Source organism: Dama dama, chromosome 9 (genome assembly GCF_033118175.1).
Source record: "Dama dama isolate Ldn47 chromosome 9, ASM3311817v1, whole genome shotgun sequence".
NCBI lineage: Eukaryota > Metazoa > Chordata > Mammalia > Artiodactyla > Cervidae > Dama > Dama dama.
In genome coordinates, this window is record NC_083689.1 from 104,866,880 (window position 1) to 104,938,968 (window position 72,089).

A 72,089-nucleotide genomic window follows, 5' to 3' on the forward strand; every position below is an offset into this window, starting at 1 on the left:
GGAAGGACTGATTGCTGAAGCTTCAATACTTTAGCCACTTGATGCAAAGAGCTGATTCATTGGAGAAGACCCTGTTCCTGGGAAAGTTTGAAGGCAGGAGGAGAAGGGGATGACAGAGGATGAGATGGCTGGATGGCATCATCGACTCCATGTGCATGAGTTTGAAGCAAACTTCAGGAAACAGTGAAGGACTGGGAACCCTGGCATGCTGCAGTTTGTGGGGTCACAAAGAGTTGGACACCACTGAGTGACTGAACAACAACACAACATCCAAAGGACCCGCAGTAAATGTTGAATAGACCTAGTTCTCAACTGCACACCCATTGCATGAAGCTGTCGGAGGCCAGCCAGCAGTTATAAGTGAGTCCCCAGTAACTATTTTGTGTGGACGTGGGTACATATGAAAGGGGTAGAACTGAGCTGGGAAGCATGTGCCTTCTGCCATTTTCTGTAGTCATAGGAGTTGGAGCAAGTGACTCTTAATGTGGCTTCTAATGCCTCACGGCTTTTAAAGGAGAGTGATTAGGAGGGTCTCAAATAGTGCCTGGGCCTTTCCAGGTATCTCAGTAGTAAAGAGCCTGTCTGCCAATGCAGGAGCCACAGGGAATGCGGGTTCCATTCCTGGATCAGGGAAGATCTCCTGGAGGATGAAATGGAAATTCACAACAGTATTCTTGCTGGAATAATCTCATGGGCAGAGAAGCCTGGTGGGCTACAGTCCATGGGGTTGAAAAGAGTTTGAAACAACTGTGCATCAGAGCACACTCACACAATATCCAATGATCTTAAAGACTTTTTCAAGCTCTTCATCACTTCTGTATCTTTTTTGGAGAAATATCTGTCCAAGTCCTTTATACATTTTTAAATAGAAGTGTCTTTTTTTTTTTTTTTTTGACAAATTGTAAGAGTTCTTTGGGCTTCCCTTGTGGCTCAGCTGGTTAAGAATCTGCTGCAATGCAGGACACCTGAGTTCGATCCCTGTGGTTGAGAAGATCCCATGGAGAAGGGAAAGGCTACCCATTACAGTATTCTGGCCTAGATAATTCTATGGACTGTATAGTCCATGGGGTAGCAAAGAGTCTGACATGACTGAGCGACTTTTACTTTCTCTACCACTTTCAAGAGTCATTTATATCAGTTCAGTTCAGTCGCTCAGTCGTGTCTGACTCTTTGCAACCCCATGAATTGCAGCACGACAGGCCTCCCTGTCCATCACCAACTCCCAGGGACCACCCAAACCTATGTCCATTGAGTCAGTGTTGCCATCCAACCATCTCATCCTCTGATGTCCCCTTCTCCTCCCATCTTCAATCTTTCCCATCATCAGGGTCTTTCCTAATGAGTTAGCTCTTTGCATCAGGTGGCCAAAATATTGGAGTTTCAGCTTCAGCATCAGTCCTTCCAATGAACACCCAGGACTGATCTCCTTTAGGATGGATTGGTTGGATCTCCTTGCGGTCCAAGGGACTCTCAAGAGTCTTCTCCAACACCATAGTTCAAAAGCATCAATTCTTCGGTGCTCAGCCTTCTTTATAGTCCAACTCTCACTTTCATACATGACCACTGGAAAAACCATAGCTTTGACTAGACGGACCTTTGTTGACAAAATAATGTCTCTGTTTTCAATATGTTGTCTAGGTTGGTCATAACTTTCCTTCCAAGGAGTAAGCGTCTTTTAATTTCATGACTGCGATCACCATTTGCAGTGATTCTGGAGCCCAGAAAAATAAAGTCAGCCACTGTTTCCACTGTTTCCCCATCTATTTGTCATGAAGTGATGGGGCCGGATGCCATGATCTTAGTTTTCTGAATGTTGAGCTTTAAGCAACTTATTCACTCTCCTTGTGCATCACTGACTCGATGGGCATGAGTTTGAGTAAACTCCGGGAGTTTGTGATGGACAGGGAGGCCTGGCGTACTGCGATTCATGGGGTCACAAAGAGTCAGACACGACTGAGCAACTGAACTGAACTGAACTGTTCACTTTCATCAACAGGCTCTTTAGTTCTTCTTCACCTTTTGCCATGAGGGTGGTGTCATCTGCATATCTGAGGTTATTGGTATTTCTCCTGGCAATCTTGATTCCAGCTTGTGCTTCCTCCAGCCCAGCTTCTCTCATGATGTACTCTGCATATAAGTTAAATAAGCAGGGTGATAATATACAGCCTTGACGTATTCCTTTTCCTATTTGGAACCAGTCTGTTGTTCCATGTCCAGTTCTAACTGTTGCTTCCTGACCTTCATACAGGTTTCTCATGAGGCAGGTCAGGTGGTGTGTGGTATTCCCATCTCTTTCAGAATTTTCCACAGTTTATTGTGATTCACACAGACAAAGGCTTTGGCATAGTCAATAAAGCAGAAATAGATATTTTTTCTGAAACTCTCTTGCTTTCTCGATGACCCATTGGATGCTGGCAATTTGGTCCCTGGTTCCTCTGCCTTTTCTAAAACCAGGTTGAACATGTGGAAGTTCATGGTTCATGTATTGCTGAAGCCAGGCTTGGAGAATTTTGAGTGTTACTTTACTATCGTGTGAGCTGAGTGCAATTGTGCGGTAGTTTGTGCATTCTTTGGTATTGCCTTTCTTTGGAATTGGAATGAAAACTGGCCTTTTCCTGTCCTGTGGCCACTGCTGAGTGTTCAAAATTTGCTGGCATATTTAGTGCAGCACTTTCACAGCATCAAGTTTCAGAATTTGAAATAGCTCAACTGAGTTCCATCACCTCCACTAGCTTTGTTCAGAGTGATGCTTCCTAAGGCCCATTTGACCTCACATTTCCGGATGTCTGGCTCTAGGTGAGTGATCACACCATTGTGATTATATGGGTCATGAAGATTTTTTTTGTACAGTTCTGCGTATTCTTGCCACCTCTTCTTAATATCTTCCACTTCTGTTAGGTCCCTACCATATATATCCTGTATTGAACCCATCTTTGCATGAAATGTTTGCTTGGTTTATCTAATTTTCTTGAAGCAAACTCTAGCCTTTCCCATTCTATTATTTTCCTTTATTTCTTTGCATTGATTGCTCAGAAAGGCTTTCTTATCTCTCCTTGCTATTCTTTGGAACTCTGCATTCAAATGAGTATATCTTTCCTTTTCTCCTCTGCTTTTCCCTTCCCTTCTTTTCACAGCTATTTGTAAGTCCTCTTCAGACAGCCATTTTGCTTTTTTGCATTTCTTTTTCTTGGGGATTATCTTGATTCCTCTCTCCTGTACAATGTCACAAACCTCTGTCCACAGTTCATCAGGTGCTCTGTCGATCAAATTTAGTCCCTTAAATCTATTTCTCACTTCCACTGTATAAGGTATTTGTTTTAGGTGATACATGAATGGTCTACTGGCTTTCTTCACTTTCTTCAATTTCAGTCTGAATTTGGCAACAATGAGTTCATGATCTGAGCCACAGTCAGCTCCCAGTCTTGTTTTTGCTGACTCTATAGAGCTTCTCCATTTTTGGCCGTAAAGGATATAATTAATCTGATTTTGGTGTTGACCATCTGGTGATGTCCATGTGTAGAGTCTTCTCTTTGTTGTTGAAAGAGGGTGTTTGCTATGACCAGTGCATTCTCTTGGCAAAACTCTATTAGCCTTTGCCCTGCTTCATTCTGTACTCCAAGGCCAAATTTGCCTGTTACTCCAGGTGTTTCTTGACTTCCTACCTTTGCATTCCAGTCCCCTATAATGAAAAGGACATCTTTTTTGGATGTTAGTTCTAGAAGTCTTGTAGGTCTTCATAGAACTGTTCAGCTTCTTCAGCATTACTGTTTGGGGCATAGGCTTGGATTACTGTGACATTGAATGGTTTGCCTTGGAAACGAACAGAGATCATTCTGTCGTTTTTGAGATTGCATCCAAGTACTGCATTTCATACTCTCTTGTTGACCATGATGGCTACTCCATTTCTTCTAAGGGATTCCCTCCCACAGTAATAGATATAATGGTCATCTGGGTTAAATTCACCCATTTCAGTCCATCTTAGTTCACTGATTCCTAGAATGTCGACATTCACTCTTGTCATCTCCTGTTTGATCACTTCCAATTTGCCTTGATTCATGGACCTAACGTTCCAGCTTCCTATGCAATATTGCTCTTTACAGCATCGAACTTTGCTTCTATCACCAGTCCCATCCACAACTGGGTGTTGTTTTTGCTTTGGCTCCATCCCTTCATTCTTTCTGGAGTTATTTCTCCTCTGATTTCCGGGAGCATATTGGGCACCTACCGATGTGGGGAGTTCCTGTCTCAGTATCCTATCATTTTGCCTTTTCATACTGTTCATGGGGTTCTCAAGGCAAGAATACTGAAGTGGTTTGCCATTCCCTTCTCCAGTGGACCACATTCTGTCAGACCTGTCCACCATGACCCGTCCGTCTTGGGTGGCCCCATACGGCATGGCTTAGTTTCACTGAGTTAGACACGACTGTGGTCCTGTGATCAGATTGGCTAGTTGTCTGTGATTGTGGTTTCCGTCTGTCTGCCCTCTGATGCCCTCTCTCAGTGCCTACCATCTTACTTGCGTTTCTCTTACCTTGGACCTGGGGTGTCTCTTCACGGCTGCTCCAGCAAACCACAGCCACTGCTCCTTACCTTGGACGTGGTATTTATGTAATCCGGATATGAAACTTAATCAGATGCACAATTTGAAAATAGTTTTTTCTGGTTCTGTCAGTTATTTTTTGCTTTCTTCATAATGTCCTTTGATGTACAAAAATTTTAGTTTTGATGAGGTCCAATCTATCTTTTCTTTAGTTCTTTGTGGTTTTGGAGTCAAATTTAAAAATTCATTGCTAGATTCTCACTGATAAATTCATCCTTCAAAAAAAAAATATTCCTTGTTTCTTCTAAGTTTGTTATAATCTTAACTTATATTTGTTGTGATATATTTTGAGGTTTTCTTGTTGTTGTTGTTGTTGTTGTTTTGAGTGGAGTGAGATTAAGGTCCATATTTTTTTCCTTTTCAATTGATTATCCACTTATTCCAGCACCACTGGCAATGTGCTCTGGTACTCTTGCCTGGGAAATCCCATGGACACAGAAGCCTGGTGGACTACAGTCTGTGGGGTCACAAAGAGTTGGACACAACTCACTGATTAAACAGCAAGGAAGTATTCTTCAGGATGATATTATAAATGAAATTTTTAATCTTTCTTTCCTTTTCAGCTTGTCATTGACAGTGTAGAGGCAACTTTGCTGAATTTGATTATTAGTTCTAGTAGTTGGGTATATGTCAGGGTGTGTGTTGGTAGATGTAAGGGGAAGGGTTCTATAAGTTTTTCTATATGTAGAATTTTGTCATCTTGAGAATAAAAATGGCTTTATTTTTCTCTTTCAACAGTGGATCTCCTTTCTCTTAGTTGACTATTTGCTCTTGTTAAAACTTCCAGTACAATGTGTAATAGGTGAAAATGGCCATCCTTTTCTTGTCCCTAATATTAGGGGGAAGAGTTCAGCCTTTCCAAATGTGATGTCACTTATGTGTTTTGGTAAATGCTCTTTATCATGTTAAAGATAAACTATTCTCAGTTTGTTTAGTGTTTTTTTTTTTTTTTAATGAAGGAGTGCTGAATTTTGAAAAATTATTTTTATTCATTTGTTGAGATGATCATGCAATCCCCCCCCCCTTATCTATTAATGTGATGTGTTAAATTGACTGAATTTCTTATGTTCAGTGGGCTTTGTGAGCCTTTGGTAAATCATAATTGTTTAGGATGTATCATTGTTTTAATATACTGTTGAATTTTATTTTTAATTATTTTCTTGAAGACGTGTACTTACATTAATAAGAAGTATGATTGCAGTTTTATTACTTTGTGTATCAGAATAATTCTAGCCTCATAGAATGTGTTAGGAACGTTTCCTCTTCTATTTCTTGGAAAGAGTTTGAGCAGGATTGGGGTTAATTCTTACTTATAGTTCCTTATTCAATGGGCAGTGAATTCCACTCATTGGAGCCTCTTGGTCTTGGACTTTCCTTTTTAGATTTTTAATGACCTAATCTCTTTACTTAATACAGGTGTGCTAAGATTTTTTTTTTTTTTTTGAGTCCAATTTGGTAATTTGCATGTTTCTAAGCACTTTTATTACCATCTAGATGCTCTATTTTTATAAAAAAGTCTGCAGGGTCATAGTAATGTTTCTGCATTCATTTCTGTTTTCAGTTTTTTAATATATTCTCTGTTTTTTTCCAGTTTTACTAGTAGCTTATCAATTTTATTTAAAAATCATTTGGTTTAATTTTTTATTTTTGTTTCTTTTTATATTTTTCCTTTGGTTTACCCTGATTTTTATTATCTCCTTCCTTCAACTTGCTTTGGGTTTACTTTGCTATTATTTTTCTAGCTCCTTAAGATAAAAAAAATTAGCTTACTGATTTAGAATGTTTATTTCATAATGTAGGCATTTATAGTTATACTTTTCTCTCTGAATGCTGTTTTTGTTGCATCCCATAAATTTTGTTGTATTGTGATTTTATTTCAATGCATATAAAAATATTTTCTAACTTTTCCAGTGATTTCTTCTTTGACCCATTGTTTTTAAAATGATGTTTCTTAATTATCCCATATTTCCCACTTTTCCTTCTGCTATTAATTTCTACTTTCATTCCATTGTGGTCATAAAACATACTTTGTATGATTTCAATCTTTTAAAATATACTGAGAATTGTTTTATTGTCTAACATATGGTCTAGCCTGTAAAATGTTACATGTGCACTAGAGATGAAGATGTATTTTTCAATTGCTATGTGAATATTCTGTGCGTCTATTATGTATAGTTGGTTTATAGTTTTGATCAAGCCCCCAATTTCCTTTTGATGTTCTGTGTAAATGTTCTATTCATTATCGAAAGTGTGATATTGAAATCTACAACTGTTTTGTTGAATGGTCTATTTCTCTCTTCAATTCCGCCACTGATTGCTTCAGTGTCCGTAATAAGGTTTTATTGGAATGCAGCCATACTCATTTACCATACTGTCTGTGGCTGCCTTTGTACTGCAACAACTGACTTGAGAAATTGAGACAGGGATTGTATGAGCCTCAAAGTTTAAAATAGTCCCTATCTGGTTCTTTACTGAACAATTTTACTGAAAGATAATGGCAGAACGCCTAGAAAGACAAGATCAACAAAGGATTTTCCATACAATTTCTCCTTTTGACTAATATATTTTGAGTTGATCATGAAAAAGTCCAGATATTTAACATAAGAAAGTGGTATCTATGTTTAGGGGAGATCATTTCAAATGAAAGAATGTAAAGTCATGTTTCCTGGTCATACTATCAATGATAAAATTATGGTGGAAAAAAAAAAAAAAGAAAGAAAAGAACTATTAGGAATGAGTAGAATTGATCCCATGACTGCATAAATGACTTAAAATGGAAATTTGAGTTTGTGAGTAATTTATGTCAACCAATTAAATGGTTTTAAAAATTTCTAAAAGATATCATTTTTAAATCCAAAAACTCTTTCATGACAATGTGCATTAATACACTAAAACCAAAAGAGAACTTCTTTAAAAGATAAAGGCTATTTTCTATAATGTATCCAAGGATCATATTAATAGTAAAACACATAGCATTCCTTTAAAAAAGTTAACAAAATATGCATTTACATTCGTTGGCATTGTATTCAGTATGTGTAAGAATTATGGCTAGTAAAATAAAGCAGGATAAATAAAAGATATTTAAGGCTAAAATAAAAGAAAGAAATTTTCATTTTCCAGTCATCAAATAACTAAATAAACAAACAAAAAAGAATTTGATTCCTCCACAGAATTCAATAGTATTACATATAATAGAACCATAAAGCAGTAAACATTCATTATAAAACATCATATAAACTAGCAATATAAATTAAGATACCTATGCATATGTATGCATATATGTACAATATTTATTAAGAAAAAGCTTTGACAAAATTCAAAATTCAACACCCAGAAAATGGGTAGAGAAGGAACCTACCTCAATATAGGGCTTCCCTCATAGCTCAGTCAGTAAAGAATCTGCCTGAAATGCAGGAGACCTGGGTTCTATTTCTGGGTTGGGAAGATCCCCTGAAGGAGGAAATGACAACCCATTCCAGTATTCTTGCCAGGAGAATTCCATGGACAGAGGAGCCTAGCAGGCCACATCCATGGGGTTGCAAGAGTCAGACACAACTAAGTGATGATGACAATGACCTTAACGTACCATATATGACAAACCCACAGTAAACATTATTCTTAATGGTGAAAAATGGAAAGCATTTCCTCTAAGATCAGGAATAAGACAAGGGTGTCCACTCTCACCACTATTATTCAATGCAGTTTTTTTTTTTAAGTCCTAGCCATGGCAATCATAGAAGAAAAAGAATTATAAGGAATTTAGATTGAAAAAGAAGAAGTGAAGCTCACTGTTTGTAGATGACATGATACTATACATGTCCGACTCTGCAACCCTATGGACTGTAACCTGCCAGGTTTCTCTGTCCATGGGATTCTCCAGGCAAGGATACTGGAGTGGGTTGCCATTTCCTATTCCAGTGGATCTTCCCAACCCAGGGATCAAACCCACATTTCTTATGTCTCCTGCTGTGGCAGGAGGGTTCTTCACCACTAGCGTCACCTGAGAAGCCCCAATACTACAGATAGAAAGCCCTAAAGGTGCCACCAGCAAATTACTTGAGTTAATCAGTGAATATAGTAAAGTCACAAGATACAAAATTAATACAAAGAAATCCCTTGCATTCCTATACACTAATAATAAAAATTCAGAAAGAAAAATGGATGAAACAATCCCATTCACCACTGCAACAAAAATAAAATGCCTAGGAATAAACCCTCCCTCAATGTGGGAAAATTCTTTAAATGGACAAGAATCTCATGCCTAGGCTTGCTGTTTTTTACTTATGTTCACTCAGAGAATAGGAGCACACAGTATTTGACATTATTTTAAAATCAAATGCGAATGCTGGACATTTCCATTACAAACAATCACTACAAGGATGAACTAAAATATGTAAATTTTAAATGGAATAAAGCAAATTTGTAATAACTGAATAAAGTTATTTTTGCAATAAAATTTAAGAAGAAAATTATTAATGATTTGAGCTATGGAAAAAATGAGGTTTTTTTGAATTATAGAATAATCTTATCTAATTGTTTGGATATGATGATTTTGTTATAGAATAATCTTATCTGTTTGGATATGATGATCTTGTCTTTAATTATACTTCTTATCTGTGTCTATTAAAAAAACAAAAACATAATCCTCCAAACCATCATTTTGTGACTTCTTTAACATATACTTTTAAATCAGAAATTTTCCTCTGTAATATATAAGTCAACCCTTTTCTTTAGTTTTATCTACTCCCATTTCAGTTTCTAGATATGATAATTATTTGAAATGAAATAAAAGAAATAATATTTTTCCCTATAAGAATCTACTCAGGATAATGATAATTCTAAACCCCAGCGATATCTTTATTTAAAAGAAGAGATTTATAAGTTTAATTTTCAACAGACTAAAATGTTATAATTCAACATGAAAATATTGCTTAGCTAATTGATTATACTACATAATCATAGTACTTGGAAATTGTCCTACATATAGTCAAATCAAAAAATTTTGTATTTTATTTAACCATTTCAATATTTGAATAATATCTACTAACTAATTTAATAGCAACATTCATGTTTCACATGCTGCTTCCCATCCCTGAGAAACAAAGTATTTATGCGCTTTTTATTTAGCATGTTAGCAGTGTAAGCATGCATGGTATAACATTCTCAACTTTCCCATGAAAATAACCATAAAAGATTTTTTTTTCTTTTAAATAAAATGCCATCACCTTCCTTCCAAAGGAAAAGCATCTGGGAATTATAGCCCGTGATTGGAGACTTCTCAGAATTCCACCATTATGTCTGAAACCCTTTCAAAGCATTCTCTCATGTTCTTCCTCCTCTAAAGCAAAATTGAACCATCTCAGAGGAAGGGACATTTTCTATCATATTCACAGTCAGTATTTAGATACAAGATCTAAGATCTTAAAGGTTGTCTCCCATCTTTGAGAGCTGCAGTCTTATGTGAAAAGCCTCTCTCCTACCCCTCTCCCCTGCCCACTAACCAGTTCCCTGCCCACTCCACCCATCCGGAGGGCACACCTCTAGGGGTCATCTGCAACAATGAGGATGCAGGGAGATATGGGGAAGTCCTTTTATACTGACACCTCATGCTGGGTAGAGTGATGATCCTTCCGACACTGTTGTTTAGAAAGAACTTCAAACTCCATCAGATTCTCTAGGGAACTATGCATATATTTTTAATTGACTGAAAGATTCTTTAAATTCCATGGTGCTTTACAATTTTCAAAGGTTTCACACACATGATTTCATATAATCCATAACAGTCCTTTCTTTTTTTTAAATCTCCTATTCCTGTATGGTACCTTCCCACTTCCCTCTCCCACTGATTGGATATTGAATATTTAGCAACTGTATGTACAAGCCTAGCTTTAGAAGGAGTATGTGAGTAATCACATTTTACGCTGGTGGTGAACAGAACTGAAAAAGTGACAATAGAATATTTAGATGAAAACTCACTCCCACCCTTATCTGATCCCTACTGCTCACCCTAGACTAGAGACTGTATCAGAAATTGAAAAATTGATCCTCAAATTCATACAGAACCAAAGGGGCCTGGATAGCCAACTGATATTGAAAAAATGAAAAAAAAAATACTGGATGATTCTCACATCCAATATTAAATCTTACTATTAAGCTGCAGTAATCAAAATAATGTGATACTAGTATAAGATACACATATGGATCAATAGAGTAGAATTTAGAGTCCATTAAAAAACCTAAACATATATGATCAATCAATTTAAGCCTCATTAACTTTCACAAGTGACAAAATATTCTTCTTTTAAACTATTTGCAAATGCAAATATCATTCTTAGCCTACAGGTGGTTAAAAAGACAAACAAAAACAATGGGCAAACTGTAGTTCGCCCATTTGAGAAGGTAGTCTTTTTCTTTCAAATTCACTTCATTCTCTGATTTGATAAGCTTAAAAAAATATTCAGATGATTTTCTCTAGTTCACATAGTTGATTCATCCTAGTTATGATGAAAACTATGTCCATAAATTTCTACTCTTCCTGCAAATTACTTATTAATTTGAACAGTGTTTCCTTTGTGTTTTGGTAACCACCGGATTAGTTCACCACCTCTCTCTCTCAATGCTCCATTTTATAATCCTACAGATTTTATATTCTTTTATTTATTTAGTGTTCCAGAGAATAGGAATTCCAGAATTCCTTATATCATTGCTTGCAGCAATGTAAGGAGATTAAGAAGATAGGAGTTATAAAAATGATATGTTCATATTATCTTTCCACTAATAACTTTGTAAAAAAAAGATTTTATTACCAATGGATTCCTTTATAGTAAACAATTAAAGAAAAGAGAAAGCCATCCAGGACTGAGACAACTAAAATTATTTTAGTTTTCATCATATATATACCACCTGCACCTAGATATGATGCAAAGTATCAAAATGTTTCTTGTCATGACTACTTTGGTGATGAGATTGTTTTTACAATTACAGATCCCAAATTCCAGAATAGATGAGAAGAGATGTATTAATGAGAGGATAATTTACTATTGCCTTTTAAAGAAACTTATTTATTATTTTGGGCTTCCCTGATGGCTTAGTTGTTAAAGAATCCACCTGCACATAGGTAATAGATACATGGGGATGGGGGGATTACACTAATCTCGCTATTATATGTTTGTGTGTATGTTTGAAATTTTTCGTAATAAAAGTTAAAAAAAAAAAAAAAAAGGAATCCACCTGTAGTGCAGGAGACCCGGTTTCAATCCTTGAATCAGGAAGATCCCCTGGAGGAGGAAATGGCAACCCACGCCAGTGTTCTTGTCTGGGAAAACCCACGGACAGAGGAGCCTGGCGGTCTCAAGAGCTGGGCACGACTCAGTGACTAAACGACAAAATTAATGAATTTAAGTGTGAATGAGGAAAAAAATGCCTGAAGAGTACCCAGCTGTCTCTGCTCTGGCAGAAAGAGAATTAAAGCCTATTAAGGGAAAATATAAAGTATGATTGGGTTTGACTAGTTTAACATTTGTTTGTTCAAGAATAAAAAAGGGTTTTCTACAAAGTAGTCACTCAGCAAAACATCAAAGCATAGTAAGAGGCCACCGTAACTAATGCTATCCTGGTGCCTGGGAGAGGAATCTCTGTATTACAGCGAGGTAAACAGTCTCATAGCCGCACACATCGCTTTTCTGCTGCTGCTTGTCTTTTGGTTTTTTTTCTTACCAGAGACATTCTTTGCAGAAAAAGAGTGGTCATAAACGTACTGATCAACTAAACACATTTATTTTCTCATTTTAGCAGAAACTTCACAGTACTCACAGAGGGACTATTTTTATGATAGCTGTGTTATTCTTTTAATGAATAAATTGTGAAGTTATCAAAGAAAGTCATACATTATAACAGTAAAACAAAATATTTGAATTTTAAGCACTATTATGACCAATGCTCTCTATTTAAGAATAGGACATTCACATATTAACATCACTGTAAAACATGATTAATTATAGTGTTGCATATTCAGTTGCTGAAGTCTTGTCAGACTCTTTGAGATCCCATGGACTGTAGCCCACCATTCTCCTCTGTCTCTGGGCTTATCCAGGCAAGAATATTGAAGTGGGTTTCCTGTTTCCTTCTCTAGGGGATCTTCCCAACTCAAGGATTGAACCCAGATCTCCTGCATTGCAGGCAGATTCTTTACCACTGGCCATATGGGAAGCCCTGATTAATTATACAATTGTGGTTAAATCACTGATAGGGCAAACCACATATACCTGACCATCTTTAGAAAAACACTTGATTATATGTGCACCAAAGAGTCACAGAGTGAATAAAATGTTCTCCAGTGATTAGAGTACTGAAATTGTCTTTCGTACTTGAGTAGGAGACAGTGGCCATGCAGGAAAATAACTGAGAGGTGGACAGAGTCTCCAAATACCTCTGATGTTTGACTCAATGTTGCTTATTACTAATTATAAAATAACTTTTATAATAAGTATAACTTCAAAACCATAAATAACATTTATAGCTGAAGAATGACCAGAATGAGTATACATATCTAACCAGCTACTTATCTAGTGAATTGCATTTGATTCCATGCTATTTTTGAATTTTACTTTTATGAAATTTTGTAGGTAAAGCATTTCACATGAAGGTTGGTAAAAAAAAAAATGCTATAAAACTCACAGTAGAAAATGAATGCAAATTAGGCCTATCTAAAAATAATGGAGAATTTTACTACTTTATTAATTTTAAGCATCACAGTAGTAATCAAATGCAAATTCTAAAATTAAAAAAGCTTCATGTGAATGTATGGCTAAAAACCACTACAATATTGTAAAGTAATTAGCCTCCAACTAGTAAAAATGAAAAATTTAAAAAAAAGCTATTGTCAATTTGAGATACCTATACATGTATTAAGAAAATAAATATATGTGCTCTTGTTTTGAGAGAGTGACAAAGAGGAAACACAAGTGTACAAACAATTTGGGCAATCTGTATACTGATGTGGTTTACCTGAAGAGTAGAGAAGAATAGAGAATGATCAGGAAAAGAACAAGACTTATGAAACATGTAAATCAGATGTGTCATCATTTCTTGAAACAGGATATAACACTATAGAACTGAGCGAGGTAAGAATATAATTTTTTTAAACCACCCAATTGAACATGATTGAACATGAAGGAAGAAATACACAAGTCAATAAAACAAACAACAGCATACATTTTTTAAATATGTCATCAGTTAGAGACCAAGGATGTACTGTCTTTAAGAAATAATGAAGAAAATGTATCAATAAAATAGATGAATAGTGATAGGAAGCATAACAAGTTGGAGAGAAAACACATAAAGAAGACTGTCTTTCCTGTAAAGAGGAGATAAATTATTAAAATTCCAGGTTACTATTGATATAAGTTAGTGAAACATGTTTTTCTTAAAAAGAAAAAAAAAAGCATTATGAAGAGACTAGTTTATTAAAAGAGAAAGCACAATGTTAAATCAACAGTAGAGAATGTATAATCAATTGAGAATTGGTCCAGAAAGCCAATATAGGATAGACAAAAGATGAAACTAACATAGCAATTTCTGAATTTTGCTCAGTAATGAAAGAGAGTCATTGATTACTAAGAAAATAGATGAGTACTGAGATGAAACTAAAAAGTGAAGTGAAAGTGAAGTCGTTCAGTTGTGTCCAACTCTTTGCAACCCCATAGACTATAGCCTACAGGCTGCTCTGTCCATGGGATTTTCCAGGCAAGAGTACCAGAGTGGGTTGCCATTTCCTCCTCCAGGGGATCTTCCCAACCCAGGAATTGAACACAGGTCTCCTGCATTGCAGGCAGATGCTTTACCCTCTGAGCCACCAAGGAAACTAAAAAGTGAAAGACAATTGGGAAGAATGTAGAAAATCAAAATTCTCTTCCCTTATTTGTCTATAAAGCTGAGAGCATCCTGGCAGATCTGGGAGGGTAGGAAAATTACTGCCTTGATCATTTTAATTATCCTGTTTCATATGTAAGTTGGGGAGATTGCTCAAAGAAAAAATGTAGGGGGTAGTTCCTCAGTTTTCCTAGGAGGCCATCCAAAAGAACTGACAAATCAGTCCCAAGTATAGGACTCAAGTGCCAGTGTTTGAACATGTGTTAGTAATGGCATCTTAATTCCCACCTCGGCTCACTCTTGTGTAGTGATCCCAGAATAATAGTTTTCTGCTTAGATTCTTATTTATTGCAATTACTCTATGTCATATTAACTAAAGATGCTATTCTGTCAAATCTCTGAAAAATAGATGTGGGTGCATGCTAAATCGCTTCAGTCACATCTGACTCTTTGCAGACACTATGGATTGCAGCCCGCCAGGCTCAGCTGTCCATAGCATTCTCCAGGTAAGAATACTGGAGTGGGTGGCCATGCCCTCCTTCAGGGAATCTTCCAGATCCAAGGATTGAATCCACCTCTCTTATGTCTCCTGCAATAGCAGGTGAGTTACTTACCACTAGTGCAACCTGGGAAGCCATAAAAATAGACACACTCACCATTTTAAGAGCTATCCAATTAAGGAAAATGTGATAATCAATGAAAAAAGTACAATGGCAGGTTGATATAGGGGAGTGCTGGAGATCTAGGTGACAGGATTTGATTTTCCATTTTCCTTTCTTCCAGTTCTTCCAAAATAGGAGGAAAAAAAGAGAGAGGAAAAGAGAAGAAAAACAGAGTACCTGCATTATCCCATTTATCCACGTAACATCTTAATTAGATGAATGCCATGATGTGTATTTTATGCACACAGAAACTGGGACTAATAGAAACTAAAGGAACTTAGCCAGTGTTTACTAGTAAATAACAGGATGGGGGTGAAACCCAGGATATTCTGCTAGTACTTGATTTGATTAGGATATTATTAAACCCAGAGAGAAAAAGACCAAAGACTAATGATTAACAGCAATGACTTTGAAGCCATATTGCATGGCTGTAACCCTGAGCAGTGACAGCTTCAGTTTGTTCAGTCTCTCAGTCATGCCCCACTCTGGGCAGCACCAAGGCCTGAAGCATGCCAGGCCTCTCTGCCCATCACCAGATCCCAGAGCTTGCTCAAACTCATGCCCATAGAGTTGGTGATGCCATCCAACCATCTCATCCTCTGTCATCCCCTTCTCCTCCCGCCTTCAATCTTTCCCAGCATCAAGGTCTTTGCAAATGAGTCAGTTCTTCATATCAGGTGGCCAAAGTATTGAAGTTTCAGCTTCAGCATCAGTCCTTACAATGAATATCCATTCCTCTAGGATGGACTGGTAGGATCTCCTTGCAGTCCAAGCGACTCTCAAGAGTCTTCTCCAATACCACAGTTTAAAAGCATTAATTCTTCGGTACTCAGCTTTCTTTATAGTCCAACTCTCTCACAAGCTTACATGACTCTTGGAAAAACCATAGCTTTGACTAGACAGAACTTGTTGACAAAGTAATATCTCTGCTGTTTAATGTTCTGTCTAGGTTGATCATAACTTTTCTTCCAAGGAGCAAGCATCTTTTAATTTCATGGCTGCAGTCACCATCTGCAGTGATTTTGGAGCCCCCCAAAATAAAGCCTGTCACTGTTTCCACTGATTCCCCATCTATTTGCCATGAAGTGATTGGACCAGATGCCATGATCTTTGTTTTTGAATGTTGAGTTTCAAGTCAACATTTTCATTCTCCTCTTTCATTTTAATCTGGAGGCTCTTCAATTCCTCTTCACTTTCTGCCATAAAACTGGTGTCATCTGAATATCTAAGGTTATTGATATTTTTCCCAGCAATCTGGATTCCAGCTTTTGCTTCATCTAATCTGACATTTTGCCTGATGAACTCTGCATATGTTAAATAAACAGGGTGATAATATACAGCCTTGATGTATTCCTTTCCCAATTTGGAACCAGCCGATTGTTCCATGTCTGGTTCCAGCTGTTGCTTCTTGACCTGCATACAGGTTTCTCAAAAGGCAGGTAAGGTGGTCTGTCTGGTATTCCCACCTCTTTCAGAATATTCCACAGGTCATTGTGATCCACACAGTCAAAGGCTTTGACATAGTCATTAAAGCAGAAGTAGATGTTTTCCTGGAACTCTCTTGCTTTTTCTATGATCCAACAGATATTGACAATTTAATCTCTGGTTCCTCTGCCTACCAGCTTAAATTATACATAATGGCTCATCTCTGGGAATACTGCCTTCCAGGCAATGTGTATTAAACTAAAATATGTTTGTTTAGATAAATCATCTTTGCTTTTGATGGTGACTACAGTCATTAAATTAAAAGATGCTTGCTCCTTGGAAGAAAAGTTATGACCAACCTAGAGAGCATATTAAAAAGCAGAGACATTACTTTGCCAACAAAGGTTCATCTAGTCAAAGCTATGGTTTTTCCAGTGATCATGTACGGATGTCAGAGTTGGATGATAAAGAAAGCTGTGCACTGAAGAACTGATACTCTTGAACTGTGGTGTTGGAGAAGACTCTTGAGAGTCCCTTGTACTGCAAGGAGATCCAACCAGTCCATCCTAAAGGAAATCAGTCCTGGGTATTCATTGGAAGGACTGATGCTGAAGCTGAAACTCCAGTATTTTGACCACCTGATACAAAGAACTGACTCACTGGAAAAGACCCTGATGCTGGGAAAGATTGAAGGCAGGAGGAGAAAGGGATGACAGAGGATGAGATAGTTGGATGGCATCACCGACTCAATGGACATGAGTTTGACTAAACTCCAGGAGTTGGTAATGGACAGGGAAGCCTGGCATGCTGCAGTCCATGGGGTCACAAAGAGTCAGACACGACTGAGCGACAGAACTTAATCCTGATCAGCCACTTCCAACTGTATAATGGCAAATTTATCAATCTTTGTTGGCATCTTATTTTTTCATCTTTAAAATGGGCCCCATAACTGAGAAATTCTTAATGAGATTTTTTTAGGATTACGTGAGTTATTATTTATTAAAAAACTAAGAAGAATGCCAAGCACACAAGTTCTGTATTTGTTAGGTAATTTTTTATTCTTTTACCTGGGAAGGCATATTTGCATATGCTGAAAAATAACACAGAAAATGTTGTTCTAAACACTTCACTGTGCTGCACTATATGCAATAAATCCTCTGATTTTTTTTTCTTTTTTTGACCAGCTGCCTTATGATGTCAAATGCAAATACATGAGGTCTTTTTAAATTTGACACAAGAGTTTTAGCAGCAGTTTAAAGCAGGATGATTTTCTGAAACCTTAGAAAATGTAAATAAATAATAGTAAAACAATAAAAATTTTATTAGCAACATTGCTTATCCTCTTTTGGCTATTCCTGTAGTTGGAACTTTATGCATGGAAAGTAAAACACAATAATGACAAAAGGGATATTCCTTGTCCAGGTGTCTATGATGTTGAAACACCCTCTGTGAGTGCTAAGAGAAATTTGTGAATCATGTTTAAGTTTCAAATAGTGTCACATTCATCAGATGTCTTGATGTACCTTCCACTTCCTTATTTCTCAGAGACTTTATCTTTTGGGATTACTCTACAATTCTATTTTCTCCTTTATATAGAAGAGCATGCCATATAATATTACGATCATTGGTATAGAGTCAAACTATATAAATAATATTGTCAAGCTGCATTCCTAATTTTAATAGTGATCCCCCAAATGACAAAGAAATCTCATGTTTCTGAAACTAGGTAATCTCTAGTGGTCTGCTAGTTATATTTCATTAACATCCTCCATCCACGATCTTTCAAACACCTTTTAGAAAAAAAAGAAGAAAAAGATGAGTGACTTCAGGGAAGGTTTCACCATGATCATTATTTAACATATGATAGCTGTCATCAAGGCCCATGTCTATTTCAGAGGAGTGGATACTTTACAATATTGAGTCTGCAAAACATCCTAGTTCATTAGTTCTGGCCAAGAGAAGGACTTGGTTCATTAGTCAGAGGAATTAACTCATCCATCATATACAGTAACATAAAAACTGGACCTCTAAAGCCTTTCTTTCTTTTATAAATGATTATTTCTCCCTCTAATGTTCTCTATCCTATATTGATAAGCAATTACTTTTTACACTATCTTGCTGTTGATTCATGAGAAGCTTTTTTCTTGTTATAACAAAATTGACTTTTAAAAAAGAAATGACTTTTATGGAAATATGAAAACCAGTGCCTTGATGAATATGTTACATATAGTTTTACTTTACTTTTTCATTATATACCAATACCTAGCATTGAAACTTCAACCAACTTTCTAACAGGACAGATATTATTCCATGTAAATGTTATCTTCTTTATCTTCACTTTATTCAGCTATAAAATGTGATATGTGTGCTAAGTTGCTTCGGTCGTGTCTGACTCTTTGTGACCCTATGGACCATAGCCCCAGGCTCCTTTGTCCGTGGGATTTTCCAAGCAAGAATACTGGAGTGGGTTGCCATGCCCTCCTCCAGGGAATCTTTCTCACCCAGGATCGAATCTGTGTCTCATGTCTTCTGCATTGGCAAGCAGGTTCTTTACCAATAGTGTCATTTGGGAAGCCCTAAAAGTTGATGCAAAATTGTTTATATTTCACAATTGTGAAAATATGCATATAAAAGTCACAGCATAATGTCTGTATAGAGTAAATGTTTAAAACATTACATGTTGAATAAACATAGCAAATAATTATAATTTCGTACTTAAAAATTATGCCAGTATATATATAGTGTAGAAAAATTAATACAGAAAACTGTGGTAAAGGATATACACCTATGATTCTTTAGAGATAAACACAATTAACATTTTTTATGTTTCTGTCTTGGATTTATTTTATGGGCAGATATGTTTGTGCCTAGCTATGTATACTTATGCTGACATAAATATGTGTCTGTCTGTACATGTACAGCTAAAATTAGATTAAGATCATAAAGTATTAACAAAAAATACAAGTTAAAAACATATTTGATCAAACTGATTGAAATTTTCAATCAGTTCAGTTCAGTCGCTCAGTCGTGTCCAACTCTTTGTGACCCCATGGACTGCAGCACCCCAGGCCTCCCTGTCCATCACCAACTCCTGGAGTTTACTCAAACTCGTGTCCATCGAGTCAGTGATGCCATCCAACCATCTCATCCTCTGTTGTCTGCTTCTCCTCCTGCCCTCAATCTTTCCCAGCATCAGGGTCTTTTCCAGTGAGTCAGTTCTTTGCATCAGGTGGCCAAAGTATTGAAGTTTCGTCTTAAGCATCAGTCCTTCCAATGAGTATTCAGAACTGATTTTTTTTAGGATGGACTGGTTGGATCTCCTTGCAGTCCAAGGGACTCCCAAGAGTCTTCTCCAACACCACAGTTCAAAAGCATCAAATCTTCAGCGCTCAGCTTTCTTTATGGTTCAACTCTCACATCCATACATGACCACTGGAAAAACCATAGCTTTGACTAGATGGACCTTTGTTGGCAAAGTGATGCCCCTGCTTTGTAATATGCTACCTTGTTTGGTCAAAACTTTTCTTCCAAGGAGTAAGCATCTTTTAATTTCATGGTTGCAGTCACCATCTGCAGTGATTTTGGAGACCACCCCCCCACCCACGCAAAAAAAAAAATAAAGCCTCTCACTGTTTCCCAATCTATTTGCCATGAAGTGATGGGACCAGATGCCATGATCTTAGTTTTCTGAATGTTGAGTTTTAAGCCAACTTTTTCACTCTCCTCTTCACTTTCATCAAGAGGCTCTTTAGTTCCTCTTCACTTTCTGCCGTAAGGGTGGTGTCATCTGCATAGCTGAGGTTATTGATATTTCTCCCAGCAATCTTGATTCCAGCTTGTGCTTCTTCCAGCCCAGCATTTCTCATGATGTACTCTGCATATAAGTTAAATAAGCAGGGTGACAATATACACCCTTGACGTACTCTTTTCCCGATTTGGAACCAGTCTGTTGTTCCATGTCCAGTTCTAACTGTTGCTTCCTGACCTGCATACAGGTTTCTCAAGAGGCAGGTCAGGTGGTGTGGCATGCCCATCTCTTTCAGAATTCCACAGTTCATTGTGATTAACACAGTAAAAGGTTTTGGCATAGTCAATAAAGCAGAAGTAGATGTTTTTCTGGAACTCTCTTGCCTTTTTCAATGATCCAATAGATGTTGGCAATTTGGTCTCTGGTTCCTCTACCGTTTCTAAAAGCAGCTTGAACATCTGGAAGTTCACAGTTCACGTACTGTTGAAGCCTAGCTTGGAGAATTTGAGCGTTACTTTACTACTGTGTGAGATGAGTGCAATTGTGTGGTAGTGAAATTTTACCTTGCATTTAAAATTTACCTTATACTTAAATATTTTGAAAAATGTAATTTAGAAGTCTGAATAGTATTCCCATGATAAGGACATACGAAAATCTATTAATTCAATGTCCTTTTACTACTCATATATTGTATTTCAATTATTAAATATTACAAATATCTATGTATTGGAATTATTCATAAACAAGTTCCTTGTAGTATACCTTTCATTCATTTTTTTTTAAGTATGTGGATACTAGAAGTTTTTTAAATTAATTTTTCTTGAGCAGGGGTTAAACACTGTTAATAGTAGATTTTTGTGGGTGAAAATGAACTTTGAGAGATCATTTATTTTTAAATTATAATTGTACAGTTAAGTGATCACCATATATCTAAGAGGCTTGCTCATTTACACTGGTAGAAAGTGCATGAGTCACATATAGGTCTATTCTGCTGACTCCCAGGACATTACCTGATCTTCCCTCTGAATAATATCCTCCAAGAATAATCCAAGGCTATTTAAGTAAATCCATATGGTCCTTCTATTTTCCTGATTTTGACCATAGATTATATCATCTTTTTTTAACTTTTAGTTCAGGTCGATATGCATATTTTTGCTTCTGCAGGCACATGTAATATCGCTATTTCCTATTTCAGATGGGATTGCCTTAGTGGTCTACTTTCCAATCCCCTCAGAGGATTTCATTCCAGGAGACCTAATTTCTGGCTATGGGCATTTCCTCCCACTAGACAGGTGTCATCACCTAGTGGCTGTCCAATTATCACTACTGACTATGCCAGGGGAAACAGACTAATGTTCCACTGATTGTATCATCTCAGAGCTACTTTACCTTTCTAATGAGCTCCAGGATAATACTCACATCTGATTTATTTCTGCCCCAGCATTAGCAGTGGGGCTTAAACACAGGAACAAAGCAACAGATATTTGTTAAAAGAAATGCAATTAATATTTTGAGGAGGATTTTGTTTATTACCATATTCAAAGTCAAATTAAAACCCAAATGAAATGTTTTCAGTTTATAACTAATTTTCTAGATAAGAATAAAATGAATAAGCTGACAATGGAATTAAAAATGAAAATATTTGTGATTTAATTCACTTAATTTATTTATTCAACTCTCTATTTATAAAATATCCTTCCACATGTGCAGAAAACCAAAAGTTAGATAAGGGTATGTATATTGTTCATGCACTCGAAGACAGACTTTGATTTTAATGTTTAATAAGATGACATATTTGATGATTCAAGGTTGGTCAAAAAGAAGATGACTCAAACAAATATTGGGCCAACTTTCTAAAAAGTATATTTATTAATTAATATAAATATTGGTATTGGTAATTTAGCATATCACATCCTCAGTTCTTTCTTTCTTTTTCCCCTCACATTCCTACCTTCTCCTTGACATTGCCTCCTCTCTAACTTTTGATGTAAAGGAATCATTTTCATGTCAATTTTAATAATTTCACTGAGGGAATCAATAAAATAAAATTTGAATAGACTTCTCAATTTAATCTTTTCTGTGAAATAGTATTTTTATATTCAACTGCAGTCAATATAGCTGTTCCTTTTCTTTTTCCTTTTGGATTATTAAATCATTTGTTTTCTGGACTGAAATTTTAGAGGTCATAGGAGTAAAGATATATTATAAAACTATGAATAAGCTCAGAGGAGACAACAGTCATAACATCCCTTAATACATCACAAAAGAGTGGAATGTATTCGGCTATAGTTACTGGACAGAGTTAAATAAATTTTATATTAAGTGAATTTATTTTTCAGTTATTTAGTTAGGCTTTTTAAAATAGAATAACTTTCTTTCTTTCCACTTTTATTTTTCTTAGACTCTAAATATATCCAGAATTTAAAAGATAGAAGATATTATTTATCTCATATTTAAAGATAACAAAATTTACTCTGAGTTGAAAAAAATAAATATGTTTTATTCATTTAGTGTGGGCAAAAATGACAGGTGCATTTATGGAAAGATGATAGAAATATCAGACATATTTATAAAACTGATACAGGAAATATAATCATTAAGGCTTAAAATAAACTGTGCTAATCCAAAATGGGCTTTATCTTAAAGTATTACAATTTTCCTCTTGAGATTGATTGAAGGTCATCTAAGGAAATTTAATTTCCTTGAGAATTTAAAATTCTGGATGTGGTATTTGTTAAGAAGATCAGAGTGTCTAGAGTTTTCTCTCTATCAGATCAAGAGTACATTACTGATACTCTCTGTTTGAGGAGAGCATACCTTCCTGGATTTTTATTGTTTTCAAGGCTATATTGTTGATTCTGTTGTCATAAAGTACTCTGACACATGGGCAATGCAATCCATAAATTAATAAATAATAATCCTTGGCTAACCACAGGCACTGGAGTTTCTCTGCAGCACTTGTTTCCTACTGTACATTTTCTGTACCCTCCTTTCATTACTTCAGATGCCGTTTTAATTAAGCGGCAAATACTAAGAGGCAGGTGATTTTCCAGGGTGATGGTAAGGCCCTCTACCTATCAGCATTTTATTCCAGAATTTCAAAGTGATACCAAGTGAACTTGTATAGTAAGAAACAGAGAACTGATGCGATTACCAAGAAGCAGATGCTGACTGCTCTCAGCACTGCGGCTGTGACAGTAATAAGACAGACTAAATGTATTCCCTTTCAGAACCGTAACTTGATGCACAAACTTTTGTATCATATTCCATAAACAAAATAAGAAGATACCAGGCTCATGTTTAAGTATAAAATGTTACTATCAATCCGTTGGTTGCATTATTAATGAAACGGTTGTGCTAAACTTCTTCTACAATAGGCAGAATGTAATAAGTTCTCATGTATATGCACTTAATTAATGGTGGCAAAGATATACTGAAAATTACTGGGCGTATTTCCAATCAAAATAAATCCCAAATAAAACACTCAATATGTTGTTTAAAAATAAATGTAAAAATTAAGTGAAGTGAAGTTGCTCAGTCATGTCCGACTCTTTGTGACCCCATGAACTGTAGCCTACCAGGCTCCTCCGCCCATGGAGTTTTCCAGGCACGAATACTGGAGTGGGTTGCCAATTCTTTCTCCAGGAGATCTTCCCGACCCTGGGATCAAACCCGGGTCTCCTGCATTGTAGGCAGACGCTTTACCGTCTGAGCCACCGGGGAAGTCAATGTAAAAATTAATCCCATTTAAAAAATGAAAATAAATAAAATATTTAGTAATAAACTTAACTACGGAGGTAAAAATTCTATACTCTGAAAGCTACAAGACATTAATGAGAAAAATCAAAGAAGACACAAATAAATGAAAAAGTAGCCTGTGTTTACGGATTTCAAGAATATTAGTTAAAATGTCGACTACCAGAAGCTATCTATAGATTCAGTGCCATGTTATCAATTTCCAAATGACATGTTTTAAAATAGAAAAATATTCCAAAAATTTATATGAAACCGCAAAGGATCCTGAATAGGCAAAGAAACTCTGAGAAAGAAGAACGAAGCAGGGGCCATCAACCGTTGTGATTTCAAGCTATACATACTCATCAAAATAGTATGACACTGGCATAAAAATAGAGGAACAGGCCAATGTAACAGAATCAAGAGCCCAGAAATAATCCCAAGTATATATGGTTAACTGACATTTGACAAGAGAGCCAAGAACACTCAGCGAACAAAAGGGAGTCTCTTTCATAAATAGCGGTGGTTTAGTCACTAAATTGTGATCAACTCTACTGATCCCATGGACTAGCCTGCCAAACTCCTCTGTCCGTGGGATTCTCAAGGCAAGAATACTGGAGTGTTTTGCCACTTGCTTGGTGATGGGATAGTCACAAGTGAAGGAATGAACATGGACCCGTATCTTATACCACTCACAGAAATCAACACAAAATGGATTAAAAACATAAATGTAGAATGTGGAATCAAGAAATTTCTAGAAGGAAATATAGCAATAAATCTTCTTGACATGAGTTTTGGTAATGGTTTTTTCTTTTTTTGTTTTTGGATATGACACCTAAAGCATCAGCAATAAAATGAACACAGACAAGTGGGACTACCTCAAGTGAAAAAGCTTCTGCACGAAAAAGAAAACATTAACAAAGTGCAAAGGAAACCTACAAATGGGAAAGATTATTTACAAACCGTGTGTCTCCAACTCAACTGCAAAACAAGGACAAAAGTGAAAATGGAACTAAACATTGGATAGATGCAGTGAATAGAGGACAAATGGCCAAGAGGCACTAATGATCAGGGAAATGCAAATAAAAACCACAAGAGGTATATCACCTCATTCCTGTCATAGCAGCCATCGTCCAAAACACCAGAAACGACAAATCCCAGGATGGATGTGGAGAGACAGAAACCCTGTGCGTTGTTGGTGGGATTACCATCTGGTACAATCTGGCTATACAATCCCAGTATAAAATGGGAAAAACAATAGAATGGGGAAGACTGGAGATCTCTTCAAGAAAATTAGAGATACCAAGGAAATATTTCATGAAAAGATGGGCTCAATAAAGGACAGAAATGGCATGGACCAAACAGAAAAAGAAGAGGAGGCAGCAAGAATACACAGAAATCTATACAGAAAAGATCTTAATGACCCAGATAGCCACGATGGTGTGATCACTCACCTAGAGCCAGACATCCTGGAATGTGAAGTCCAGTGGGCCTCAGGAAGAAAGTGTCACTATGAACAAAGCTAGCGGAGGTGATGGAATTCCAGTTGAGCTATTTCAAATCTTAAAAGATGAGGCTGTGAAAGGGCTGCACTCAATATGCCAGCAAATTTGGAAAACTCAGCAGTGGCCACAGGACTGGAAAAAGTCAGTTTTCATTCCAATCCCAAAGAAAGGCAATGTAAAAGAATGCTCAAACTGCCACACAATTGCACTCATCTCACAAGCAAGCAAAGGAATGCTCAAAATTCTACAAGCCAGGCTTCAGCAATACATGAACCGAGAGCTTCCAGATGTTCAAGCTGGTTTTAGAAAAGGCAGAGGAACCAGAGATCAAATTGTCAGCATCTGTTGGATCATAGAAAAAAACAAGAGAATTCCAGAAAAATGTCTAATTCTGCTTCATTGACTACTCTAAAGCCTTTGACTGTATGGATCACAACAAACTGGAAAATTCTTAAAGAGATGGAAATACACAACTTTACCTGCCTCCTGAGAAACCTGTATGCAGGTCAAGAAGAAAATGGATTTTAGCTGGATATTTTGGTAATCAATTCATAATGTATAAAAATAAAATCATTATGCTGTATTCTTAAAATTATACAGTGATGTATGCCAATTATTTCTCAATAAAACTGAAAAAATACTATAGATTTTCGCTGAGGTGAGTTATAACATTTGAGAGTTTGAGCCTCATTAAAAAAGAGGTTATATTTTTAAATGACATAAAGAGATGATTAAAAACTCCACACATATTACGGAAAAACTTGAAGTGGAAGGATAGAAGGAATTTTTATCACCTTTATTACCACCTAAAATTTTACCGATTTTACCAATTTTAAGTGGTAATAAAAGCCTAATTGCAGGGAAAAAAAAGTAAAAATCCAATATTTCTGTCTTTCAGTTAGGCCAATAATACATGCTTTGTAAGAGATGTGATTAATCTGTTCAAAATCAAATGTCAATCATAACACAAGAAAATCTCCTACATGAGAATGGTAAATGTAAAAGTAGCTGGTATTTCCTTAAAGTAAGTGATGATATGAAGACTAAATCTTTTTCAAGTAGGACTTATCTTCAAAATTTAGGTAAAAATTAACTAGAGGAGTTACCTTACTGAACCAAAGGAGTGGCTTACCATTTACTGAAAAAAAAAGTCTCCATAATCGTTTTATGTCTAAGGAATGACAGTTAATACAGAATTGCTCAAATTAAATGATAATTATTTCTGATCATTTTCCCACCTGCTTGGAGAATAGATCACCCCTCAGATCATTACTAAATTGTATTATTCTTTAATTTTAATATGATTCTTGTTACAACTAAAAATCTGAAGCATTGTAGCTATATAATATTTATTTTGTGATGATAAATATTTTATAGAAATTGTGCCTTATTGATGGAATTAAAGGAAATTATAAAAATGATAGACTATTGTTTTCAATATTCTACTATTGTAAATCTGCAACAAATAGTATTTAATGTTACTTTGTAAGCTGGTAAATACACAGGGACAATAAATTCCCCAAAGTGAGATTGTTCTATCAAGTGGGTAAACAAATGTCTTTTTAATATTTTTATATATTTTTTATAAAACTCGCTGCATAGGCATTATAGCATTTCATACTCACTCCCAAAATTAGTGAAAAAGACTATAGCTCCACAATCTTGCCATCAAGTATGTCATCAAAGTTGGTATTTCTTTCGATCTGTTAGATGAAAATGACATCTCAATAGAGTTTAATTTGCACTTCTCTGATTATCAGTCAACGTAAGCATATTTTATGTGTTTAGAACCATTTATCTATGTTTGTGTAATGCCCATGTATGCCCTTTCCTCCTTTTTTTAATGAATTTTGAGTTTTTGTTATTCATTTCTTTTTTTTTTTCATATATTTTTATTAGTTGGAAGCTAATTACTTTACAATATTGTAGTGGGTTTTGTCATACATTGACATGAATCAGCCATGGAGTTACACGTATTCCCCATCCCGATCCCCCCTCCCACCTCCCTCCCCACCCGATCCCTCTGGGTCTTCCCAGTGCACCAGGCCTGAGCACTTGTCTCATACATCCAACCTGGGCTGGTGATCTGTTTCACCATAGATAATATACATGTTTCGATGCTGTTCTCTCTAAACATCCCACCCTCACCTTCTCCCACAGAGTCCAAAAGTCTGTTCTGTATTTCTGTGTCTCTTTTTCTGTTTTGCATATAGGGTTATCGTTGCCATCTTTCTAGATTCCATATATATGTGTTAGTATGCTGTAATGTTCTTTATCTTTCTGGCTTACTTCACTCTGTATAATGGGCTCCAGTTTCATCCATCTCATTAGGACTGATTCAAATGAATTCTTTTTAACGGCTGAGTAATATTCCATGGTGTATATGTACCACAGCTTCCTTATCCATTCGTCTGCTGATGGACATCTAGGTTGCTTCCATGTCCTGGCTATTATAAACAGTGCTGCGATGAACATTGGGGTGCACGTGTCTCTTTCAGATCTGGTTTCCTCAGTGTGTATGCCCAGCAGTGGGATTGCTGGGTCATACGGCAGTTCTATTTCCAGTTTTTTAAGGAATCTCCACACTGTTCTCCATAGCGGCTGTACTAGTTTGCATTCCCACCAACAGTGTAAGAGGGTTCCCTTTTCTCCACACCCTCTCCAGCATTTATTGCTTGTAGACTTTTGGATAGCAGCCATCCTGACTGGCGTGTAATGGTACCTCATTGTGGTCTTGACTTGCATCTCTCTGACAATGAGTGATGCCGAGCATCTTTTCATGTGTTTGTTAGCCATCTGTATGTCTTCCTTGGAGAAATGTGGAGTTTTGTTTATATTAAGGAATGAGCCCTTTTGTCTGTGATGAACTGCCAATGCTTTTTACCAATATATCATTAAACTTTTCATTTGTTTATAGTATTTTGCTTTCTAGATTTTTAATATAGTAAATTTTATCATTCTTTAACTTTTGACTTCCAGCTTTTGTGTTGTGTTTTAAAATGCTTATAGTGTTCCAAATTTCTGGTTCTTTTCTCTCCCCATACATCCCCACATTTGCTTCTGGTACTTTTTATTATTTCATATTTTTAATTTAAGTTTTAATCCACTTGGAATTTATCCTGATGTACAATTTGGTGAAGTAGGAAACAAAATTTATCTTTTCCATATGACTAACCAGATGTCTAAATATCATTTATTCAAAAAGTCTAATTTTATGCTGTAGAGTTGAGACAGACCTTTACTGCATTCTAAAACAGTATGTATAATTGGGTCTGTTTCTTGATTTTCTATTCTGTTCCATTTTTTCCCTCTGTTCATGTGCCAAATTCAAATTTCAATTATTGAAGATTTATAACATGTTTAGGAAAAGCTATTTTACTCTCTTTACTTATTTTTTTCAAAGCCTTTCTGAATTTTCTTATTTTGTAATTTATATACTAGGAACTGTCTGCTTCAAAAAAATAAAACGGTTTTTATTTCATTTTAGTAACTGACTTCACATATTGTTGTGGTTAAGAGCAAAAACTATAGATTAAATCCCATTTCAATCTCATCACTTATACTGTCCAGCAAGTTATTTAACTTCTCTGAGCCTCAGTGTCCATAGCTACAAACAGTGATGGCAAGAATACTATCTATCTTTTGGAATTATTTGGAGGATTACACAAATTAATATATATTAAGATCATAGAATTACACCTAAAACATTAAAAGAGTACATAAATTTAGTTATTATAGGTATTGTTATTAATTGCATTAATATTAAAATTATGAGTTAATATTGGTAAACACACACACATACATACACACTCGGATTTGTAATTTATCTGCTTTTTTTTTTCCTTAAGCAGCTTTACTGTACCCAGAACTTGGTATCTCTGTGCTCTGCTTTTTATAGCGTTCAAATATAATAATATACCTAAGATAAGCAGAAATCTGATCACTGGCCCCATGTTTTAGAAAACAAGTCAAACTTTAATTTCTGAAGAAGATGCTCTGAAAAGATTTTTTTGAAGTTTCCCTTGTTGGATCATGCAATGGTAGAGGTCTTGGTTACCAAGTCTTGTATGAATTGTCATTGTTTTTTACCCAACCTCTTCAAGAGGTCAAAGGTAAAACTACTCTAGTGCAATTAGTGCAGGCAAAACCCAGTTGCCTTGTTTTAGAGTCACAAATATGTTTCTATTCAACAACACCTAAAACGATGTGATGCCATCTCTGCCAGGCTCGTGACTGCAGACAGAGTGGACCTGTGCAATTCCACATAAACATTCCAGAGATCTCTTCTCCATTTGGCTGAGAGGGCCTCCACGGACCACACTCTGAGACCCAGGTGACTGGCATATCTCATCTACAATGAGACGCATGTGTCTTTGAGGTCTCCACTGTCCAACATATGATGAAGATCCAAGCTTCCACTAGTTGCTCAGACATACAGCCTCTTTATCTTTCCTGAGATGTTAGATTTTGCTTAAGTGAGATCTTCACCTCTTTAGAGTGCCAAACTAAGTGTCTGATGGATACAAGTAACTAAAACAGCTGCTAGGCTATAGCCCAGCATGCCATAAATGTACCAGTTGCCAGTTTGAAAATGCTGCTTCACTGGCATTTAATGCTTAAGGGTACATCTCCAGTTAGAAACAAAGAGCGCAATCATAAAAGTTTGTCTCCTAAGTACAAACTGCTTCCAAACGTTTACAGCACAAAGGGCAAAATCATGTATTGTTCACTCCAAAAGAGTCTATAATTCGCACTTCTAGATAGATTCCTTTTATAATACAGTTTGGATTTCAATTTATCTCTCAAATCTTCAGTAAAGTCTACCCCTATAAAGTATGAAAGAAGGGACAGAATGTAGCCTACCTACTGGCTGGCTTATTAGAAACAAGAGGAAACAGACAAAAGCTACTCTGACAGACCCACTGCTTCCCCTCAAAATTTAACAATTAAATATGCCACTCTAGATGTCTTGTACTATAAATTTCTGGATTTTTATTGATTTCGAAGCTACCCTAATTTCATAAAAAAATATTTTTATATATTCTCTGGAAAAGTTTTTGGAAGAATCTAGTTTGTCCTTTTGTTGAATGGCTGTCATTGTAAAATGACTTGCATTTAGTAATTTTGTACATTTATATAAAATGCGTAAGTGTTTCTGTCATTTAGGCACAGTGTTCTTTTTGTTAATGTATTCATATTCTCTTGCTTCAGTGACTCTTTTTCTCTTAATGTGTTATTTACTAAGAAAGAAGCTAAAACCTCCTATGATTATGATTTGCTGGATTTTTATTATAAATATATTCTTGATTTATGTATTTTGACATTATGCAATTTTATAACTTTATATGTGAGTGTTTTGCATTTTCTTTTAAGCATGTGTCATTATATTGTAACTATCTTTAATTGTTGTTGTTGTTCAGTCGCCCAGTCATGTCCAACTCTGTGACCTCATGGACTGCAACATGCCAGGCCTCCCTCTCCCTCACCATCTCCTCAAGTCTGCCCAAGTTCATGTCCATTGCATCGGTGATGCCATCCAACCATCTCATCCTCTGATGCCCTCTTCTCCTTCTGCCCTCAATCTTATCCAGCATCAGGGTCTTTTCCAATGAGTAGGCTGTTTGCATCAGATGACCAAAATATGGGAGCGCTAGCATCAGCCGTTCCGGTGAATATTCAGGGCTGATCTCCCTTAAGATTGACTGGCTTGATCTCCTTGCAGTCCAAGGGACTTCCAGGAGTCTTCTCCAGCACCACAGTTCAAAGGCATCAATTCTTTGGTGTTCTTCCTTCTTTATGGTCCAGCTCTCACAACTGTAGGTGACCACTGGGAACACCATAGCCTTGACTATTTGGACCTTTGTTGGCAGGGTAATGTTTCCGCTTTTCAACACACTATATCTAAGTTTGTCATTGCTTTCCTGCCAAGAAGCAGTCATCTTCTAATTCGATTGCTGTAGTCACTGTCTACAGTGATTTTGGAGCCCTAGAAGAGGAAATCCGTCACTGTTTCCACCTTCCCCCCGCCCCTTCTATTTGCCATGCAGTAATGAGGCCAGATAACATGATCTTAGTTTTTTTTTGTTTTGTTTTGTTTTTTCATATTCAGTTTTAAGCCAGCTCCCTCACTCTCTTCCTTCACCCTCAACCAGAAGCTCTTCAGCTCCTCTTCACTTTCTGCCATTAGAATGTTATTATCCATGTGTCTGCGGGTGTTGATGTTTCTCCCACCTAGCTTGATTCCAGCTTGCAAGTCATCCAGCCCAGCATTTCTCATGATGTGCTCACCACATAGGTTAAACAGGGAGACAGCCAACAGTCCTGTTGAACTCCTTTCTCAATCTTGAACCAATCAGTTGTTCCATACCGGGTTCTAACTGTTGCTTCTAGACCCGCATACAGGTTTCTCAGGACAAGTAAGATGGTCTGGTATTCCCCTCTTTTTCAGAATTTCCAAGTTTGTTATGGTCCAGACAGTCAAAAGCTTTAGCGTAGTTGATGAAACAGAGGTAGATGTTTTTTCTGGAATCCCCTTGCTTCCTCTATGTTCCAGCAACTGCTGACAATTTGATCTTTATCTCTAGGAAATTATCTTTGTTTTAGTATCTATCTTGCTATAAATTGTAATGCATCTCCAACTTTCATTTTGATAGTATTACCAATTATCTCTCTTTCTTTCCCTTTAATAACAAAGTTTCAGTGTTCTTAGATGTTAAATGTGTCTCTTGCAAATAACAAAGGACTATATTTTTAAAACCCAATTTCAAGAGTTTTAAAAATCTTGTCTCATTTTAAACTTTCTACTGTATTTTGGATTGACTTTTTCTTCCCCTTTTTTTTTCCATTTATTTTTATTAGTTGGAGGCTAATTACTCTACAATATTGTAGTGGGTTTTGTCATACATTGACATGAATCAGCCATGGATTTACACGTATTCCCCATCCCAATCCCCCCTCCCACCTCCCTCTCCACCCGATTCCTCTGGGTCTTCCCAGCACACCAGGCCTGAGCACTTGTCTCATGCATCCAGCCTAGGCTGGTGATCTGTTTCACCATAGATAAGAAAGCTGTGGTACATATACACCATGGAATATTACTCAGCCATTAAAAAGAATTCATTTGAATCAGTTCTAATGAGATGGATAAAACTGGAGCCCATTATACAGAGTGAAGTAAGCCAGAAAGATAAAGACCAATACAGTACACTAACACATATATATGGAATTTAGAAAGATGGTAATGATAACCCTATATGGATTGACTTTTTTATCTCATACTTTTCTACGAGTTTGCATGTGATATATTCTACTTCTTTTCTTATCGTGAGTACTTTAAATGTTAGCATTTATATTTATACTAATCAATCCAAAATAAATCAATACTTGCTCTGAATTAGTGAATCTTGGCGGGGGCGGGGGGGAAGCTGATTAGAGATTTGATACAGAAAAGGTAAAATATAATCCTACTTTATTTTTTTATAATATCAGAAAGTAAGAAAACACTTCAGTTCAGTTCAGTTCAGTTGCTCAGTCATGTCAGACTCTTGGCAACGCCATGAACTACAGCACGCCAGGCCTCCCTGTCCATCACCAACTCCCGGAGTTTACTCAAACTTATGTCCATTGAGTTGGTGATGACACTTAAAGGGTACACTTAAATTATATCAGGAGGACTCAAGAATCACAGTGAAGTGGACCTACAGTTTGAGCAAAGATAATACAGTTTGATCATTGATAAGAGTAACAATTGCAATAAATCTAAGATTCAAATTTGTGTTAATGCATTACTTTATATTGACACTAAAAGAAAAAAAAAAAAAGATCACCATAGGAGGATACTAATTTTTAACTCTGTTTTAGAAAACTGATATGTTCTGCCTTCCTTTAAATAGCACCTTAGAAGAACCAAATAGTTGATGACACCAAATAATTTCTCGTTGTAAAGTAATTTTATATATAACAAAACTAAAGTTCAGAATTAAAATAGCATAATTTTGCAGTCCCAAGTTAAAAAATGGATCTAAATAATAATATTCATTGTTTGCTAATATCACAAAAATGAGACCACCTCTTGAAATCAGAACACTTTGAACTAAATTCATCAAATTATTGGTCTAAAGGTCTATCTACCAAAATACAGAAACTACCCAAGACAGAGAACCTATTGGATAGATTAAATGGCAGCATGAGAACATAATTAACAAATCACAAATCAAAACTTCAGAAATCCTGTGAAACATATGCTCTCATTTATTCAACAAGTAAATTGTAACACATAGAGAGAGAACCTATAGTTTAAAACTCGTAATTTAAAAGACATGTAATAGGCATAACAACTGGTTGCAATGCATAAGTCTTCTTTGAATATTTATTCATGCAAACAAAATGTCAAAAAGTATGACTTAATTAAGGGAATTTGGACACATATTGAGTATTTCCTGATTATTATTATTCTACCATAAAATAATAACTGATGGTTTATTTTATATTTAAAGTATATCTTAAAGTATTGTGGATTAAATGACAGATGCTAGAATTCATTTCAAATTACTCAAAAAGGGGACTTATTTTGGGAACAAGAATAAGTCAAACCAGATCAGCCATGCTTTCTTTGATCCTTGCTAAAACAATGGTAAATATATGAGAGTTTGTTATGATATTTTTTTCCATTTTAGAATAGTGTGAGGTTGTTCATAATGAAATATTTTTGTATGTTTTAATACTAATCCTTATGTTAAACCATTTTTTAATTTGTTCACACTCAGAAATTATTTTTAGTCAGAGTTTATTGATAGTAAATTTTCTAAGTTTTTATATGTTGAAACTTTTTTTTTTACCCTCCATCTAAAGGCAATTTTCTTCTTTTTGGTAATGACACATCAAAAGAGGAAATGAGAAAACTATTATCTTCCTATTCCTTTAGTATCATCAATTTATCCTGAATCAAATTCATTCCTCAGAGGGCAAACTCCTCCCACCCACCTGGGTGGCATTACCTTGCTGCCTTAGGAAGTGAGATTCCACCATAAATTGTGGCATTTTGTTCAAGGCAGAAGCAAGGCAAAAACAGACTTTATTGGGTACTATTTTTCTACTCCTAGAATGTAAGTTTTACAAGAAGAAAATGGTTCTTTTTTTTTTTTTTACCTTTTCCTAAAACATCTCCCTACCAATGAGAACAGAACTTGCAATACTATCAACAACTTAACAACAAAATTGAAGATGAGAATAAATGGATGAATAATCTATGAATTAGCTTTGTTATATGGGGAAATTTTACATAAAACCATTTATATAAGCCTCTTTAGTGATAGCAGCATACAAATTATGTTTTTATTATTTCTCTATAAATGCAGAAACATGTACCAAAGGCTATTGCTAATTAAATATTATCATTATGAGATAAGCGATGCAGTTAATATTACCATTCAAGATTTCCTAGTACTTGGGTAATTTTCTTTTGAAGAAATAAGACACTGCACAGTTATTTTTAAAACTTTAAAATTAGAAAGAGTAATATGATCTATGCCAGACATTCTGCATGAAATACTGCTGCAAATTCATGCCTGATTTAGTGAGTGAAGAATGCCATTTTCTCCAGCATCACTATGATTCGTGAACCATGGAAAAATAACAAAAATAGCTTTGGAGAGGAACACAAAGGAATTTTATCTTTATCATAAGTTTGATAGGGATATTTAAGTCCCAGACATGTGGTAGTGTTTAGGGGGGGAAAAAATCTCATTTAAGTTTTTATGATTTCCATAAGCAGAAATGCTTGGAATATTTTTAAGGAAAATGAATTTCTGCCAATATGTCAGAGTTTTAAACTCTGGTAACTGAGATTGGTTTCCTTTACATTACTTTGAAATACATTTGCTGAAAATTATTAGAATTTGATAATTCCTTTTGATACCACTGAAAAAGGGAGCAGGGCAAAAGTGTTTCAGTCAAGAAAACTGGAACAAAGAAGCCCAGGACAAGACATTTGTGAAATAATACTTCATTGTTTGCAAGAAGAGAAATGTAAAGCTTAAGACCCTATCTATAAAATCATCTGCTATAATCAATTTTGATAATTTTGAAACTAATTACTGAATAAGTGATGGATGTACCATAATTTGTAAACAACGTAAAAATTCCATCAACCATGCTGCAGTCAATTAAACTGCTGTGCATAAACGCAGCAAGAAAGACTTTCCAAGGCTTCATTCTCAGACTATTCATGAGCGTAATAGACCGTGCTATTTCAATGCAAAATGCAGTCAGCTCTTTTATTATCTTCACTAATGGTGCAGATAATCCAAAGTGTTAGATAATCCCCAAACCATTTATTGTGGCATAGAAATAGACCTTTAAAGGTTAAAAAAATCCTTTTTAAAATTGGGGTTGATTTATCCACCGAGAGTTAGATACATTTGAGACCTTTCTGCCCTTGCAGCCAGTGGACAGGAATGAAAGTTCTCCCAGCTCTCTATTAATACTCCAACTTTAAGCCCATATTTTTATTCAGTGAGGCATTATTTTCCAACACTTTCAAAGATAGCCTGTTTAATTCCTTTATTTCTTCCTTCCTCAGTTTTCTTCTTTTAATTTCTTTCTTTCTAACAAGCTGCCAGATAAGAGTCAGGTATGTGTTTTCATAAAAAAGTAATGATTCAAATTTATTGTATTTCATCCTACTATTACACTAAATAATGCAAATTTTTGAATAGGGGTTTGAGAAAAAAAAAATTACATTTGTTATTTCATTACCACGTCTCCAAAATACTCCTCTATATGTTAACATTTCCCTTTAATGGATTCAGTTCAGTTCAGTTCAGTTCAGTCGCTCAGTCGTGTCTGACTCTCTGCAACCCCATGGACTGCAGCACGCCAGGCCTCCCTGTCCATCACCAACTCCCGGAGTTTACTCAAACTCATGCCCATCGATTTGGTCATGCCATCCAACCAGCTCATCCTCTGTCGTCCCCTTGTCCTGCTGCCCTCAATCCCTCCCAGCATCAGGGTCTTTTCAAATGAGTCAGCTCTTCGCATCAGGTGGCCAAAGGATTGGAGTTTCAGCTTCAGCATCAGTCCTTCCAATGAATCTTCAGGACTGATTTCCTAGCAGATTGGAACTTAATAAAGCTGAATTCCATTATTTAAAAATATAACAGTAGAATATGTATTCTTCATACAAATCCCCTGTTTATAGACACATGAAGATTGAGAGTGGCACTACAAATTCTTTCATAAGAAAACGGATTCCAAGAGAAAGGAAATAGCTGAGGGGCAAGAAGGGAGCAGAGGCGGCAGTTGCTAAGTGTTTATTTTCTTTTTTTATTTTTCTTTTTTTTTTTAAGCTATTTTCTTTTTTTTTTTATTTTTATTTTTTATTAGTTGGAGGCTAATTACTTCACAACATTTCAGTGGGTTTTGTCATACATTGACATGAATCAGCCATGGATTTACACGTATTCCCCATCCCGATCCCCCCTCCCACCTCCCTCTCCACCCGATTCCCCCGGGTCTTCCCAGTGCACCAGGCCCGAGCACTTGTCTCATGCATCCCACCTGGGCTGGTGATCTGTTTCACCATAGATGATATACATGCTGTTCTTTCGAAACATCCCACCCTCACCTTCTCAATGTTGTCTTACTCTTAAAAGATGAATCCTAGAATTTTCTGCGTGTTAGATAATACCAAAGAAAGTCTACTTGAGTTTGAACTTAATTCTAGGGTGCTCTTTCTCCTGTTTCTCTTGTTCCAAGAATAGTAAATTCGGACTGAAAAGTTGCTTGGCATTTTTAAATATTAGTTTGTTTCCTGAACAGAAATTCATGGACTGTAGGAAAAGACAGCTTAAGAAGTGTACTGTTTACTGAGGTATGTCAGCTGGGGATTTCAAATTAATTACTGGAAGTCATATTAAAAACTTTGTTGACTAGAGGACACGTTTCCCGTTTTGCTTCCTGTGACCACAGAGAAATAGATATTGAAAATTACATTTTCCATTAAATTATACCTAAAATGTTAAGCCAAGTTATGTGCTCCCTTATTTCTTATAGTCAGAGAGAACAAGTAGAAATTTGTGTCTACAACCACTCAATTTAATATTTATTGAAAGTCAATGCTTAAAAAATAATTCCATTGGGGTACTATTAAAAAAGGCTTAGTATAACTAAAATGACTAAATGCTTGAGAAAAGTACACTGATCTTTAGAAAATTCATTAACTTCAACTAATAATAGTGTTTCAATCATAACAGATGTGCACAAGAAATAAAGATTAATATATACTAAGAATTTTACTAATGCTTAATTTTACAACAAATTCAAACCCAAATAACATAAAAAATACATTTTTTTAATTGCAAAGAAACTGTATTTTTAAGTATTCAATGAAAAAACTTTTAAAAGTTTGCTGCTACCCTCATCATACTAGAAAATATCTTTTTCTGTCTTTCTTTTATGAAAGAAGTTCTCTTGCCCCCTTAGTAGGAAAATGGGAACAAGTACTTTAAAACACTTCCCCCTGCCACCTCATAATCAAACATGTAGCATCATTCATTTTTAGATAATATTACATTGAACAATATGAAATCATTGATAGCTGACAATTATTGAACTAAAGAAGCTTGAAAACAGTTCAGGTGAAAATGTAAACAAGTTCCTTTTAAGAATTATAAGATTAGAAAGTAACACTATTAGTTTTCAAAAGTAAAAGTCACTAATAATAATTGATAGCATTTACTGAAAGTTTATCACATACCAGGAATTCCTTATGCTATCTTTCTTCATTCTCACTACTGTCCTAGTGGGTAAACATCACTGTTGCCCCCACCTTACTCTTCAAAATAATTGATTATCAGAGACCCTAAATAATGTGGCCTCAGTAACAAAGTTATAAGTGATAGTACAAAGTTTTTTACCTCAAGCTCTTATTTCTATTATGATATAGACATATTTTCTGTATTTCTCCTCTAAATGAGAACACATGTTTCCTATGACATTAACCTGTACTTCATTTCACCTAAGATACAGAGAAAACACATTCTACCTAGGACATGAAAGTCCCCAGCATGTTCCCACTCCCATGGAAGAGCCAGAACTTAGTATTTGCCTGGGAAGCCATTTGCCTTGTTATGTAAGTGCTGCTACCCTTTTATTTAAGGTGCCAAAAGAAACTGGTAGGAGGTGAGCAGGTACCAAGGACTCGGGTATTGTAAGACAGAAAGGACTGAGAAAAGGGAAGCTTCATCATTCTGTAGAGAGAGTCAGGGTGTCTCCAGAAGGGATGGATGGCTGGGACCATCGGGGAGGACAATTATTTAAAGACAAGGGAGCCGAGAAGAGTCGTGAAATGGCAGTCGGAGGGCGGGGTATTCAAATTGAGCATCTTCCACAGGGCTAGAAAGCCCCCAGGACACTACCCTCTAAAGATCTGGGTATTAGGAAGTGTCTTTGTATGATAGAACAGAGCTCTGGAGTAGAAAAGCCTGTTAGAGTTTAAAGTGAAGTGGTGCTTTATATTGTGTCTGTACCCTTTGTCATCTGCATTCAGCAATGACTGTGGCTGGAATAGTCTTCTGAACACTGATGATGTCAACTCTACTTGATTATCATATAATATATATCTGGTTGCATCTGTATTTCTCTTCCTGCTTTGGCTCAGCGTCTTCATTCCTTCTGGAACTGGGCAAAGAGGATCTACTACTGGGAATATTTGGTTGGAGGATATGTAAAGATGAGGTCTCCTGAAAAGATAGCTAGAAGAAAAGGAAATTGAGTATAAGGAATGTTTACAAAAATCTCATTGCTCCCTGTGATTCTGTTTAATCCTACTGTCTCTCATACTGCTAACTCTCTTACCAGCCCGAGTTTCAGGTAGGGTTTCATTAATTTTCTATTTGCTAACCTCAAACCCTCTGACCACCCTTTAGAATTTGGCTACCATATTGAATATAACCTCTAAAACCTTGCAAAATAACAACAATTTTATTGTTAATAAATCAAATGGCACTTCAATTATATCTTTCTTAAATTATCAATGGCATTGATAACTCTCCTTATTGGAATATTCTCTTTTTCAGATTTGATAATAACTAATTAAATACTTATTTGATAATAACTAATAAATGTGAACTGATTCAGTTCACATTTCTGAAGCTGCTCCTTCTTTCTGTTCTTCTTAGCTTTTTTTTTTCACCCCTTTCTTTTCTCTTTTGATTTAGACTCTCCTTGGCAAATTTCATCTAAGCCCTTGATCAGTATATTTTGCCTATACATTTCCTGCTAAACATTTAAACACCTTCATTTGGATGCCCCAAGACCACCTTAAACTTATTTGATCAACAAGAAAACTCATTATCTTTTCCAAAAAAAATAAAAATCTGCTCCTAATGTGTTTCATAAGCAGAATGATGGTAATCTCATCCACTTTAGCAAACGAAATTTAAATTTCTGGTAGCCGTGTTTGACTTACATTTCTCCTATCCCTTCACTAACCAAGTTATATAAATTTCTTTTGCTAAATAGTCCACAATTTTCAACAAGTTTACTAATTTAGAGAACTGATAGCCTTCACTCAAATTGCTTCAACAGTTTTCCTCTAATAAAATCTCTCTCTCTCCAATTTAGTTTCCATACTATGTACAGAGTGATGCCTCCAAAGACACATTTGATTGAATTGCTTTTTGTCTAAAAAGCTGTTCACTGGCTCCCCATCACTCATCTGCTGACATCCAAATATGGTATGATCTGGCTCCTATTTACCTTACCTCTCATCTTCATCCCATCTTCCATATTTAAATAACATTTATCAGTTATTTAAAAATGCCACTGTTTCACCCTGGTTTGCAGTACATGCTGTTTCTTCTGTCTAGAATATTTGTCTTCTTTCTCTTAACCCATCCACTTACTGCTTGAAATACAGGTCTCCTCTTAGGTGTCATTTATTCTAGGACAGCATCCAAAATCCACTCTAGTCTAGACCAAGTCTAGCCTAGCCAGAGTCTCTCTCAATGTTATCCCATATTATCTGTTCTTTTAAACTCATCATATGATATTTTAGCAATCTCTTTATCTTTTTTTTTTTCTTCTTTTAGGTACTAATGAAACATCATAAGAAATGGAGATTTTATTATTTATCATTGTTCTAACTGATCTTAGAAATGTACCAAAACATGGTGAGTGTTCAGTAAATATGTGCCAAATGGTAACTTACCAACAGTAATATGGTTTCCATAATATCAGTCCATCAGTGAGTATGCTGTTGTTTAGTCACTAAGTTATGTCCAATTATTTTGCAAACCCAGGGGCTGAGGCCCACCAGGCCCTTCTGTCTGTGGGGTTTCCCAGGCAAGAACAATGGCATGAGTTGCAGCTTCCTTCTCCAGGGCATCTTCCAGACCCAGGGATAGAACCCACATCTCCTGCATTGGCAAGTGGGTTCTTTACCCCTAAGCCATCAGGGAAGCCCCATCAGTGAGTATAGATTGAGTTAAATAAATGAGTGTAAGAAAAAAAAATCAGTGCAGGAAGCATAAAAGCTATATAAATAAAATTAATGAAATGTGTCATTTCCTCTAGATGTCTAAAAATAGCCCATTAAGGCTAGTGTATTATAAAATTGGCAATCTGCTTCACTGAATGATTTCCAGGGAATGGAATAAAGGACACATCAATTATTACTAGATAAACTTGAGAATGAAACTTCAAAAGGCAAAGCAGGAAAAAAGACATAAGATTTATGGCTAAGATAATATTTCATATTGGAATCTTTGAACTCTAATTAAGTCTATAAAAACATGTACAGAGGGGAAAAAAAGGCTAGTCTATACAAAGTGATTTTTCCACTGAATGTGTACGCAGAAATACAGATGAGTTTAAAAAAGGACAGCAATGAATTTTTAGTTAGATCAGCCACAGTTAAAATCACTTAAAGACTTATGTGTATATTCATCACACATGCTGCCTCTGAATCTACATGTAAGTGGTAGTAAAGTTATAATTCACAGCAGCAAGAGTCAAGAAATTGAAGTGCAAATATAAACCATAATTTTCATCATTGAGTTTTCACTTCCTTTCCCTAGCTCCATCTAAAATTCCTCCTGAGGATCTTAAGTCAAAGCTCTATCTGGAAGCAAGTAGCCTGAGGAAACCTAAGATTTTCAATCATCTTTCAGGCAGAGGTAAGTCCACAAGACCACAAAAGTATACACTAATTCTCCATAGTAACATAATGTACAGTGCCATGTACTCAGATAGAAAAAAAATCTATATAAAATTGTAATATGCAACTACAGAAATTATATCTACTCAGAATTGAAGCTAGTTTTTTCATGGCTTGCTCATAGTAGATATTATTTCTTTGGCAATAATATTTCAAAATAGATTTGTGGTTATTAAAACTGTGTAAAAATAAGCATACAACTATTACACTAAAATCATTGGAAAATTTTTAAAGAAAAGAACAAAATTCAACTGAGTAAATTAAAAATATTTTACTGGCTTTATTCAACAATTCATGAATCAAGTAGCATTCCATCTAGCAGATAGCAAACGGTTCCAAAGAGCTGTACAAAATGAAAGACTTTTAGAGACAGAAGGAAGTGGGAACAAGGAAGTTATGCTAGCAAAAGGTGGATTGGTTGTGGCAAAGGTCACTTCCTTTTAGGAGATGGCAAATTGTCCACTGGGCAGATTACCTTACTGGGGCTGATCAGGTGATTCCTGATTGACTAGTTCAAGATTTAATTTCTGGAAGAGACCAAACCCGTAAGTCAGTCTTGATTTGGTGACTTGTGGCTTATAATAAGTGACTTCATTTGGGGTCCGTTGTTTTGTTTTTTAAACAAACTCTCCTTTAGAGTAGAAGTCACTATGGTTTTATTTTTTAAGTCCTTATTCCAGTAAGAGAAAGGTTTAAAGAAATTATAGATGTCATTTTCCCCACACTTAATCATATTAGCAGTCTAAGTAAAACCTTCTACATGCTTTCTGAAGTTATTGATTTTCCTTGTAAAAAATCTATCTGCACTGTATCATAAAGTGATTAGCAGGTAAGGTTATGCCTCACAAATTATGTACTGGCAGAATTTACTGGTGACATAAGAGAATCAGAACTCATTGCCTATTCGCTCAACTAATTGTTGCTACTGTGTGCATTTTAGTGCATGCACTTTCTGCAAAACAGTTTTTAATGAGGCCATTAGTCTTTTTCTTATATTATTCCCCTAATTCCCTTCTATATTCTTTAAAACCCTAATCAGCAAAATCATTTACAAAATCACTTTATAAAGTAAAACAAGTTAACTGCAATGTGGTATCAACGGACTTAAGCATTATACCTTTAATAAGTGTATATTGTACTATTCAAAGGGAGTCAACTCCATATATTTGCTCAATAAATAATAATAATGGGCTTAATAAGGTATTATGCATATTTGATGAGCTTTTAATGTAAAGCATATTTCCTAATATAGAAAATATACCAAAGACCATCTTTCAGTACTAGTAATTATCTTCCCTAAAATCTGTTAAGAACAGGAGCTTCCAAGTGAATGTTAATGAATTATACATCAATGAATTCTTTCAAGAGAATTCTACACATCCAAAAGAGTTAATATGTAATATGAAATAGGCATGCAAATTAACTGTGGTAAGGCATTAAAAGTATATAAATGCTGGCCAAAATGGTTAGGCATCCCCAATGAAAGGGAATAACTGCAATTCAACAGATTTAAATTCTAGGCCCAGGGGTAACAAAAATGTAGATCAAAATAGGATGAGTCTAGCTAAAATTTTCAGATCAACCATTGTTTCTGTAGAATGACCCTATGCATACAGTACTTCTAGGACCCAATGCTATTATCAACAAAGTAATACAAGTCTAGAGTCAATGTAAAACTCACATCATTACTTTATTTTTTAAATAACACAAAATGCTTGTAATCTTAGGTACTGCACTTTCAATTCAATAATATTGTAACTTCAATTTGGCTTAAAATATTCCAGTGGGAAATTTTCTATGAATATTTAAGCTTTCATTATATATGTTGACTCTAAATTCCTCCTCTACACCCTGAAATTCTAAATGATTCAAGCTGAAAATCTGTAAACCCAAATACAGCATATGAGTATTTGCGTATATGTGGATCTCATTATATTGGGTTAGACAAATGTTCATTTTGGTTCCCATAAGATGTTATGGAAAAACCAAAAAAAACTTTTGGGCCAAGCCAATACAAAGTAATTCAACTGCATTCTGCTACTATTGCTCCAATAATTAATAAACAACGATTGAATCCTAAATCTGTGTCTAGAGTCCTGATCTTTTTTCTGAACTTTAGTATTTTATGCTCTCCATCTGGTCTTCCAAGGTGATGCTAGTGGTAAAGAACCCTCCTGCCAATTCAGGAGGCATAAGAGATGTGGCTCGATCCCTGGATTGGGAATATTCCCTGCAGGAGGGCATGGCAACCGACCCCAGTATTCTTGCCTGAAGAATCCCATGGATGATGGAGCATAGCGGACTACAGTCCATAGGGTCTCAGAGAGCTGGGCGCGACTGAAGGGACTTAGTATGCATGGACACTCTATCTAGATGCCTCAGCCATCTTTAACTTAACGTGTAAATGGCCTCCTAAGTGAACTCTTCTCTTCCACCCTTCTTCTCTTCCATACACAATTTTCACAGCTAGTATAATGAAACCTTCCTTCCCTTAGTTCAGACCATATTAGATTTGTTAGTGGACATGGTCCAGTATCACGTCCCATGGTTCAGCTTCAAATTTTATCATGTCTCACCTTCTTTGCAAGTATTCTTCCTCCTTGCATGGATGACAGCCTCTTTCCTGCTTGTCCCTTGATAAATAATTATGCATTGTTGAGTTAAATTAAGGTCTCCTTTTATATAGCTCTCACCTGATACTCCACGCTCAGGGAGAGTACTATTTCTCATACACCATTGAATTTAATATTTACGTATCTCACTTTCATATTATATTGTCAGCTCTCATGATTTAATACTTTCAAAAATAATCTGAGTTATATATGTCTTGTTAGCAATATATTTCATATATGCCTTGTTAGTAAAACATCAACATTTTAGGAATCATTGAACTAAAATGGACTGGAATGGGCAAATTTAATTGAGATGACCATTTCATCTATTACTGTGGCCAAGAACCCCTTAGAAGAAATGGAGTAGCCCCCATGGTCAACAAGAAAGTCCAGTATGCACTACTTGGGTGCAATCTTAAAAATGACAGAATGTTCTCTGTTCATTTACAAGGTGAACCATTCAATATCACAGTAATCCAAGTCTATGACCCGACCAGTAACACCAAAGAAGCTGAAGATGAATGGATCTATGAAGACCAACAAGACCTTCTAGAACTAACACCTGAGAAAGATGTCCTTTTCATCATAGAGGACTGGAATGCAAAAGCAGGAAGTCAAGACATACCTGAAGTAGCAGGTAAATTTGGCCTTGGAGTACAAAATGAAGCACGGCAAAGGCTAACAGAATTTTGGCAAGAGAATGCACTGGTCATAGCAAACATCCTCTTCAAACAACAGAAAAGACAACTCTACATATGGACAAAACCAGATGGTCAATATTGAAATCAGATTGCATATATTTTTTGCAGCCTAAGAAGGAGAAGCTCTTTACAGTCAGCAAAAACAAGACTGGATACTGACTTTGAATAAGATCATGTACACCTTAATGTCAAATTCAGACTTAAAGAAAGTAGGGAAAACCACTAGACCATTCAATATTTGAGTGAAAGTCGCTCAATTGTGTCCAATTTTTTGCAACCCCATGGGGACTATATAGTCCATGGAATTCAGGCATGACCTAAATCAAATACATTATGATTAAGCAATGGAAGTGACAAATAGATTCAAAGGATTGGATCTGATAGACAAGAGTGCCTGATGAACTGTGGACAGAGGTCCACAACATTGTACAAGATGCAGCAATTAAGACAGTCCCCAAGAAAAAAGAAATGCAAAAAGGCAAAATGGTTGTCTGAGGAGGCCTTACAAATAGATGAGAAAAGAAGAGAAGCAAAAGGCAAAGGAGAAAAGCGAAGGTATATCAATCTGAATGCAGAGTTCCAAAGAATAGCAAGGAGAGATAAGAAAGCCTTCCTCAGGGATCAGTGCAAAGACATAGAGAAAAGAAACACAACGGGGAAGACAAGAGGTACCTTTGGGAGAAGGCAATGGCACCCCACTCCAGTACTCTTGCCTGGAGAATCCCATGGACAGAGGAGCCTGGTGGGCTGCAGTCCATGGGGTCGCTAAAAGTCGGACATGACTGAGTGACTTCACTTTCACTTTTCATTTTCATGCATTGGAGAAGGAAATGGTAACCTACTCCAGTGTTCTTGCCTGGAGAACCCCAGGGACAGGGGAGTCTGGTGGGCTGCCATCTATGGGGTCACACAGAGTTGGACACAATTGAAGCGACTTAGCAGCAGCAGCAGCAGCAGCAGAAATACCTTCAAGAAAATTACAGATACTAAGGGAAAATTTCGTGCAAAGATGGACTCAATAAAGGACAAAAATGCTATGGATCTCACAGAAGCAGAAGATATTAGGAAGAGGTGGAAGAATACACAGAACTATACAAAGAAGATCTTCATGACCCAGATAATCACGATGGTGTGATCACTCACCTAGAGCCAAACATCCTGGAATGTGAAGTCAAGTGGGCCTTAGGAAGCATGACTATAAACAAAGCTAGTGGAGGTGATGGAATGCCAGTGGAGCTATTTCAAATCCTAAAAGATGATGCCGTGAAAGTGCTGCACTCAATATGCCAGCAAATTTGGAAAACTCAGCAGTGGACACAGGAATGGAAAAAGTCAGTTGCCCTAGCAAAGTGATGCTCAAAAATCTCTGAGCCAGGCTCCAACAGTACATGAACCATGAACTTCCAGTTTCAAGCTGGATTTTAAAAAGGCAGAGGAGCCAGACATCAAATTAGCGACACTCATTGGACCATCGAAAATGCAAGAGTTCCAGAAAATCATCTTCTGCTTCATCGACTAGGCCAAAGCCTTTGACTGTGTGGATCACAACTGTGGAAAATTGTTAAAGGGATGGGAATACCAGACTACCTTACCTCCCTTCTGAGAAATCTGTATGCAGGTCAAGAAGCAATAGTTAGAACTAGATAGGGAATAGACTGGTTCCAAATTGGGGAAGGAGTATGTCAAGGCTGTATTTTATCACCCTGCTTATTTAACTTACATGCAGAATACATCATGCAAAATGCTGGGCTGGATGCAGCACAAGCTGGAATCAAGATTTCTGGGAGAAATATAAATAACCTCAGATATACAGATGACACCACCCTTATGGCATAAAGATAAGAAGAACTAAAGAGCCTCTTGATGAAAGTGAAAGAGGAGAGTGAAAAAGTTGCCTCAAAACTCAACATTCAAACACAATATCATGGCATCTTGTTCCATCACTTACATCTCAGCAAAATATAGAAAGAATCATATGTACAAGGTGGAACAAATAATAGTTTAAAAAAAAAAAAAAAAAGACTTCTTCCTCTTTTCCAGTGCTTTTATAAGGAAAAAAGGTAGAGATAAGAAAGGAATGTAGCAAGATTTGTGTCATGGTGACAATACTTCTGAGTTTTAAAAACTCATAATGGAGAAGTTACTTGCTCCACATTCTCATTGAAATCCTCAGATGAGGAATGGTGAGGTCATCAAGGGAGTGAACCCAAGGCAGATGCAATCTTGGCAGCAAGATCATTCAGAGATAGGGCCCCTAACTAACATTTATGTTCACATAGTGTATAGTATGACACCAAGTTGAGAGAAGTCTTCCATTTTTCCTGACACAGCAAGGATCTTGGTGACCCCACAGAAGGCGTTTGAAGGATAGACTTTCACAGTGGCTCGATGGAGAACATGATCAAGACTCATAGTTGACCATAGTGCTAGTAAGATATAAAAGGGAACCAACTTTTATATATTATATCAGAGTTGCATACACCTTGAGCAAGTCCGAAGAGAGATCAGACTGCATAATGTGCATCTCAATGCTGATTTATTTCCTAATATTCAAGCTAAATACTTACATAGCATTAAAAGTCATTATATGAATGCCATCAGAATCAAGAATGACCTTCTGATCAAGGGGCCTTGTTGTGACTAGAGCATCCAAAAGGAGGACACTCTCAGATATGGAAACCAAGGCATTTGTCTTAAAAAGTCTTTTTTATTTAAATGTTTGCATTTTGAGGATAGGTTGACATGAAAAAATTAAACTTAATCTTGCAGTTCTCTACCTTCCATCCTCATCACTAGACAATAAATTTGGGGATTGAGAAAGGAGATTGGCAAGCCTTCCTTTATCCCCTTAGCTATTAGCTAAGGGGATAGCAGGAAATACGATGAAGTCTGAAAATTTGAGAATATTTCCAAAAGATAGTGGCTTACTTTAACTATTAAGCTTATGATTCTGAACTAAACCTACTCTTCTCTAACATCTACATTTTACTAGGTTGGAGTTAACTGTAGGTATATCTTTCTAACTTCTTTTTCATAAGCTCTTATCAGTAGCTTGAGATTGGCCACAATCCTTTAGGAATGCAGATAGTGTTTTGGACAAGAGAAAGATTTTGCACAGAATATCTCAAACACTGATCACTTAACCCAAACATGTTAAGTAATCTAAAGAGACAAGGGAGTAACCCAATAATATCTTACTGAAAATTTTATGTTTTTTGTTTCCTGTTTGCTTCTTCAACTCATGAAGGAAATTAAAGCAATTTTAACAAATAAGCTATGTTTTCACTGTCCATCTAAGTGCATTCTAGATAAATGTCACATTTGAGGAGTTAAAACAAAGTATATAAGCAAACAATAACTGCTAGGGAAAAGTTTTTCTGAACCAAGAGGATAATGTAAAATTACTGGGTAATGTAAAAAACTGAACAGAGAAAAAAAATAATGCAATCACAAACAAGTGATAGCCTCAACACTAGTATATCTGTATAGAGGAGGATTTTTTTTCATTTGTGTACATACTTATAAAACCCAATAAATATGTGTTTTATATAGAATAAATTTACTTGTTTCTTAGAGTAAAAATAATTATGTTTTTAATTTATTTCCTGATATTAAAACTCACCACTACTGTCAAATTTTCAAACATATTTCCCTGTAAACACATTATGAATAAGATAACTTTCAATATTTTGAATTTTATATCAAAGTTTATATATAAACACAAAGTATTTTCTATTAATTTTCCTCTCATTACTGCCAAATTATTTTATATTAATATCAACATAATCAAGATGGACAGTCATAGCTGAACAATAGATAAGATGTGAAATAATATTCCATTGGATACTTGCAATTTTCTTCAACCATGAGAAGGGAGGAAATTCTACCACTTGGGACAACATGGATGTACTGGGGGGATATTATGCTAAGTGACATAAATCAGACAAATATCATATTATTTCACTTACAGGAAATAAAAATCACACAAAAAAAGAGACAGGGTTTCCAATTGCAAAAGCAAACTGGTCATTGCTAGAGGGAATGGAAGCATGGAATATGTGAGAAAGGGGAGGAAAACAAAGATGTGCAAACTCCCAGTTATGAAATAAATGAGCCATGTGGATAAAAATGCACGACAGGGGGAAGACGGTCAAAAATAATGCAACATCTTTGCATGGTGCTCTGTCAAAGATCAGCTGACTATGTTAATATGGGTCTATTTCTGGCTCTCTATTCTGTTCTACTGATCTATACGTGGATTCTTTCACCAATACCACACTGTATTGCTTAATTATATGTTGTCTTTTTTAATATATTTATTTTTAATTGGAGGATAATTGCTTTACAATATTGTGTTGGTTTCTGCCACGCATCAACATGAATCAGTCAATCAGTCAAGGAATACGTATATCCCCATCCTCTTAAACCTCCCTCCCAACCCATCTCATCCCTCTAAGATATCACAGAGCACTGGTTCGAGCTCTCTGCATCATATACCAAAATATCAAGCCTTGAAGTCAGGTAGTATCAGTCATACAAGTTGGTTCCTCTTCTCCAATACTTAATTGTCATTGCAGGTCTGTGCCCTTCATGTCAACGTTAGGAGTAGTTTATAGATATTCTCAAAGTCACTTGCTGGAACATTTGTTGAGATTGCATTGAATCTATTAATCAAGTTGAGAATAATTAACATCTTGATAATACTGTGACTCTTTATCAGTGAATATGAAATATTTATCTATAGAGTTCTTTGATTTATCAGAGTATTACAGTTTTCTTTAGATAGATCTTATACTTACTTTGTTAGCTATGCCCTGAAATATTTATTTTTGAAGGTGGTAATGTAAACTGTATTGGTTTTTAATTTCAAATTATACTTGCTCATTGTTGATATAAAGGAAAACAATTGACTTTCGCCTATTAATCTTACATAATGCAACCCTGCTACAAAACTTTTTAGTTCCAAGGAGGTTTTTTGGTCGATACTTTTGGAATTTTCACATAGGTGAGTATGTCATCTATGAACAAAAACAACTTTATGTCTTTCCTCCCAATCTGTATCCCTTTTATTTCCTTTTATTCTCCTGTTGCATTAGCTGAAACATTACATTGGTTAAAATTTCCAGTACAACATTAAAGAGGAGATGTAACAATATCTTGTACCTTAGATCCTAGGGGGGAAGCTTCTAGTCTCCACATTAAGAATAATGCTAGTTGTAGGTTTTTGTAGCTGTTTTTCACTAGGTTGAGGACTATTCATAGTTTGCTGAGAGTTTTTATCATGAATGAGTGTTAAATTTTGTCAGATGCTTTTTCTGCAGCTAAGTCTGTTGATGTGATAGATTACAGTAATTGATTTTAAACAATGAGTCACCCTTGAATATCTGGGCTAAATCCCACTTGGTCATGGTGTATAATTCTTTTTGTACAAAGTTGGATTCTACTTGATAAGAGTTGTTGAGAAATTTTGCACCTGTATTTCAATGTACCTTTTGTGAATATTCAGGAACATTTTTTTTTTCTGTTTGCAGGATAATAAGATACTAACAAATTATAAACATAAATATGCATGGAGAACGAGGCTTTTGTCTACTTACAGAATATTTGCCATAAGTATTCCACTGATGCCTTTTTAATACACATTGGGTTTATAATATTTCAAATAAATTTTCTTTTTATAAAATATAATGATACATATGACATAGTACCTATAATAATCATTTATTTTCTACTATATTATATAACAAAATAATATAATGTATAATATGTAATAACACAATTATGGATGAAGATGTGTAACATTTTACAGTAGGCAGTGACCAAAACAATCCCAAAGAAAAAAGAAATGCAAGAAAGCAGAGTGGCTGTCTGAGGAGGCTTTACAAACAGCTGAGGAAAGAAGAGGAGCAAAAGCAAGGGAGAAATGGAAAGGTATACCCAACTGAACGCCATGATCCAGAGAAGAGCAAGGAGAGATAAAAGGCCCTCTTAAATGAACAATGCAAAGAAATAAAGGAAAACAATGGAATGGGAAAGACTAGAAATCTCTTCAAGAAAACTGGTGACATCAAGAGAACATTTCATTCAACGGTAGGCATGATACAGGAAAGAGATGGTAAGGACCTAACAGAAGCAGAAGAGATGGCAAGAATACACAAAGAACTATACAAGAAAGGGCTTAATGACCCAGATGCCACAATGGTGTGCTCATTCACCTAGAGCTGCACATCCTGGAGTATGCAGTCAAGTGAGCCTTAGGAAGGAAGTATCGCTATGTACAAAGGTAGTGGAGGTGAAGGAAATCCAGCTGAGCTATTTAAAATGCTAAAACATGGCGCTATTAAAGGGCTGTCCTCAATATGTCAGCAAATTTGGAAAACTCAGCAGTGGTCACAGGACTGGAAAAAGATTAGTCTTCATTCCAATCCCAAAGAAAGACAATGTCAAAGAATGTTCAAACTACCAAACAATTGAGCTCATTTCACATGCTAGCAAGGTTATGCTCAAAATCCTCAAAATAGGCTTCAGAAGTTTGTCAGCTGAGAAATCCCATATGTACAAGGTGGGTTTCAAAGAGATAGAGGAACCAGAGATCAAACTGCCAACGTTCATTGGATCATGGAGAAATCAAGGCAATTTCAGAAAAAACATCTACTTATGCTTCACTGACTACACTAAAGCCTTTGATTGTGTGGATCACAACAAATTGAGGAAAATTCTTAAAGAGATGGGAATGTCAGACCACCTTATCTGTCTCCTGAGAAACCTGTATGCAGGTCAAGAAGGAAAAGTAAAAACTCTGGTGGCTCAGACAGTAAAGAATCTGCCTGCAATGTGGGAGACCAGGGCTCGATCCCTGGGTCGGGAAGATCCAATGGAGAAGGAAATGCAAACCCATTCCATTATTCTTGCCTGGGAAATCCCATGGACTGAGAAGCCAGTCAGACTACATTCCATGGGATTGCAAAAAGTCAGATATGACTGAAAGACTTCACAGGGACATGGAACTTGACTGTTTCAAAATTGGGAAAATTGGGAAAGGAGTATGACAAGGCTATATATTGTCACTCTGTTTACGTAGCTCCTTTGCAGTGTACATCATGTGAAATGCTGGGCTGAATCAATCACAATCTGGAATCAAGATTGCTGGGAAAAATATCAACAACCTCAGATATTCAGATGATAACACCCTAGTGGCAGAAAGTGAAGAGGAACTGAAGAGCCTCTTGATGAAGGTGAAACAGGAGAGTGAAAAAGCTGGCTTGAAACTCAACATTCAAAAAATAAAATAAAATTAAGATCATGGCATCTGGTCCTATTGCTTAATGGTAAACAGATGGCGAAAAAGGAGAGGCAGTGACAGATTTAATTTTCTTGGGCTCCAAAATCACTGTGGATGGTGACTGCAGCCATGAAATTAAAAGAAGTTTACTGCTTGGTAGGAAAGCTATGACAAACCTAGACAGTGTATTAAAAATTAAAGATATCACTTTGCTCACAAAGGTTCATTTAGTCAAAGCTATGTTTTTTCCATTAGTCATGTACAGATATGAGAGTTGGGCCATAATCAAGCCTGAGCACTGAGGAACTGATGCTTTTGAATTGTGGTGTTGGAGAAGACTCTTGAGAGTTCCTTGGACTGCAAGGAGATCCAACCAGTCCATTCTAAAGGAAATCAACCCTGAATATTCGTTGGAAGTACTGTTGCTGAAGCTGAAGAACCAATACTTTGGCCACTTGATGTAAAGAGTAGACTCATTGGAAAAGGCTCGGATGTTGGGAAAGTTTGAAGGCAAAAGGTGAAGGGGACAGCAGAAGGTGAGCTGTTTATATACCATCACCTACTCACTGGACATGAATTTGAGCAAACTAGAAGACCGTGGAGGAGAGAGGACCCTGGTATGCTGCAGTCCATGGGGTCACAGAGTCAGACATGACTTTGTGACTGTACCTAAACACAATTATTATTGTAAAAGTTTATTCATACTGCTCAATATATGTCAACTGCAATTCTGTGAGATTTTTGTCAGATGAACTCATTTAATCTCAAATTTTCAGTGGACTTGGAGCTGTGATACTTTTTATAAATAAAAAATACTGAGGCCAAGAGGGATTCTTAACTGGACAATGATCGAAGAATCTATTACTATTACTATTGCCAAAGTAGGAGTTTAAACTATAAAACTACTATGACTTTAAAATTAAAGAGAGTTTTATATTATTCTCAATTCTTTTTGCTCCTTTTCTTCTTAAATTCTATTTTGTAATTATGTAAAATGAAATTGTTATTTTGGCTCATTTTTGTTTGCATTTTAGTACTTCTATGCCCATATTTCCAAGTTTCTCTCTCCTTATGAAGGTGAGGGGAGTTTCATGGTTGTGGTGCTTTGAAGTGACTGTATTTGGACAGTTGGATAGGAAGTTATAACATGTTTACGTATCTATTTGAATAACTAGTATCCTATCTCTTGGAGAAGGAAATGACAACCCACTCCAGTATTCTTGCCTGGAGGATTCCATAGATGCGGGAGTCTGGCTACAGCCTGTGGAGTTGCAAAGAGTAGGGCATGATTTAGTGACTAAACAGCTATCCTATCTCAGCTTAATAATTATATCTTATTTATTTTAAATTTCCTTTTTTAAATTTACATGTAAGTTCTATCATAGATAAGACATAATTTCCTATAAAGTACATTAAAAATAAATGCATTATAATGATAATGATGAAGTTTTCAAAAATAAGTAAAATTAAAGTACTGGATATTTTATGAAATGTGATTTCAGCTAGAGATAGGCATAACTATTTGTGGAATTTGGGGGGAAAGTGCCAAATTCACCATAGTTTGCTTTCTTCATTCAGAGACTATGACAAGTCATGATCTGCCCATAATTACAAATCACTATAATACTGTTCCAAAAAATGTGTTATCACCATAGGTTAGTACTTTAAGGTGGTTGCTTTTTATACCAAAATTTTCCATATATGTACATGAATAGAACTGCAGAAGAACTGATGTAACTACATTCAGAAGGGGTAACAGTTTTGCTAATCAAATAAATTTTCTTCACATATATGTTCAAGATCATGAGGCCTAATAGAAAAAATGGCACTAAAATCATGGTAGTGACTTACATGGATTTTCTACTCATCCAGCTCCTTTGAGATTCATCTTTTAATTGTCACCTTTGGAATTGGTGGTACCACTTAAAATGTAAAATTATTAGCAGTATTAAAAATATTAATGCCTGGAAAAGGGGAATAAGAGAAAGTATATCTTATATATTATCCATTTGCTGCAGTGATATGCATTCCATTCCTTATGGAATAAATAATATATACTATTGAGAACTAAGAAAAAGTATCAAAGCAAACTCATTGGGAAAAAATTATGTGGAAACATACTTTTACCCTGGGTAATACATTTCTAAGAAATAGTTCATAGTACCTTGATTTGTTAAATGATAAAGATATTTTCTTATTGTACATCAATTAGAAAATAGTAAAATTATACAGCATACTTTGAAGTCATACAAAGATGTTTTTTATTTTCCCTTTAAAATTGTTTAAAAATAATATGTTTCACAGAAAAATAAAAACATAAGAAAATATTATTATTTTTATAGTAAAATAGTATAAAATAATTTTGTTTTAAGATAAGGCAATATGTAAAAATCTCTTCCATGTTTCGCTTTAGATAGAAAGGAAAGATCTCTACAAATCCTATGTCAAAGGACACATCACTGGTGTTTTAGTATACAGGCTTACTAATTCTGCCTTCCTCCTTTCCTTCTCTCTTTTTCATTCTCCTTCTCTCTCAGATATGACACTGTTGATACTATCTACCAACATGTTTTTCATTTATTGACTAAATATGGAGCTAAATTCATATGAATTTGATGCTAAGTACATACTGATTCAGATAGTTCTATTATAGGTGCGAATTTTAAAATGCATCATACTTTTTGTTAAGTATAGGATATAAAATAATACTGAACCAAACCTTATTTGATAGTCCTATAGGCTGCTTCTATTTTAAACTATTACATATTACTCAGAGGATATCCTTGTATGTATATCTGTATAAATTTATTCAAATATCACTCTGAGAAAAAGTTTTAAGAATTAGAATGCTCAGAGAAAATATATGTAATTTAAATATGTACAGCCAATTGCAATAAGGTTGAAACTATTTTTCACAAGACATGACAATGCTATATTCTAATACACCTGAAATAGCTGTTTATTTTAAAATTCCATCTCTGTTGAAAGCTATTCAATTTAAGTCACAATTTTAAAAATAAAAAATAAAGGAACCAATGGCAGGTATTTTCTCTTCTGCACATTCAAATAGGTATTGAGTATTCACTTTCTTTATCTGGGCTGCATTATGAGAGTGTATGAGAGTCATTTAAGAAATACGCATAGGTAGACATAGACTGCTTCTGTAATAATTTGCTGCTATTATAAATTTGTAGCATAGTTATCTCTGTATCTAAGATTTTATGAAATTTTCAGTTTTTACATTAAGGGTGAACTCCTAAAGGTAATATTTTCTGGTAAAATGGTACATGCTTTGAAAATAACTCTGATATGGGTAAATATATGCACATATATTACTATGATCCTATTTCTTCTCCACAAAATTTGATCCATTCACACATTTATTAGTAGAATATGTTTACAGTTTTGCCTATATCCTTGTCAAACACTTATTCTAAACTTACCACCACTTAAACTTTTCTTACATGTGGTAACATTTATAATTATTACATGAATTTTAATAAAGTTATTTGTATGATATGAATTTTGATATCAAACTTTAATTGAAATGCTTGCATTCTCCATGTTTTTATTTATTCCTGAATCTGACACATTCAAAATGAGAAAAATGTTTGGAAAACTCAACTGTATTTTTATTCTACTTTTCCACTGTAATTAGCAATATATGTTTTATATAAATTGAGACTGAATAAACTTTTCCATTACATATTGAACATTTTTTCATTAAAAGAAACATTAATTTTCAGCTATGCTATTACTTTCTATTGTATATTTTATATTGATACTAAAATATCTGATCATTTTATGTTCACATTTCCCTGGCTTACTTACTTATCTTTGCTTATATTGAGTAATTTGTAATATGAGAGCATCTGAGTAAGATTTTCAAACTAAAAGATCTCATTAATCTTTATTTCATTATAGATTGGTTGATTACTATTTTATAAGCTGAATTTTGTTTCTTTTTTGTTTTCTTACTATTGCTACATAGATTAAATCTTACTCTTGAAAATTTAGAGTACATTTCTACTTATGCTATAATTAATTAATTTAAATATTTTCATATGAAAATTAGTATGATTTTCAAATATCCTGAGTCTTTCATTTTGATTATTTCATAAGAGTTTGAATTTGTTCTTTAGGAGTCATATCCGTTTCTCCCATTTATGAGAAATGCATATGCTTTTTTAGAAATATCTGAATATGTATTATATTATCAGTTCAGTTCAGTCGCTCAGTCAAGTCCGACTCTTTGTGACCCCATGGACTGCAGCACGCCAGGCCTCTCTGTCCATCACCACCTCCCGGATTTTACTCAAACTCATGTCCATTGAATATTATATTATGTATAAATTACATATTACTTGGTATACAGTCGTTATATAACCATTGATAACTCTTAAACTCTATGACTATTTTATTTCACTTTGATATCTGATATTTACTATGAGAAATCTACATTTAGAGTAATATACTTGCTTGGTAATTTAGCTCTTTGTTTCCTAACAGATTTGATTAAATTAAATTACCAGGCCTATCTACACAGTGGTTATATTTCTTTATTTTTCCTGATAATAATGACAGCTTACTTAATGAGCTTTTCTATGTGTTTAGTACTAAGGACATTTTCTCTATTAAATTACTTAATCATCCTAACAATTGTGGAAAGTAAATAAGTAGTTTAGTCACTAAGTCCTGTATGACTCTTCCAACCTCATGGACTGTGGCCAGACAGGCCCCTCTGTCCATGAGATTTTCTAGACAAGAATACTGGAGCAGTTTGCCATGTCCTTCTCCAGGGAGTCTTCCTGAAGCAGGGATCTAAACCGGGTCTCCTGAACTGCAGGCAGATTCGTTACTGACTGAGCTACCAGGGAAGTTCAGTTCAGTTCAGTCGATCAGTCGTGTCCGACTCTTTCCAACTCCATCAACTGCAGCATGCCAGGCCTCCCTGTCCATCACCAACTCCCCGAGTCTACCTAAACCCAAGTCCATTGAGTTGGTGATGCCATCCAGCTATCTCATCCTCTGTTGTCCCCTTCTGCTCCTGCCCCCAATCCCTCCCAGTATCAGGGTCTTTTCCAATGAGTCAACTCTTCACATCAATGTGCCAAAGTATTGGAGTTTCAGCTTTAGCATCAGTTCTTCTAATGAACACCCAGGACTGATCTTCTTTAAGATGGACTGGTTGGATCTTCTTGCAGTCCAAGGGACTCTCAAGAGTCTTCTCAAACACCACAGTTCAAAAGCATCAATTCTTTGGCGCTCAGCTTTCTTCACAGTCCAACTCTCACATCCATACATGACCACTGGAAAAACCATAGCCTTGACTAGCCAGACCTTTGTTGGCAAAGTAATGTCTCTGCTTTTTATTATGCTGTCTAGGTTGGTCATAATTTTCCATTCCAAGGAGTAAGCATCTTTTAATTTCATGGCTGCAATCACCCTCTGCAGTGATTTTGGAGCCCAGAAATATAAAGTCAGCCACTGTTTCCCCATTTATCTGCCATGAAGTGATGGGACAAGATGCCATGATCTTAATTTTCTGAACGTTGAGCTTTAAGTCAACATTTTTACTCTCCTCTTTCACCTTCATAAGAGGCTCTTTAGTTCATCTTCACTTTCTGCCATAAGGGTGGTGTCATATGCATATCTGAGGTTATTGATATTTCTCCCGGCAATCTTGATTCCAGCTTGTGCTTCCTCCAGCCCAGCGTTTCTCATGATGTACTCTGCATATAAGTTAAATAAGCAGGGTGACAATATACAGCCTTGATGTACTCCTTTTCCTATTTGGAACCAGTCTGTTGTTCCATGTCCAGTTTTAACTGTTGCTTCCTGACCTGCATACAGGTTTCTCAAGAGGCAGGTCAGGTGGTCTGGTATTCCCATCTCTTTCAGAATTTCCCACAGTTTATTGTGATCCACACAGTCAAAGACTTTGGCATAGTCAATAAAGCAGAAATAGATGTTTTTCTGGACGTCTCTTGTTTTTTGATGATCCAGCGGTTATTGGCGATTTGATCTCTGGTTCCTCCGCCTTTTCTAAAACCAGCGTGAACATCTGGAAGTTCACCGTTCACATATTGCTGAAGCCAGGCTTGGAGAATTTTGAGCATTACTTTACTAGTGTGTGAGATGAGTGCAATTGTGCAGTAGTCTGAGCATTCTTTCACATTGCCTTTGTTTGCGATTGGAATGAAAACTGACCTTTTCCAGTCCTGTGACTACTACTGAGTTTTCCAGATTTGCTGGCATATTGAGTACAGCACTTTCACAGCATCATATTGCAGGGTTTGAAATAGCTCTGCTGGAACTTCATCACCTCCACTAGCTTTGTTCATAATGATGCTTCCTAAGTCCCACTTGACTTCACATTCCAGGATGTCTGGTTCTAGGTGAGTGATGACACCATCGTTATTATCTGGGTCATGAAGGTCTGGGCAGTGATCTTCATGACCAGGGAAGCCCATTAAGTAAATAATCGTATATTTATTTTCAAGAGAAAGAATAATAATGGCATGGAAAGCTGAAGGCACATGGGTGGATCAAAGCTCACCTAATAGGTAAACATGCCTGAATATGACCCCAAGTACCAGGTTCCCTGGGCTTCCCAGGTGACTCAGCGGTAAAGAATCCACCAGCAATGCAGGAGCCGCAGGAGCTGTGGGTTTGACCCCTGGGTTGGGAGGATCCCCTGGAGGAGGAAACAGGAACCCACTCCAGTACTCTTGCCTGGAGAATCCCATGGACAGAGGAGACGGCTGGGCTACATACAGCCCACAAGCTCGCAAAGCATCAGACGGGACTGAAGTGATTGCGCACGCATGCATGCAATCATTTCCAGTACATATGCTTTCCAGGTTGGGTGATCATCATTTTTCCAGATAGAAGGAGGATATGTGAATGGTCAGAGGAGAAAACTGATTGTGCAAAATTCTTCTAGCTTAAGTAAACTGATCAAATTAGCAAAAAGTCAGGTTAGAGAAAAGTGCTTTCAGGTACACCTTTGTTTTCTATTTGTGCTTTCCTAGATACAGAGTAGATATTTTTTTTTTATTTTGATCAATCTGCAACAGTAGAGAAAAATTAAATTGTATGTTCAGCCTACAGTGTAATCTCTCTTTAAGTTTCTCTCCCACTCCCAAGTAAGGGGGCCTTGTTTTCTATGCCCTGTCTAGCATAATAGCTTCTGATACCTTTAAACAGATAGGGGTGTGTGTGTGTGTGCGTGTGTGTGTGTGTGTGTGTTCATTTTTTGGTTTTGTTCATGTTGGGAGGTAATTTATGGTTCCTTCATATTTTATGAAATATGCATATCTTATGAATAAGAAGATACTATTAGTAATTGCTCCTTTTCCTCTGGACTATATTTACTAAGATACATATATAGTTTAGAACAACCTTAGAAGTTAGAGATAAAATCTCCTTCTGAGGCAAAGGGCAGTATGGCTGTCCGTTACGGTAAAAGAGTAGGATTTCCTAGGCTTGAGATTCTTTTAAAACGGACAAATGCCCTGTGCATGCAACAGCTACCTGATTTCTCTGCATTGCCATTAGGGAGTGAATGGCAAGAAGAACCAACATAAATCTGGCGCTGATGTGTCCTGCTGGATCATGAGCCAAACTGCCTATTGTCTGATGTCTTATAGTACCCGTGAAAGTGTGGAAAGCTGACTTGTAACCTTGCATGTAGGGTAAAATCTTAGACCCTACACAGATTTTGACCATAATACAAAATTTATCTTTAACTAGTTGCCTCATAATTATCAGAAAGAGTAAAAAACCAAATGCTTTCTTAATATTACCTTTTTTTCTAAAATTGCACTTATGAGGAAAAAAAAGTTTGTTTTAATAAGATGAAGCAAAAAATTCAAATTTAAGAAGCATTTTAGACATTATGGGAAATATTCTACAAATAATTTGATGACAGTCTATAGAAAAGATGGATGTGAAATACCAGCTACCACAGATGTATCCCAACCTTAAGGAATCAACAAAAGATAAAGACAAATTGGGGGAAAAACAAAGAGTATCAATACAAAATTAGGGAATAGGGCAGGCTCTATGATATGAAAAACAAAAGAATATCTGCAAAATATGGTGTTGGTGGGATCAATTTGAAGGAACTCACCGGTGACTAATAAAATATCCTCTTGTTTAAGGAGTTCAGTATAACCAAAAAGGAGTCAAGAGCGTCTTGGCGGAACACCACGCATGGAGCTGCTTTGAAAGAAGACGGTGGAAGGAAAAACAGTTGCGCCACTCACTTGGAACCACATTCGCCCTTGCTAGTCAGTGGCATCTGAAGCTGAAGCCTTTTGCTAAAAGTGGCTCATCCTACCAAAGAGTCTCCAGCTAATAGGAGTTTTTCCGTTTTGGTTTTTGTTTTGTTTTTCCCGTGTAATGACTTCCCCCTTAAATATTTCTCACCCCAGGCACATGAGGCCCCCCCAAAGCCATTTTGCTTGAGTTCTTACCTCTTAGCAACCCCTGCTTTCTTTCCGTATGCTGAGCCTTTGGCCCAAGCCATTTACAAATCAGAAAAAATGCCTCCACATTAAAAGCAATTATGAATTTGAGACTCACCTGAATGGGCTTTCTTCTCTCTTTAATTTTGGTCCCAAAATCCACAGCTACCTTGGTCAATTATTTTCCAAGTTCTGTCTCAAATTTACAGACTCTTGGTTTATCTCCTCTGAAAATATAAGCATGACAGAAAAATCAAGTAAAATACACAGAAGAAAGGCAATGGAAACAAACAAGCATTAGCAAATATTAGAAATTTTTCTAAAGTCCTAGTGATTAAAACAGCTAGCTCTCAATATCTGTACACAACAGACACATAGCTAAATGAAACAATATACTGACGAGAATACCAAGCACCAAATAGACATAAGCACATTAACTAATGCAATTTAAAGGAATACTTATTTCCTTGGAAATTTTTTTTACAAAGAAAAAGGTAGAAAACTCCAAAATTAATATGGCAGCATTTTAAAATATTCTTGTAATGAGGAACATTTGGAAAAAATTTTAAATGAAGCCATAAAAGTAAAATGATTAAATCTAACAGAACTTTTAATTTTTAAAAAATCATTCAAGAGAAAGGTCATTTATTCTACATAGAACCTAATAGTTTTAATAAATTAAAAAAAAATCTTGGACACAACAAAAATAGAAAATATTTTTAAAACCAAAATAGATTTCAAATATGAAAAGAAATCATAAATAAATTCAATACTGAAGTGACAGTCTTGTGGAAATAATTTCAATATCTCCTAGAGACAAAAGGCTAATCTCTTCAAATTTGTTCTTATTTATATAAGAATTATAAATTATAAATTATAAAATAATATAAAAATAAATAATATATAAGAATAAATTATAAAAAAGGAAAAATTGGGGAAAAGATAACAATAGCTTGAAACAAAAATATGAAATAAAACAAAATTAAACAAAACAAAATAAAGTCTCCCAAATATATGAAAATGCTGTGTATCACACATGACCTGAAAAATATGAGAAATAAAATTGCAAACTATTATGTTTTACCCAGTGGAGTAAAATAAAACTTGCATATATTTGGTAAAAACAAAGGATTTGAAAAAATTAGACACAGGTATTATTTTTGCTATCATTGTCAATTAATGCAAATATTTCAGAAACTGATTTGGACGTAAATGTACCAGTTACACTAGCAATCCAACTCTTTAAGAAACTGCAGTACTTTGTCATGATACAAATGGAAGGATATTTACCATAACATTGCTTTCAATGTCATCAATCTATAAACAAAAATAAACTATCTAAATAGGGCAATTAAAATTAATCTTGGTACAGTTTTAAATTGAAATACTGTGTATTCTTTAAGGCAAACGACTCACAACTATTTCTCTTGATTCGGAAATATCACTAAAATACATTGTTAACTAGAAAGAAGGTCACACAATAAAACGTAGAGTATTTTGTTTTAAAATAATATACACATTTCTGATTGAAAAGATTGGTTAGTTGATAAGGGAAATGTAGCTTTTATTCTATTTTTTGTTGTTTTAGTGTAAATTGTTTTATTCCATTTCTACTTTTTACTGTTTGCTCCTATTAAATTTAAAATAAACAAAAGTATACATTTAATATAGACTACATTAAATTCAAATTATTTAATTTAAATATATTTAATGTTACATTACTAAGTAATTTCAGTTTCAGAATAAGTACTAATAAAAGGTTTAAATTAACTTGCTTTCCCAGTTCATGAGCTGAACTTTCAAATATGCAAAGATAAGGAAAATGTGTTCATAGGAGATTTTCAAAGACTCTGGGTTTTTCTTCATAAAGAATATGTAAAAGGCATGTTCCCCAGTGTTCACTGCAGCACTATTTACAATAGCTAGGACACAGAAGCAACCTATATGCCCATCGACAGATGAATGGATAAAGAAGTTTGGTACATATATACAATGAAATATTACTCAGCCATTAAAAGGAACACATTCAGGTCAGTTCTAATGAGGTAGATGAACCTAGAGCCTATTATACAGAGTGATGTAACTCAGAAAGAGAAAAACAAGTATCATACATTAACACACATATATGAAATCTAGAAGGCTGGTACTAATGAGACTATCTGCAAAGCAGCGATGGAGAGGTAGGCATAAAGAAGAGACACAGTGGGGAAAGCAGAAGGGATGCAGAGAGTAGCACAGAAACATATATATCACCGTATGTAAAATTAGACAGCCAGTGGAAATTTACTCTAAGCCACAGGAAGCTGAAATCTGGTGCTGTATACACCCTAGAGGGGTGGGACAGGTGGAGGTTGGAGGGAGACTCAAGACGGAAGGGACACATGTATAGCTGTGGCTGACATATGGCAGAAAGCAACACAGAATTGTAAAGCAATTATCCTCCAATTAAAAATAAATAAATTTAAATTATAAAAAGAACATATACCAGTTTTCCATTAGATGAAAATAGAAGTATAAGGACCTGAAAAATATAGAAACTATATATGTTATTGATTATGAAGAAAATAAAGTGACAACAATTGACTAAGGTAATAGGACATCATAAAGAAGAGGAGATTACACAATTTAAATCTTGAGATCTTGTTCCTTTTCTTTATCGTCTTCAATGAGGAAAACAATCTATACATATGGAAATGATTAATAGGTTTGAGATACAAGCTATCTGAATAGCTTCTGGCTCTTGGAAATGAGGTGATAAATGATTCGAAATTGGGGACAAGTAAGCTAAAGTAAAGTAAGAATGTTATCAAAATTTCTGTATAGTATCTTGAATTTAGCTTTAAGATGGCTAATCTCATGAAGGAAGACAGGTTCAAAACCTCACCTTGAATTTACTGTTAATGGCTAGAATAGTTTGGCTTTTATTTTTTTCCCCCCTCCAACATCTTAAAACAGGTTTTTTGTGTTTTTTTTCTTCAGAAATAAGCTGCTCGGCATTTTTAGTATTGATGATTTTGTTCCAAATAGGGACACCTTGTATCAGGCAGCTCCTTAACAAAATCAGAAACTGTCAAATTGTTTTCACATATTATGAGTTGCCTATTTTGGCTTCCCTAATACATTATGGAGATTCATGAGGAGTTAGGGGATGATCATTGATTGACCTTTAATAAGAATTAACTTAAAATTGAAAATATATATACTTTTTTAAATTTAGGAGTCATATTCAATAGAGATTACTTTGTGTCAAGTTCTAAGATAATTGACATTGATAGAGCATTTATTCTATGTCAAATATATTACACATGCTTCTCCAAAATTTCTTAAGTGGGTAATATTATTCTTGTTCATAAATGGGAAAATTGATCCAGAAAAGTATATTACTTGTCCAAGGTAATAGTGCTTTAAACATAGCAAAGCCATATTAAACCAAAGTGTTTCTAATTCAAGGCCTAAGATCGCATTGATCAATATTGCCTTCTCCAGCAAAGCAATTATAGATCAGAAGGTGAATTAATTAATACTGATAAATTGCCACTGAATATTAGGCTTATTGCTTTTTAAATTTGTATTATGGGGAAATTTTCAAACATACACAAAAGAGAAGAAATAGTATTATGAATCACAAGCACCAGTTATCACCCATAGTCAATAATATGCAAAGTTACACAGGTTTAGTGTTAGATGATATTAATGAATTATGAACTTTAAGGGCTATAATAATTTCTTAATATCTTCTAATATCTGACATGCACATTTTCCTAAATTTTTGGAAAAATATCTCTTTTCTTGTTCAAATTTTTATGTCTCTTATGTCTTAAGTCTCTTTGAGTCTGTATTACCATTCCCTACAATTTTTCTTTTCAGAACACTTGTTTATCAAAAAGATTGAATTGCTTTCTTATTGAATTTCCCACCTTCTTGACTTGATTTCTTATATTCTTGTGGTCTATATATGTATAGACATAAACATAATTTAATATGTCTATCTATCCTTCATATTTCCTACAATCTTATAGACTTGATAAATCCATGTTCAATTTTTTAGAAAGAATCCTATCTATACGGTGTGTTCTTCCCACTGTATAATATCAGAAGGCACTTTAAAAGTCCAATTTTGAATAAATCCACTGCCTGTCAGATAGATTCATATATTATAAATTCCTCATCAACCTTTCAACTAATAGTTTTAATGTCAATGGATGATTTTATCTAGATGCATAATTTCATTGTTTTTTGAGATATAATTCACATCTCATAAAATTCACCCTTTTAAAGTATACACTCCAATGGTTTTTAGTATATTTGTAGGGTTGTGTAATCACCCACTATCTAATTCTAGAACACGTCTATCATCCAAACAGAAAATCTATATCCATTTGTAGTCATTCTCAATTATCTACCTTCTCCAACACCTAGCAACCACTAATTTGCTCAGTGTCTCCATGAATTCACCTATTCTGAGCATTTCACATAAGTGGAATCGTAAAACACATGGTCTTTTGTGCCTTTTATGTTTAGCATAGTATTCACCCATATTGTTACATGTATCAAGACTTCATTCACTTGGATGATTGATAAATATTCCATTGAAGGAATATATCACAGTTTGATTATTTATTGATCAGTTGATGGCAGACATTTGAGTAGTTTCTACCTTTTGTGCGTCAGTTGCTCAGTCGTGTCCAACTCTTTGCAACCCCATGGACTATAGCCAACCAGGTTCCTCTGAACATAGGATTCTCCAGGCAAGGATGCTGGAGGGAGTTGCCTGTTCTTTCTCCAGCGGCTCTTCCGGGCCCAGAGATAGAATCCAGGTCTCCCACAGTGAAGGCAGATTTATTACCACCTAAGCCACCAAGGAAGCCCTAATTATATATAATGCTGCTATGAATATTCATGTTCAAGTTTGTTTGTTCATTTGTTCATAGTAATGGATATAAGTCTTCAAGTCCTTTAGTTATATACCTATTAGTGGAATAACCTAAATATAGACAGCTAATATTAATAAATATGTAGGGAGAAATTGATAATAATACCATAATGAAGTATGAAAGTGAAAGTCACTCAGTCATGTCTCACTCTTTGTGACCCCTTGGACTATACAGTCCATGGAATTCTCCAGGTTAGAATACTGGAGTGGGCAGCCTTTCCTTCTCCAAAGGATCTTCCCACCCAGGGATCAAACCCAGGTCTCCAGCACTGCAGGTGGATTCTTTACCAGCTGAGCCACCAGGGAAGCCCAAGAATACTGGAGTGGGTAGCCTATCCCTTCTCCAGCAGAGCTTTCCAACCCAGGAATCGAACCAGGGTCTCTTACATTGCAGGTGGATTCTTTGCCAATGGAGCTATCAGAGAAGCCCATAATTAAGTATAGGGAATTTTAACATCCCATTTACATCATCAAGATCAGAAACTTAATAAGGAAATAGTGGCCATAAATAACAGACCAGGTGGATTTAATTGAAATCTACAGGTTTCCACACAAAAACAGCAGAATATGCATTCTTTTCAACTGCACGTGAAACTTTCTCCAGAATAGATAATATTTTGGCCACAAAAGAAGTCTAAACAAATTATAAAGGATAAAAGTTAAGTCAAGAACTTTTCTAACCACAATGGTATGAAACTAGAAATCAACTTTATGAAGAAGAATGGGGAAAGCACAAAGATGTGAAAATTGAACAGCATGCTACCAAGAAACCATTGGGTCAATGAAGAAATCAAAGAAGAAATCATAAAAAGCCTTAAGACAAATACAAATGACAACACAACTTTGCAAAAGTTATGGAATACAGCAAAGCTAGCTCCAAGAGATAATTTTATAAATATATAGTATAACAGTACCTCAGAAAAGTAGAAAAACTCAAATAAATAGTCTAACTTGACATCTGAAGGTATTAGATAAAGAAAAGTAGAAAATAAAATGAAGTTGCTCAGTCGTGTCCTACTCTTTGCGACCCCTTGGACTATCGCCTTTGAGGTTTCTCCCTCCACGGGATTTTCCAGGCAAGAATATTAGATAAAGAAGAACAAACAAAACCCAGAGTCAACATAATGAAGGAAATAATAAAGACCAGAGAAGGGATAAATAAAACAGAAATGAAAAGAAAGGCAACAGAAAAGATTCATGAAACCAAGAAATGGTTTTCTAAAAGAATAAAAGATTGATAAGCATTTAGCCAGATTCATCATGAAAAAAGATTAAGGATCCAAATGTTAGATAGTTAGAACAGGAAAACAGTCCAAAATAGCAGTGGGTAAAATACAAAGAAAGGAAAAAAAAACCGTAAAAATGGAACAAAAGAAAATCAGAGGACCAGAGTGAGAACCTCAGGTAAAGCAAACAGCCCTCCTGGCTAGCCCAATTTACATAGGGCAGGCTCAGCGGAGAGGAAACAAACATAAATGGAGGAAGCCAAGACTGAGTGAGGCCTCTCCTTCGGGGCTGGCCCACCCTCATGCCTCGAGGGTGTACTTTCCTTTGCTTGTGGAATAAAACTCTGAGTTGTAACCAAGCTGTAACACTGGTCCGCTGTATCAAACCTTGGCTCTAGCTAGACAGAGCCAAGGAACTTACACACTCTCAGGACGTATCTGGTGCAGTGTCTCGGATGTAACCTGGTTGAAGCAACCTCAGCTTGGCCCCAGTGAGGCGGAGACCAAGCCCAGCAGAAGCCCACCTTGGCAAAATCTCACGCTGTGGAAGCCGGAGGCGAAGGAAACCCAGCGCAGTGGAAGTGACAAGAAGCCCAGCGTGCTGGAGACTGGGACAGCAAAAGCACACTCGGCAGAAAGCTCACGCAGCTCAGATTCCAGAAGACTCCGGTTAAGGTAGGAGGTCCTCACACCTATGGCTGGAAGGACATACAGCTAACAAAGTCTTAATTCCTTTACAGTCTCTTGTTTCTTGTTTCCCCGAACCCCCTGTGAACAGGTGAGCGGCAGTGGGTGCAGCTGAGGAAATCTGGCAGGGGCTACTCCCAGCGTGTCCTGAAGGCTCCACTATCTGCTGCGCCTTAGTAGCTGTTGCCCTAGTGGGTGAGAGTTCTGCTGCCCTTAGTCTCCTTTGCGCCAAGGATCAGGCCAATGAAAACTGTAGACACAGTCAGGCATTTAGCAGTTTTTCCTGCAAGTTATGAAAGGGGTTCCTCGGCACGTTTTTCCCACTGCTTTTTGCTCCCATCCTTCAGTTCCTCTGTCCATCTATGCCACTGTTTACAAAGTATTGGGCAGGTCATCTTCCTTCCATTTCTGAAAATTGTGTTTGAAACTGTTTACCCAACTGGAAATCAAACCCATGTGGCAGGGACTCTGTGCTATGCTTAGTCACGCAGTCGTGTCTGACCAGGACTTTAACCTGGCCAAAACCCACGGTGCCTGGTTTCAAGACCTAATGAAGCTCAGGTTCTTGATGTCTTGTTGCAGAAAGAATTCAGTGAGCTACACAGTGATAGGTGAGAGGTAGATCTGTTAAGATTTAGAGAGACGCACAGTCCACAGAGTGTGGGCCATCACAGAGAGTGTATGCACTGGCCATGAAATGTGGTGTGGTTAGTTTTTGTGAGCTGAGTGATTTCATATGCTAATGAATGGTGGGATCATTCCAACAACTGGGGAACCACCCACTCCTTGGTCTCTTGATAGTGCCTTGGAACTGACATGGCGCCTCTGGGTGTGGCATTTCGATTGACCGTTGGAAACACCCTAAGCTGCTCTTATGGAGGACTAGGGAAGAAATCAGTGGTTTACATTCCCTCAGAGCAATAAGAGGATAAGCCTTATGGCTGTTTCACCAGGTTCCCAGTCTCAGGACACAGGCTTGGATTGCTTTACATCATTGTATCTATTCCCATCCATGCTGGACAAACTGGCAATGAGTTAAGATGACTACCCCTTAATCCTACTCAGCACTAGTCACACTGGAGCCTTGTGGGCTCCCAGCTCCAGCCTGGGGATCCCAGGAGGTCGACCTGCCTCAACCTGCTTAGGGATATGGTCCTCAGGAGGTTATCACACCCCAACCTGCTCAGGAACCCTCTAGTCTGGGGGTCCCAGGAGGTCGACCTTCCTTGACATGCCCAGGGACCCAATTCTTGAGAGGCTCACATGCCTCACCCTGCCTGGGGATTGGATCTACAGGAGGTTGTCACGCCTCATCCTGTCTGGGGATCTGTACCCTGACCCAGAGATGCCTGACTCTCAGGTTGCAACAGTACTGAGTAGGAAAAGCTTCAGGAAGACTCACCCCTAAGGAAGCTGATCCATGGAAACAGAAGGAAGCCTATTAGTTGTGGGACCATGCCCAATCTCAGCAATAACTCAGGAGTCCAAAGAGAACCCCACTGCCTTTCTGGAAAGTCTAGAAGAGGCCCTCCAAAAGTTTACCAATCTACACTTAGACTCTTATGAAGGACAGGTGATTTTAAAGGACAAATTCCTGTCTCAGTGTACATCAGATATCAGGATAAAGTTACAACGGCTACAGCAGCAGGACCTCTTTAGATGAGATGGTCCAGACAGCCACTAATACCTTTTATAAAAGAGAACAGGGGAGGGAGGTCAAGGCCCAGGAAAGGAAGAGAAGGAAAGAGACAAGGCATGCCCAGGAGCTGGCTGCCTCTAGGGAAGGCCTATGGCAAACCCCGAGTCCTTGAAGGACAAAGCCCGAGGCAAATGCCTAATCTGTAGACAGGCAGGACATTGGGCCAGAGAGTGTCTAAACTGTGACAAGTCTCCTGAAATGCCTTGCTACAAATGCCATCAATTGGGACATTGGGCAGCACTCTACCCTTGGGACCCAAGAGCTTCAAAGTCAAGCACCAAGCCTTCCCTCACGATGATTCAACAGGAGTGAAGTGGCCCGCTCTAGCCAGCCCGCCTGTCACAGATAACCATCACGGGGCTGGAGTCAAGGGTCCAACTGGATGTGCCAGGTAGGCCCAAGAATTTCTTGGCTGATACAGGGAGTACTCACTCAGTTATGACCTCCTACTCCAGAGCCTTCTCCTCCCAAATCTGTACCATTTGGGGTACTACAGGAAAAATGAAAAGATTCACCCAAGCACTCCTTTGTTGTTGGGATGGACAAATATTTCCCCACCAGTTTCTGGTGGACTCGGAGTGTCCTACTCTGTTATTTGGAAGAGATCTTTCCCTGCCTTCGAAATTCTACAGCTATTACAGTCCTGATAATTCAGTTCAGTTCAGTTCAGTTCAGTTGTTCAGTCTTGTCTGACTCTTTGTGACCCCATGAACTGCAGCACGCCAGGCCTCCCTGTCCATCACCAACTCCCGGAGTCCACCCAAACCCATGTCCATTGAGTTGGTGATGCTATCCAACCATCTCATCCTCTGTCGTCCCCTGCTCCTCCTGCCCTCAGTCTTTCCCAGCATCAGGGTCTTTTCAAATGAGTCAGCTCTTTGCATCAGGTGGCCAAAGTGTTGAAATTTCAGCTTCAACATCAGTCCTTCCAGTGAATATTCAGGACTGATTTACTTTAGGATGGACTGGTTGAAGCTCCTTGCAGTCCAAGGGACTCTCAAGAGTCTTCTCCAATACCACAGTTCAAAACATCAGTTATTCTGTGCTCAGCTTTCTTTATAGTCCAACTCTCACATCCATACATGACCACTGGTAAAACCATATAGCCTTGACGGACCTTGTTGACAAAGTAATGTCTCTGCTTTTTAATATACTGTCTAGGTTGGTCTTAACTTTTCTTCCAAGGAGCAAGTGTCTTTTAATTTCATGGCTGCAGTCACCATCTGCAGTGATTTTGGAGCCCAAAAGGTAAAGTCTGCCACTGTTTCCCCATCTATTTGCCTTAAAGTGATGGGACCAGATGCCATGGTCTTTGTTTTCTGAATGTTGAGCTTTAAGCCAACTTTTTCCCTCTCCTCTTTCACTTTCATCAAGAGGCTTTTTAGTTCTTCTTCACTTTCTTCCATAAGGGTGGTATCATCTGCATATCTGAGGTTACTGATATTTCTCCTGAAAATCTTGATTCCAGCTTGTGCTTCAAGCCCAGCGTTTCTCATGATGTACTCTGCATATAAGTTAAATAAGCAGGGTGACAATATACAGCCTTGACATATTACTTTTCCTATTTAGAACCAGTCTGTTGTCCCATGTCCAGATCTAAATGTTGCTTCCTTACCTGCATACAGTTTTCTCAAGACCCAGGTCAGGTGGCCTGGTATTCCCCATCTCTTGAAGAATTTTCCTCAATTTATTGTGATCCACACACTCAAAGGCTTAGGCATAGTCAACAAAGCAGAAATAAATGTTTTTCTGGAACTCTCTTGCTTTTCTGATGATCTGGCAGATGTTGGCAATTTGATCTCTGGTTCCTCTGTCTTTTCTAAAACCAGCTTGAGCATCTGGAATTTCATGGCTCATATATTGTTGAAGCCTGCTTAGGTAGTTAGAATAGTAAAAAGGAGTCCGAAATGGTGGTGGCTAAAAGACAAGGAAAGGATGAGCCCTCAAAAGGGAACAAAAGAAAATCTGAAGACTGGAGTGAGCACCTCAGATGAAGCACACAGCCCTCCGGGCTAGCCCAGTTTACATAGGGCGGACTCAGGGAGGAGGAGACAGACGTACGTAAAGAGGAAGCCAAGACTGATTTTAATTTTGGAGCCCCCAAAATAAAGGCCTCTCCTTTGGGGTCGACCTGCACTCATGAGGGTGTACTTTGCTTGCTGAATAAAACTCTGAGCTGTAACCGGGCTTAACACTTGACTGCATCTCAAATTTTGGCTGGGGTGAGACAGAACCATGGAAATTACACACTCCCCCAACACAAATAAACAAAACATGAAATAAAAGAGTAATTGTAGCCGATATCACCAAAATGTAAACAATTATAAGTGAATATTATGACTAGTTCTATACCAACAAATTGGGAAACCTAGAAGAAACAGATCAATTTCTGGAAGCATACAGTCTCCCAAAATAAATAAGGAAGAAATACTTGAACAGTATGGATCACTAGTATTGAAACTGAATCACTAGTCAAAAAACTCTCAACAAACAACAGTACAGTACCAGATGACTTCACAGGGGAATTCTACAAACCATACAAAAAAAGTGTTAATCTCTATACTTCCTAAACCATTTCCAAATATTGGAGAGGTGGAAACACTTCCAAATTCATTCTATAAAGCCACTATTATCCTGAAATCAAAATAAGACAGATACTACAAAAATTAAAACTGAAAAATAAAAAAAATTATAGGTTATTATCTCTGAGAAATACA